This window comes from Salvelinus fontinalis, chromosome 15 (assembly GCF_029448725.1).
Source record: "Salvelinus fontinalis isolate EN_2023a chromosome 15, ASM2944872v1, whole genome shotgun sequence".
In the NCBI taxonomy this organism is placed as follows: domain Eukaryota; kingdom Metazoa; phylum Chordata; class Actinopteri; order Salmoniformes; family Salmonidae; genus Salvelinus; species Salvelinus fontinalis.
Window position 1 is genome coordinate 7,720,964 of NC_074679.1, and position 71,926 is coordinate 7,792,889.

The window sequence follows — 71,926 nt, forward strand, 5'->3', positions numbered from 1 at the left end:
CCACAACTGTCAATAACAAGTTAGGCTACCTAATGCAGACAGGTATACAATATTAGTACGCACAGCGCGTTCACCACTCTCTCGCTGCGCTGCACTAGCCTGACTTACCTCTTCGACTGCCGAAACGGTGTTCCGACATTCACTCATTTTGGACTGAAAACTCGAGGTAGCCGGTGAAGCCAAGTCCTCGTTTGTCAGAGCAACAAACTCCGAAATGTTGATACGCTCCGGCATATTTCTCTCAATGTAAAGGGGTCCAACTGAAGATACACAAAAGTTAGTAAAAGTGTCAAACACGCATGTTTCCATGGAAAATGCACTTGTTCTCCATTGTGGAAAAGGCTACAGCAAAAGGTAAAATGTCTCACTGCGGTGCGGTTCATGAGTGAGCACCACTGCGAGCGCTAGAGATCCAATGCTGGCTCTGTGCGTGAGGTTAGGGGGGGAGTAATTCCATCATCACGTGGAATGTTTCTGCTTTCTGGCATACTGAATTGGGCGCGTGAAGAATGGACCCGCAGTCTTTTGCCGTCTCATTTCCCCTCCATACAAACCCTAGCGTGTAGTGAAAACAGTGGACTACTACACAGATGAATAGGGTGTCACACACCATACAATCTTTTTAGAATGCAATGAAAAGGGTCAGGGCGCTATGAGGAAATGGAGCAAGATCCACCATGTGAAAGCACTGCAATATTCTACATTTTAATCAAGGCTAAACTAAACCAAAACATTCAACTTTCAATACCTTCCATTGGCGTATTCCACCAGTTTAGCCAAATTATATAGCTGTCATTCTATGGCAAACCTCACCTCTACACTTGAAAAACCTTTATCTCAGCCTCTAATTCCCTGCAGGGTATAGATAGTATGACTCTGTTGGGCCCCAGTGCAGGTAACAGACTTGTAACAAACCTTTATATACCCACCCTTGACATTACGGTTTCACCTTACAGGTGTACTTGAGATACCCGACTCCTCATTCCTGCTACTATACAATCTGCCAACACATGAAAGGGAGGATATCAAAGTACTTTGCCTGAGGGAAGTTAAGTTTTAGACTTGAAAAGCTTTGGGTGCAATGTAGTCCAGGTATGACTGTGTTTTTCAAGCCCACTGCAACCATATTGAGTATGGGGGGACTACTTGATATGACCACAAAACCACATATTTACCTGCTGAAAGGATATAACCAATTGACCCTTCACTAAGCCCCGCCACAGAATTTGGTGCAACCTATCGCACCGTTCCAATGCATAACAACTGTTGTCAAGTCTGACACACTGAGGTGTAATAAGAACTGGAGACGGCATCCAAGATGTCCGCCAGTTGTTCTCAAGGTAACCTACTCACGTTCACATACTCCGATATATCTGGGTTGCATCCAGTTTATGTTGATCAACATCAAATGCGCACTAGCACTCAGAGCACACCGGGTGCAGCGACAACGCCATCACATCATCCAAAAATATGGGAGACATTGGATAAATATAAAATATTCATAGCTTTGGTTGTGAGTAATGGAAAACAAATCGGCCTCAGAGACAATTATTTGAATAATAAATGTTTTGTGCACGAAGGTGATGACTAAAGTGTCTTATTAGGAATTTTAGAATCTGACTTCTCTGGGTGGCCGTATATGCGAATTGTCTTTCTGGGCCGGGCGTCAGTTAAACTGCGATACTGAAGCAAAATTGGAGGAGCAGTTGAAACCAGGCCCCCTTCGTCCGACACCTTGGACATGTTCACCTATGAAACGCATGGAAGCCATTGAAGGCATTGGAAAACTTGAGTTTTCATCCAAAAACACATTTTTCAATGCAACAAGTTGTACAGTGCACCAGGGGCACTTGTTACTATAATTCCTAAGATGCAAAGCCTGTTGATGGCGTATATTTTTTTTAAATCTGAAATTATGCTTTTGTTACCATAGTTTTCTAGCTCAGCTGGTTAGCTAGATCTCAGTCTATTGACCACCCAACGTTGCTAACGCTAGTTAGCCAGTTAATAAAAATGTTAGTTTTTTTTCTCTCAAAATGTTAGCAAGCTAAATTAGCCATGTTATGAATACAACTATCATCTGCTGTCGACAATAAGGATTTGATTTGAGAGCACTAGTTAGCTCCAAAAGTGGTTACAGCTTCGACTGCATGCTGACAGTGAATTCAGAGTCATCGAGGGGCTAGCTACACTACAAACATCATTTTACCAGGTTCCAGTGAATTCAGAGTCATCGAGGGGCTAGCTACACTACAAACATCATTTTACCAGGTTCCCGTGAAGCAATTGTAATGACAGTCCACCACAACATACCGGAGGGTATTCCTGATTAGCAAGGGGTAGTCTGTGTTTAATTTCATTGTGTATTAAAAAACACACAGTTTGAGGTCATTTTGAGGGGATTTTGCCAGTGGTGTATATATAAGGAAATGGGCTTTGCATGAAAAAGAAAATCTGAAGTTGCAACAGTAACCAAGGGGGGCGGGACTTAGCAAAGGGTCAACTTGGGAAACTTTTACATGCGTCATTGTGACAGTAAACTCAAACAAACTCAAGGTTATTTCCTGAACAGTCCTGAAGGAATAGCACAGTCACTGCCAGACTTTTTGAAGTAGTAGTGCTGTGTTATTGTAATAGCAGCCTTGATTGAACACCAACCCTTACTTTATTTTTGTAAATTAACTAGGCAAGTCAGTTAAGAACAAATTTCTATTTACAATGACGGCTTACCCCGGCCAAACCCTAACCCGGACGACACTGGGCCAATTGTGCGCCGCCCAATGGGACTCCCAATCACGGCCGGGTTGTGATACAGCCCAGAATCGAACCAGGGTCTGTAGTGACGCCTCTAGTACTGAGCTGTAGTGCCTTCGACCGCTGCGCCACTCGGGAGCCTAACACGTGATAACTCTTTCATGTAGGGTGAATTCAGAAAAAGTGTGACATCATATAAACTGGGACAGCTTAATCCTGACCTTGTTTATTTCTTGGTCTGACAATTGAAAATCAAAACTATTGTTGCTAATCCCTTGCAGAGAAACCACATAATCAAAATCACGTCACTTCATTGGTGTGACTTCATTGGTGTGACGTCATAGAAGGGGCTTCTAACAGGAAGCTCGCCGTAAGATCAGTGACAGATTTTTTTTCTGTTTTGATATAAAGGTTATAAAACGGTCATAAATAATGATGAACTGTGCAAAATTGTGATGTAAATGTGCATAATATGTACTAGTACATTTTGTATATTCAGTCATTTGTTGTTGTCCCGCATTACCAACCATAGCTAGTTAAAGTAAGACAGCATGGAGTAGCTAAGGTGGGACAGTCTTATAGTATTTTCCAATGTAGGAAAGAGATCCAGTATTCATTATGGACCCTGTAATTAGATTAGACAGGGCTCTGGTTCTTGTAGTACTGCTATCTTGCACAAAGCAGAACTATAGTAGGGGGAATTCAGAAAAAGTGGGAGACTGTCACGGCCGTCGAAAGAAGTGGACCAAAGTGCAGCATGGTGAGCGTACATTTCCTTTTATTTTAAAATGTCGCCAACAAAACAAGAAACAAAATAAACGACCGTGAAGCTTACGAGGGCTAAGTGCCACTAACAAAAGTCAACTACCCACAATCACAGGTAGGAAAAAGGGCTCCCTAAGTATGATTCCCAATCAGAGACAACGATAGACAGCTGTCCCTGATTGAGAACCATACCCGGACCAAAACATAGAAACACAAATCATAGAAATAAAGGACATAGAATGCCCACCCAAATCACACCCTGACCAAACCAAAAAGAGACATAAAAAAGATTAAAAAGGGTCTCTAAGGTCAGGGTGTGACAGAGACTTTTTACATTTCTGTCTTCTGTAACCTCTTTCAGCATCGATCCAACATATTAGCCCAACACATGATAACTTTCTGAAATTCTCAAAATGTTTCCTAAATGCAAAAAATGGAATTGAATTGTTATTGGGGTACAATCAGGACTGTACCAGTTTATCTAACCTGCTGTCCCTGTTGAACAAATGCAAACTGAAAATATGGTTTTGGCTCTGCGTACATACATTGGTTTGTCATGCCTCCTGTGAATATGATATCAACATTTTTCCTTTTTGTCTGATTAGAAAAAAAAAAAATCACCTTTATTTTACCAGGTAGGCTAGTTGAGAACAAGTTCTCATTTACAACTGCGACCTGGCCAAAATAAAGCAAAGCAGTGTGACACAGACAACAACACAGAGTTACATATGGAATAAACAATAAACAAGCCAATAACACAATAAACAAGTCAATGACACATTAGAAAAAAATAAAGTCTATATACAGTGTGTGCAAAGGGCATGAGGAGGTAGGCAATAAATAGGCCATAGGAGCGAATAATTACAATTTAGCAGATTAACACTGGAGTGATAAATGAGCAGATTATGTTGTGCAAGTAGAGATACTGGTGTGCAAAAGAGCAGAAAAGTAAATAAAAACAATATGGGGATATGGGGATGAGGTAGGTAGATTGGGTGGGCTATTTACAGATGGACTATGTACAGCTGCAGCGATCGGTTAGCTTGTTTTTCTAGCGTTTAAGAGCAGTTGGAGGCCACGGAAGGCGTGTTGTATGGCATTGAAGCTCGTTTGGAGGTTTGTTAACACAGTGTCCAAGGAAGGGCCAGATGTATACAGAATGGGGTCGTCTGCATAGAGGTGGATCAGGGAATCACCAGCAGCAAGAGCGACATCATTGATATATACAGAGAAAAGAGTTTGCCCGAGAATTTAACCCTGTGGTACCCACATAGAGACTGCCAGAGGTCTGGACAACATGCCCTCCGATTTGACACACTGAACCCTGTCTGCAAAGTAGTTGGTGAACCAGGCGAGGCAGTCGTTAGAAAAACCAAGGTTATTGAGTCTGCCGATAAGAATAAGGTGATTGACAGAGTCGAAAGCCTTGGCCAGGTCGATGAAGACGGCTGCACAGTACTGTCTTTTATCGATGGCGGTTATGATATCGTTCAGTACCTTGAGCGTGGCTGAGGTGCACCCGTGACCTTCACGGAAACCGGATTGCACAGCGGAGAAGGTACGGTGGGATTCGAAATGGTCAGTGATCCGTTTATTAACTTGGCTTTCAAAGACTTTAGATACATTTACATTTAAGTCATTTAGCAGACGCTCTTATCCAGAGCGACTTACAAATTGGTGCATTCACCTTATGACATCCAGTGGAACAGCCACATTACAATAGTGCATCTAAATCTTTTAAGGGGGGGGGGGGGGTCAGAAGGATTACTTTATCCTATCCTAGGTATTCCTTAGATATGCAGGGCAGGATGGATATAGGTCTGTAACAGTTTGGGTCTAGGGTGTCACGCCCTTAGAAGAGTGGGGATGACCGCGGCAGCTGTCCAATCTTTAGGGATCTCGGACGATACGACAGAGAGGTTGAACAGGCTGGTAATAGGGGTTGCAACAATGGCGGTGGATGGTTTTAGAAAGAGAGGGTCCAGATTGTCTAGCCCAGCTGATTTGTACGGGTCCAGGTTTTGCAGCTCTTTCAGAACATCTGCTATCTGGATTTGGGTGAAGGAGAAGCTGGAAGCTGGGGAGGCTTGGGCGAGTAGCTGCGGGGGAAGGGGGGCGGAGCTGTTGGCCGGGGTTGGAGTAGCCAGGAGGAAGGCATGGCCAGCTGCTGAGAAATGCTTATTGAAATTTGCGATTATCATGGATTTATCGGTGGTGACCGAGTTACCTAGCCTCAGTGCAGTGGGCAGCTGGGAGGAGGTGCTCTTGTTCTCCATGGACTTTACCATGTCCTAAAACTTTTTGGAGTTAGAGCTACAGGATGCAAATTTCTGCTTGAAAAAGCTAGCCTTTGCTTTCCTGACTGACTCCGTGTATTGGTTCCTGACTTCCCTGAACAGTTGCATATCGCGGGGACTATTCGATGCTATTGCAGTCCGCCACAGGATGTTTTTGTGCTGGTCAAGGGCAGTCAGGTCTGGAGTGAACCAAGGGCTATATCTGTTCTTAGTTCTGCATTTTTTGAGCGGGGCATGCTTATCTAAGATGGTGAGGAAATTACTTTTAAAGAATGACCAGGCATCCTCGACTGACGGGATGAGGTCAATATCCTTCCAGGATACCCGGGCCAGGTCGATTAGAAAGGCCTGCTCGCAGAAGTGTTTTAGGGAGCGTTTGACAGTGATGAGGGGTGGTCGTTTGACCGCGGACCCATAGCGGATACAGGCAATGAGGCAGTGATCGCTGAGATCCTGATTGAAAACAGCAGAGGTGTATTTGGAGGGCAAGATGTGTTGGATAGATGTGTTGATGTGTTGGATAGATGTGTTGATGTGTTGGATAGATGTGTTAGAAAGATGTGTTGGATAGATGTGTTGATGTGTTGGATAGATGTGTTGATGTGTTGGATAGATGTGTTAAATAGATGTGTTGGATAGATGTGTTGGAGATGTGTTGGATAGATGTGGAAAGAGGCTACAGAAGACTGAAATGCAGAAAGTGTCCCACTAATTCCGAATTCATAAATACACACACACACACACACACACACACACACACACACACACACACACACACACACACACACACACACACACACACACACACACACACACACACACACACACACACACACACACACACACACACACACACATACTCCACCTAGGTCGCTACTACAGTGGAAAATCAGGGGAGTGGTTAACAAACATGCCTAGTTAAATAAATAAAACATGTCAAAAATGTTTTATTTTCCCTTTGCGAGGTGACACTGAAAAAGTTGCGCTCAATCGAGACTGCAGTGAAGAAAATTCTCTTGCAGACCAAGGCATTGAGGTACTACTCTTTTTTTTTTACAATGCATGTCATGGCAAGACCTCATTGCTTGTGTGTTGAAAAGTTCAGACAGTCTATGGCGAAGACTACTGCCACTTTTTATCATCAAACAAAGTGTGTCTCTTTGGGGAAAACGCTGGCTTGAAGTTATACATTCCTGGGTGTACAGTAGAGTATGATCGGCCTCCACGAGCACTGTTAGAGACAGGCTCCATGTAGTGTTGAGCTTAACAAATTGCGTCAGTGACCCAATTTGCTACAATGTTGTTTTCCCTCATGGTTTTCTGTGGCCTGTGTTGGCTGTGTGTATTAGGGTTGATGGAATACAGACATTGCAGAGACTTGCTGCCTGACTATAAACATACCCTCCTTCTGTTATCATGCAGGGAGAGGAAATTAAGCAGCCTGCTTCAGTTACCATGCAGGGAGAGGAGATGAAGCAGCCTGCTTCAGTTACCATGCAGGGAGAGGAGATGAAGCAGCCTGCTTCAGTTACCATGCAGGGAGAGGAGATGAAGCAGCCTGCTTCAGTTACCATGCAGGGAGAGAAGATGAAGCAGCCTGCTTCAGTTACCATGCAGGGAGAGGAGATGAAGCAGCCTGCTTCAGTTACCATGCAGGGAGAAGAGATGAAGCAGCCTGCTTCAGTTACCATGCAGGGAGAAGAGATGAAGCAGCCTGCTTCAGTTACCATGCAGGGAGAGGAGATGAAGCAGCCTGCTTCAGTTACCATGCAGGGAGAGAAGATGAAGCAGCCTGCTTCAGTTACTATGCAGGGAGAGAAGATGAAGCAGCCTGCTTCGGTTACCATGCAGGGAGAGAAGATGAAGCAGACTGCTTCAGTTACCATGCAGGGAGAGAAGATGAAGCCGCCTGCTTCAGTTATCTTGCAGGGAGAGAAGATGAAGCCGCCTGCTTCAGTTACCATGCAGGGAGAGGAAATGAAGCAGCCTGCTTCAGTTACCATGCAGGGAGAAGAGATGAAGCAGCCTGCTTCAGTTACCATGCAGGGAGAGAGGATGAAGCAGCCTGCTTCAGTTACCATGCAGGGATAGAAGATGAAGCAGCCTGCTTCAGTTACCATGCAGGGAGAGAAGATGAAGCAGCCTGCTTCAGTTACCATGCAGGGAGAAGAGATGAAGCAGCCTGCTTCAGTTACCGTGCAGGGAGAAGAGATGAAACACCCTGCTTCAGTTACCATGCAGGGAGAGGGGATGAAGCAGCCTGCTTCAGTTACCATAAGGGAGAGGAGATGAAGCAGCCTGCTTCAGTTACCATGCAGGGAGAGGGGATGAAACACCCTGCTTCAGTTACCATGCAGGGAGAGGAGATGAAGCAGCCTGCTTCAGTTACCATGCAGGGAGAGGGGATGAAACACCCTGCTTCAGTTACCATGCAGGGAGAGGAGATGAAGCAGCCTGCTTCAGTTACCATGCAGGGAGAGGAGATGAAGCAGCCTGCTTCAGTTACCATGCAGGGAGAGAAGATGAAGCAGCCTGCTTCAGTTACCATGCAGGGAGAGAAGATGAAGCAGCCTGCTTCAGTTACCATGCAGGGAGAGAAGATGAAGCAGCCTGCTTCAGTTACCATGCAGGGAGAGAAGATGAAGCAGCCTGCTTCAGTTACCATGCAGGGAGAGAAGATGAAGCAGCCTGCTTCAGTTACCATGCAGGGAGAGAAGATGAAGCAGCCTGCTTCAGTTACCATGCAGGGAGAGGAGATGAAGCAGCCTGCTTCAGTTACCATGCAGGGAGAGGAGATGAAGCAGCCTGCTTCAGTTACCATGCAGGGAGAGAGGATGAAGCAGCCTGCTTCAGTTACCATGCAGGGAGAGAGGATGAAGCAGCCTGCTTCAGTTACCATGCAGGGAGAGAAGATGAAGCAGCCTGCTTCAGTTACCATGCAGGGAGAGGAGATGAAGCAGCCTGCTTCAGTTACCATGCAGGGAGAGGAGATGAAGCAGCCTGCTTCAGTTACCATGCAGGGAGAGGAGATGAAGCAGCCTGCTTCAGTTACCATGCAGGGAGAGGAGATGAAGCAGCCTGCTTCAGTTACCATGCAGGGAGAGGAGATGAAGCAGGGCCTTTCTGTGGCTGCTGCGTTCTCTGGGGTCCTATTGTGAGACTGAGACGGAGCAAGCCGGTCTGTTCAGCCACACACACTGACACACGTGTACACGTACACACACACACACACACACACACACACACACACACACACACACACACACACACACACACACACACACACACACACACACACACACACACACACACACACACACACACACACACACAGAGATTAAGAACAGTGCTCATAAGACGATGGTTTGATTACAGGCAGAATTATTCCAATCTTAACTAGAGAATAATTACATTATTGATATCAAAACTTTGATGCAACTTTTATTCATATGATATTAGGAATATAAGAGAGAACAGAGAGAGAGAGGGGGAGGATAGGGTGAGAAAGAAAGAGAGAGAGAGAGAAAATTGTGTGTGTGACAGAGAGAGAAAGAAAGGAGGAGGGAGAAAGAGGAGGGAGAAAGAGGAGGGAGAAAGAGGAGGGAGAAAGAGGAGGGAGAAAGAGGAGGGAGAAAGAGGAGGGAGAAAGAGGAGGGAGAAAGAGGAGGGAGAAAGAGGAGGGAGAAAGAGGAGGGAGAAAGAGGAGGGAGAAAGGAGGAGGGAGAAAGGAGGCCATTTAGAAAACATTTACAGAAGTTCATTGTCTTTTTGTGTTTATATCCAAACTTGCAGTGACTCACTCCCTCTCTCTATCTACCCTTTCCTTTTCTACCTCCCTCCCTCTCTTCCTTATTATCCTTCACACACTCTTTCAATCTCCTGCACCATTACACTCTGCCTCTCACAACCTCTCTCTTCTCTTTCTGTCTTTTTTTCTCTCTCAAACGCACACTTTCTCTTTCTCCATTTCTCCTCTCCTCCCTCTGTCCAATCAACATCCTTCCTTCTGCAGAGTGGCAGAGAGTCTCATGTTTCAGCTCTTGTATGAGGCTGGAGCCTGAGGTCTTAGCCATGGCTTCCAGGAAAGGTTACCTCCAGGACAGACTTCCCACAATTCCCAGCAGAGGTAGCGCAGCGCGCCCATCCTCCCCTGCACATGAGACGGCCTATCAATTTACAGGGGGAGTCAGGTTTACTGTAAAACCCCTCTTCTTCTTTATTTTCCCTGGGAGGGAGGGAGGGAGGGAGGGAGGGAGGGAGGGAGAGTTCATTTGGACTATTTCTTGAATGGAAAAACATTTTTTAAAGCCCCTAGGTGAAGTCATAATGTTATTGAAGACAGCTTCTATCACTGTTTTGGCTAAAACACGTTAAGCATGTATGAGTATGACTCATTGTGCAGTATTGCTCTCAGGTGGCAGTGTCAGTCAGTCTTGATTCTTTTGATCCCTCCACTCCCCTATACTGTAGGGTTACATCCCAAATGGAACCCTACTGCCTATATAGTGCACTACTTTTGGAACACAAGAATAGATCTCAGTGACAAACAGGACTCATTTTATGACTCATCTGTCGCTAATGTCGTCATGGCAACACCTACGTGTTATGAATGGTGCTTGGGAGTTCAACTTGTTTATTATGAATGAAGGTGGTAATAAAGTCAAATAAATAGAAATGTGTGTCTGTAAAATGTTCCATTAAATTGTCTTTGCCATCGGAGCATTCAATGTCAGTCTACACCTCTAGGGAATGAAGACGGAGCCTGAGTCCCTCTCTCCATCCTGACACCCACCTGACACGTTCAACTGTGGCTGCCAATGGTTTTTCAAACTGTCTCCTCTGTTTTGTGCTTTAGTAGAGCATTACTGTTTCATTACAAAATAGTAATATAGTATAAAAGAAAATAGTCTATTCATAATATTATAACTTTTACTATATGGATAACAATTTTAAGTTGTTCATGTTTACAAATTAATTTATATCTAGATGTTCCATAGAAATGGTCTGAAGCCAGTTCCTTTTGGGTTGCGGCTAAAGTCTGGCATGTAACTAGAAGCATGGTTTTGTTTACTTGGTGAGTACATGAAAATTCAACGCTTTCATTATGGTCATATTTCTAAAAGGTTTGGAAAAGTGTGGAGACCACAGTCTTTCAGAGCATGTAACAAAATGAAAGACCCATTCCTTAGTTTTACGGCTATAAATATCAGACTCCGCCTTTAAGGTGTGACCTATCACAGGCCTGGTTGAGTCTCTGGGGTTTTAGGTTAGACGTCTGTAAAGCACTTTGTGACAACTGTTGTTGTGAAAAGAGCTTTAAGCAATACATTTGATTGATTGTTATGTTGACAGCTTATAAAGCCCGGATGCTAGAGGTTGCCAGGGGGCATTAGGGAGCATAGAGGCGAGCTGAATTTCAGACTATGCTGGCTGGGTGAGGTGTCTGAAACTGTTCATGACTGCTTGTCATAAACACGTAAAGAGTTGCATTCAGAATTCACCAGCCACACAACTTAATGGACACGTAGGCTGGGGGCGAATAACAGTTTGGATAGGATTCAACTATTAATTACATGCTTGTGGGAAACTTGTGTGTGATTCCATTCTTCCAGATAAAACTAGGATACTCGGATACTTGCTATTTTCAAAATAGAGCCAAATCCAAAATGAAATCTACACACACTTGATGGGCCCTTTCAATAGTTGTGTGGCCTCATACTCCAGTCTTCTAGCCTCACCTGTAAGTGTCTCATACTCCAGTCTTCTAGCCTCACCTGTAAGTCTCTCATACTCCAGTCTTCTAGCCTCACCTGTAAGTCTCTCATACTCCAGTCTTCTAGCCTCACCTGTAAGTCTCTCATACTCCAGTCTTCTAGCCTCACCTGTAAGTCTCTCATACTCCAGTCTTCTAGCCTCACCTGTAAGTCTCTCATACTCCAGTCTTCTAGCCTCACCTGTAAGTCTCTCATACTCCAGTCTTCTAGCCTCACCTGTAAGTCTCTCATACTCCAGTCTTCTAGCCTGTCCTGTAAGTCTCTCATTCTCCAGTCTTCTAGCCTGTCCTGTAAGTCTCTCATACTCCAGTCTTCTAGCCTCACCTGTAAGTCTCTCATACTCCAGTCTTCTAGGATCACCTGTAAGTCTCTCATACTCCAGTCTTCTAGCCTCACCTGTAAGTCTCTCATACTCCAGTCTTCTAGCCTCACCTGTAAGTCTCTCATACTCCAGTCTTCTAGCCTCACCTGTAAGTCTTTAATACTCCAGTCTTCTAGCCTCACCTGTAAGTCTCTCATACTCCAGTCTTCTAGCCTGTCCTGTAAGTCTCTCATTCTCCAGTCTTCTAGCCTGTCCTGTAAGTCTCTCATACTCCAGTCTTCTAGCCTCACCTGTAAGTCTTTAATACTCCAGTCTTCTAGCCTCACCTGTAAGTCTCTCATACTCCAGTCTTCTAGCCTGTCCTGTAAGTCTCTCATTCTCCAGTCTTCTAGCCTGTCCTGTAAGTCTCTCATACTCCAGTCTTCTAGCCTCACCTGTAAGTCTCTCATACTCCAGTCTTCTAGCCTCACCTGTAAGTCTCTCATACTCCAGTCTTCTAGGATCACCTGTAAGTCTCTCATACTCCAGTCTTCTAGCCTCACCTGTAAGTCTCTCATACTCCAGTCTTCTAGCCTCACCTGTAAGTCTCTCATACTCCAGTCTTCTAGTCTGTCCTGTAAGTCTCTCATACTCCAGTCTTCTAGTCTGTCCTGTAAGTCTCTCATACTCCAGTCTTCTAGTCTGTCCTGTAAGTCTCTCATACTCCAGTCTTCTAGCCTGTCCTGTAAGTCTCTCGTACTCCAGTCTTCTAGCCTGTCCTGTAAGTCTCTCGTACTCCAGTCTTCTAGTCTGTCCTGTAAGTCTCTCGTACTCCAGTCTTCTAGCCTGTCCTGTAAGTCTCTCGTTCTCCAGTCTTCTAGCCTGTCCTGTAAGTCTCTCGTACTCCAGTCTTCTAGCCTGTCCTGTAAGTCTCTCGTTCTCCAGTCTTCTAGCCTGTCCTGTAAGTCTCTCGTACTCCAGTCTTCTAGCCTGTCCTGTAAGTCTCTCATACTCCAGTCTTCTAGCCTCACCTGTAAGTCTCTCATACTCCAGTCTTCTAGCCTGTCCTGTAAGTCTCTCATACTCCAGTCTTCTAGCCTGTCCTGTAAGTCTCTCGTTCTCCAGTCTTCTAGCCTCACCTGTAAGTCTCTCATACTCCAGTCTTCTAGCCTGTCCTGTAAGTCTCTCATACTCCAGTCTTCTAGCCTCACCTGTAAGTCTCTCATACTCCAGTCTTCTAGTCTGTCCTGTAAGTCTCTCATACTCCAGTCTTCTAGCCTGTCCTGTAAGTCTCTCATACTCCAGTCTTCTAGCCTGTCCTGTAAGTCTCTCGTTCTCCAGTCTTCTAGCCTGTCCTGTAAGTCTCTCATACTCCAGTCTTCTAGCCTGTCCTGTAAGTCTCTCGTTCTCCAGTCTTCTAGCCTCACCTGTAAGTCTCTCATACTCCAGTCTTCTAGCCTCACCTGTAAGTCTTTAATACTCCAGTCTTCTAGCCTCACCTGTAAGTCTCTCATACTCCAGTCTTCTAGCCTGTCCTGTAAGTCTCTCATTCTCCAGTCTTCTAGCCTGTCCTGTAAGTCTCTCATACTCCAGTCTTCTAGCCTCACCTGTAAGTCTCTCATACTCCAGTCTTCTAGTCTGTCCTGTAAGTCTCTCATACTCCAGTCTTCTAGTCTGTCCTGTAAGTCTCTCATTCTCCAGTCTTCTAGTCTGTCCTGTAAGTCTCTCATACTCCAGTCCTCTAGCCTCACCTGTAAGTCTCTCATACTCCAGTCTTCTAGCCTCACCTGTAAGTCTCTCATACTCCAGTCTTCTAGCCTCACCTGTAAGTCTCTCATACTCCAGTCTTCTAGCCTCACCTGTAAGTCTCTCGTACTCCAGTCTTCTAGCCTCACCTGTAAGTCTCTCGTTCTCCAGTCTTCTAGCCTCACCTGTAAGTCTCTCGTTCTCCAGTCTTCTAGCCTGTCCTGTAAGTCTCTCGTACTCCAGTCTTCTAGCCTGTCCTGTAAGTCTCTCGTACTCCAGTCTTCTAGTCTGTCCTGTAAGTCTCTCGTACTCCAGTCTTCTAGCCTGTCCTGTAAGTCTCTCGTACTCCAGTTTTCTAGCCTGTCCTGTAAGTCTCTCGTACTCCAGTCTTCTAGCCTCACCTGTAAGTCTCTCATACTCCAGTCTTCTAGCCTCACCTGTAAGTCTCTCATACTCCAGTCTTCTAGCCTCACCTGTAAGTCTCTCGTTCTCCAGTCTTCTAGCCTGTCCTGTAAGTCTCTCATACTCCAGTCTTCTAGCCTGTCCTGTAAGTCTCTCGTACTCCAGTCTTCTAGCCTCACCTGTAAGTCTCTCATCCTCCAGTCTTCTAGCCTGTCCTGTAAGTCTCTCATACTCCAGTCTTCTAGCCTGTCCTGTAAGTCTCTCGTTCTCCAGTCTTCTAGCCTCACCTGTAAGTCTCTCATACTCCCGTCTTCTAGCCTGTCCTGTAAGTCTCTCATACTCCAGTCTTCTAGCCTCACCTGTAAGTCTCTCATACTCCAGTCTTCTAGTCTGTCCTGTAAGTCTCTCATACTCCAGTCTTCTAGCCTGTCCTGTAAGTCTCTCATACTCCAGTCTTCTAGCCTGTCCTGTAAGTCTCTCGTTCTCCAGTCTTCTAGCCTGTCCTGTAAGTCTCTCATACTCCAGTCTTCTAGCCTGTCCTGTAAGTCTCTCATACTCCAGTCTTCTAGCCTGTCCTGTAAGTCTCTCGTTCTCCAGTCTTCTAGCCTGTCCTGTAAGTCTCTCATACTCCAGTCTTCTAGCCTGTCCTGTAAGTCTCTCATACTCCAGTCTTCTAGCCTGTCCTGTAAGTCTCTCGTTCTCCAGTCTTCTAGCCTGTCCTGTAAGTCTCTCATACTCCAGTCTTCTAGCCTCACCTGTAAGTCTCTCATACTCCAGTCTTCTAGCCTCACCTGTAAGTCTCTCATACTCCAGTCTTCTAGGATCACCTGTAAGTCTCTCATACTCCAGTCTTCCAGCCTCACCTGTAAGTCTCTCATACTCCAGTCTTCTAGCCTCACCTGTAAGTCTCTCATACTCCAGTCTTCTAGTCTGTCCTGTAAGTCTCTCATACTCCAGTCTTCTAGTCTGTCCTGTAAGTCTCTCATACTCCAGTCTTCTAGTCTGTCCTGTAAGTCTCTCATACTCCAGTCTTCTAGTCTGTCCTGTAAGTCTCTCATACTCCAGTCTTCTAGCCTCACCTGTAAGTCTCTCATACTCCAGTCTTCTAGCCTCACCTGTAAGTCTCTCGTACTCCAGTCTTCTAGCCTCACCTGTAAGTCTCTCGTTCTCCAGTCTTCTAGCCTGTCCTGTAAGTCTCTCGTACTCCAGTCTTCTAGCCTGTCCTGTAAGTCTCTCGTTCTCCAGTCTTCTAGCCTGTCCTGTAAGTCTCTCGTTCTCCAGTCTTCTAGCCTGTCCTGTAAGTCTCTCGTACTCCAGTCTTCTAGCCTGTCCTGTAAGTCTCTCGTACTCCAGTCTTCTAGCCTGTCCTGTAAGTCTCTCGTTCTCCAGTCTTCTAGCCTGTCCTGTAAGTCTCTCGTACTCCAGTCTTCTAGCCTGTCCTGTAAGTCTCTCATACTCCAGTCTTCTAGCCTCACCTGTAAGTCTCTCATACTCCAGTGTTCTAGCCTCACCTGTAAGTCTCTCGTTCTCCAGTCTTCTAGCCTGTCCTGTAAGTCTCTCATACTCCAGTCTTCTAGCCTGTCCTGTAAGTCTCTCGTACTCCAGTCTTCTAGCCAGTCCTGTAAGTCTCTCATACTCCAGTCTTCTAGCCTGTCCTGTAAGTCTCTCATACTCCAGTCTTCTAGCCTGTCCTGTAAGTCTCTCATACTCCAGTCTTCTAGCCTCACATGTAAGTCTCTCGTTCTCCAGTCTTCTAGCCTCACCTGTAAGTCTCTCGTACTCCAGTCTTCTAGCCTGTCCTGTAAGTCTCTCATACTCCAGTCTTCTAGCCTCACATGTAAGTCTCTCGTTCTCCAGTCTTCTAGCCTGTCCTGTAAGTCTCTCGTTCTCCAGTCTTCTAGCCTGTCCTGTAAGTCTCTCATACTCCAGTCTTCTAGCCTGTCCTGTGAGTCTCTCGTACTCCAGTCTTCTAGCCTGTCCTGTAAGTCTAAAAGCCTAAAAGACATGTTGGTGAATGGAACCACCAGAATGCATTCCCTTTTCCAGAATGGCAGTTTATTTCTGTTGTTTTTCTTCATATTTATTTCTCCTTCATCCTCTCAACTGCTTTGCTTTATCTCGGCCAGGTTGCAGTTGTAAATGAGAACTTGTTCTCAACTGGCCTCTACCTGGTTAAATAAAGGTGAATTTAAAATAAAAAAAATACAAGTAAATCAATTGCACACTAATGAGAGGAACACACCAGGACTCGCAGATTGACTGAATGTCAGACATTTAAAGATAGCCAGGTGGCTCAGACTAGACTGTTCTTCACTTACATTAGAAACACGTGTTTTTCCATTGTCTTTGGAGAGAGAATGATAGCAGTTAGGTCTCTGCCCAACACAGAAACACAGGGATCAACACCAATCAAATACACATTTCCTTTTACCACTTTCTTAGCAGTAAAAGAAATGTTACTTGGCCCGAGGTTGCTTGGCTACCATGGCGGGAAAATTCAATTGTGTCCAGTTCCATCCTGACTACTAACCCCTAACCCCTTGACATTAGCTTCATCTGCTATCTATTGTCCGCAGGTTCCCCCTGGCAACACACTAATGAGAGGAACACACCAGGACTTGCAGATTGACTGAATGTCAGCCGTTTAAACATAGGCAGGTGGCTCAGACTAGATTGTTCTTCACTTACATTAGAAACACAAGATAAACAAAGTATTAAAGGCCCAGTGCAGTCAGAAATGTGATTTTCTTGTGTTTTATATACACAAAGTGTACAAAACATTAGGAACACCTGCTCTTTCCATGACATAGGCTGACCAGGTGAAAGCTATGATCCCTTATTGATGTCACTTGTTGAATCCATTTCAACCAGTTTAGATGAAGGGGAAGAGACCAGTTAAAGAAGGATTTTTAAGCCGTGAGACAATTGAGACATGGATTGTGTGTATGTGTGCCATTCAGTAGGTGAATGAGCAAGAGAAAAGATTTAAGGTCCTTTGAAGAGGATATTGTAGTAGGTGCCAGGCACACCGGTTTGATTGTATCAACAACTGCAATGCAGCTGGATTTTTCACGCTCAAGTTTCCCATGTGTATCAAGAATGGTCCACCACCCAAAGGACATCCAGCCAACTGGACACAACTGTGGGAACCATTGGAGTCAACATGGGCCGGCATCCCTGTGGAACGCTTTAGACACCTTGTTGAGTCCATTCCCCAAGACGAATTGAGGCTGTTCTGAGGGCAAAAGGGGGTGCAACTCAATATTAGGAAGGTGTTACTAATGTTTTGTAAACTCAGTGTATATTTACACAGTGGTGTAAAGTATGTAAGTAAAAATACTTTGAAGTACTACTTAAGTAGGTTTTTGTGGTATCTGTACTTAACTATTTATATTTTTGACTACTTTTACTTTTACTTCACCACATTCCTTCAGAAAATATTGTACTTTTTACTTCATACATTTTCCTTGACACCCAAAAGTACCCCGTTACATTTTGAATGCTTAGCAGGACAGGATAATAGTCAAATTCACACGCATATCAACAGAACATCCCTGGTCATCTCTACTGCCTCTGTTCTGGGGGACTCACTAAACCGATATGCTTTGTTTGTAAATGATGCCTGAGTGTTACAGTGTGCCCCTGGCTCGCCGTAAATAAATAAAAAACTAGAAAATGGTGCCTTTAGGTTTGCTTAATATAAGGAATTTTAAATGATACTTTTACTTTTGATATATTTTAAATCAAATACTTTTAGACTTTTCCTCAAGTAGAATTTTACTGGGTGACTCTTACTTTTACTTGAATCATTTTCCATTAAGGTATCTTTACTTTTACTCAAGTATGACAGTTGGTTACTTTTTCCACCACTGTATTTACACAATATGAGGTTAGAATAATACTGTGAAAATGAAGACAATGCCCTTTTAGTGTACATTTCAGCCCGTTGTGGTGGGATGGACTTTTGGCCTGCCTGGTGACACACCAGACAGCAAATTAGTTAATAGACCAATAAGAAAGAGAGTTCCAAACATCTCTGCCAATAACAACTAGTTTTCAGTTTTCCCCTTCGCAGACAGTCCTAGCAAAATTATTGAGAAATGTCTCTTTGCTAAGAAGCCATTTTTGTTTATTTTTGACCGTTTTAATATAAAACAATCACAGGTAAGGTACTTCATTCTTAAAACCAGAAATGATTTGATATTCAGATAAAAATGTCTGCATTGGACCTTTTAAAGCTGAACCTTTATCAATGCTCGGATGTTTTTTCATTGTCTTTGGAGAATGATAGCAGTTAGGTCTCTGCCCAACACAGAAATACACAGATCAACACCAATCCAATACACATTTAATTTTAGAGCTTTCTTAGCTGTAAAAGAAAGGTTACTTGGCCTGAGGTTACTTGGCTACCATGGGGGGAAAATTCCATTGTATCCAGTTCCATCGTAACCCCTAACCCCTTGACCTTAGCTTCATCCGCTATCTATTGTTTGCAGGTTTCCCCTGGCAACTTTCAAAGTCCAAAGAATGACTGTGGCTTTTTAGTGTTTTTTTTTGTCCACCTGCCAGAGTAAGTTAATAGCTGTGTCAGTGTTGTTGTTACTGCTCATGTTGCCCTATTCAGTCAGCGTGTGGGAATGTCACAATTCATTGCATCAATGTGATGTTACCCTGAAAGTCCTCAGTCCTTGTGCCAAATTCGAACAGAGAGATAGGCAAATGCTTTCCAAGTAGTGGCATGTTAGCTCAATTGGTGGCAGTGTTGTGGAGCTAAGACACCCACACTGGAGATGATGCTGGGTCATGGTACTACATTTATATTCAAGTCTGTGTTGATACTGAGGTTTGTGTTTGAATCTGTTATCATGACATATTAACCAGAATTCTCTGCTTTGAGGAATCATTTGAAGCAAGTCTAAACAGGATTAGTTATTAGTTCATTAAGATTCTCTGATCAAACTGGTTTAGTATTGAACTAGGCAAACACAACCCTACGGAAGGGAGTTTACTGCTTTGAACACAGAAAAGAACAATGAGATATCTATCATTGACCTACATGTGATGTCTGCCAAGACTACTGGCGCGGCCTGCCATAGCAAATCAATGAATGATGTCATAGGAAATGGACAGAATCGGAAAGTTTACACCATGGCTTCAATACTTTATTTATTCAAACAGACCCTAATATTACAAAATATTAAGTGCTGCATGTCAATCAGAGACCGTCGCTCTTTAACAATGGTCAGTATTAAACTTTCCAAATTACTTAAGGAAAAAGATTATAAATACAAAATCAATTCTGTACAGTTACAAAAAATAATACTCCATTTTTTTAAAACTAGATTGTTGTATTCAAATTGTCTAAAAATCTACACCTTTCCCACCCTTTCACATTCACACACAGAAAACACACACACACACAAAATATTCAAGTTTGTTAGGACAGGACAATTGACTTAAACCCACATTGTGGAAAGAGGCAGAAAATGCACCAAAATACAATTCACTAAAAAAAGAGTCCTCCGATGTGTCCAAATCCTTTAAACTCCTAGACTAGTGTTCATTAGAGCACACAATGGAAAACGTTTAAAACACTTTGCAATGGGAAACAACAATCAGTGATAGTTCCTCCGCATTTCAGTACATTTTGTTCCGTTTTGGTGCCTAATGAACACAACTCAGTCTAAAGAGACCCAACTTTGACCTTGGGGTACCATTCTGGCTTTTTTCTCCGAGGTTTAAACTACCACACACGTGGGGCTAAGCCTTCATTAACTAAAGAAAACAGAGAAAAGATATGACATCCTCTTTGATCCCTAGAGTGGGTTTGACAACACACAAACCACCATTTGAATCAAAGACTTCATCTAGTTTCAGAAGAAGCGGGGATATGACGATTGCCCTCTATTTAATCTTAATGACTGACTAAATCAAAACACACATTAAAATCCAGATGTTGTCGTATATTATTACCCTTACTGGATAATTTCCTTGGAAATATATAGTCATTCAATACTACAAAGTTAACTTTAGATTTAAAAAAAAATAAATACTATCAAATGCATCTTGATAGAGAAGCTTCAGGATGTGAAACCTAGCTGCCGATTCGCAAGCAAAGCACGATACTGTAGTCAGTCACATATAGAATAGGGACATATAGAATAGGGATTGGGTAGATAATATCCTTCACTAAAAAGACCCAGGAAGCATCCCAAATAGCACCTTATTTCTTATGGGCCTCTGGTCAAAACCATTTGGGACGTGACCCCTGTGTCTTTGGCTATGGGTCCAGAACAGCTTCTAACTAACCTCTACGATGTGATGTGGACACATCCTGTCATGGGACACAGAAGATTACACTACCTGACCATCCATACAGCTGGAGGCTGGAGGCAGTGACCAGATCCCCAATATAAACAAATGTCTTGGGTATACCCAACAACTAAATTACCCATACTGCTACACCTTGTTGAAACGCCATATTATGTTAGCACCAGAGACTCCATGCTTGGTACCTGGGTCGTGTTCAACAGGGCACAATGTTTTGAAACGTTTTGCAACGGGCAAAGAAAATCTACGTTCTTATTGGACACGTTCAGGTAGTGCCTCCCTGTTTTACTCCGAGTTCTATACATTTTCTTCCTCATGAACATGACCCTGGTTTAGCTTCACATACAATGATTCAACCCTGTAAAGCTGGCGAGTTTAAGCTGACATAATACAATGTTGCCCCCTAATGGCCAAAGAGCGGTACTATAAACATTTTGACTGGAAAAGACAACATTCCTGAGAGTTAATATAACACCCCCTACCCAAAATGCCCAAGTTGTTTTTTTGCAGGGTTTTTTGCTCATCAGTAATGCATACAAAATGTGCTGTGTCTATATTTCTACGCAGCACACATTACAATTTAAATGTGACGGATACGAACTGTCCGCTATACAAATACACAAAACAAAAACATTGAGAGCTTTATAAGCTGGACACACACAAACACACACCAGTGTCAATCCAGGCCCTACTCTGAATTCCAAACCACAAAGGTATAAAAATATATGTACAATTAACACAGAGACCCATTTTTTCAGACAAATCATTAACGTGGAATAGACATGGCTAAAGCAAAGAGTTGATGGCTTCATAGTGTAACATTTCCTCCCTACCCCATACCCCGACAGAGGACACTACTCCTTCATGAATAGGGCCTGGAGTTTTCCCTGACCACTTATATCCTTTTACAACTGGGGCCTGGAGGTTTCCTGGTCAGGTCAATTACTATTTGTATTCATTCTATTTAGTGATTCTGTTTGTATGGTCAGAACTAAGCTATAACTAGATGAACAAGTTTCTCCAGGTCACGCGATGTGGGAAGAACTCATGGCCCTATTCGTGCAGATAGTCTACCCTCTCCCATCCCTCCTCTCCGTCCCTCTCTTCCTGAATCCCAAATCAACTGCTAGACCCTAAACCTTAAGCACCCTGACAGGGTTGCCAGTGCCACTTTACACCTATCCAACCCTCTCAGATCTACTCAAGTGATTAGAATGTAGGGCTTGATTTAGGATTCAAAGTCTATCTCCGGTCTCTCAGCTTCGCAGCAGGTCTCCCAGGTCGTAGGTGTCGAAGAAGTCGGACACGCCCTCGCTGTCCTCCAGCCCCCATAGGTAGTCGTCGTGGTCGAGGGGCGGTGAGAAGCTGACGAAGGGGGCGTTGGGGTCAGGGGTGAACCCGGGGCCCGGGAGCTGGTCCTCTGTCATCTGGAGCATGCTGGGGGGAAGGCCCAGGAGACCTTCTACATCCAGGAGGGTAGTGCTGCTGCTGGTGGAGGAGCTGGGGACCACCGGTGTTGGTCTGGAGAGTTCAGCTAGGAGAGAGAGAACGAGAGAGAAAGAGGAGAGACAGAGTGAGAGGAACAGAGAGAGAGAGACAGAGAGAAAGAGACAGAGATTAGGTCAGTAAACCACATAATGTGGACCTCAGCTGTATCAATCACAAGCCCCTCAGTTCAGCTTACCCTCCATGGGCTCCTGCTTGACCTCCTGTTTGATGGTGGTGTACTGTGGTGGTGCCATGGCTGGGGAGGTGGTGGCAGTGTGACCCAGGGGGTGATGAGAGTACTCTTTCCTGGGGGTGGTGGTGCTCTTGACGGGGCTGGCATCCTCCAGACCCTCCTCGGGACAGAGGTACACCTCAATGGGGCCGTTCTTACTCTTCAGGTAGATCTGTTGGGAGCCCTGAGGGTACGGGACAACGGGAAGCTCATGTTAATACAATGTTGTTACTCATTTAATCACAGTAGAAAAGCAACGTAATGTAAAGTGTTGCCTGTAACTGCATTATATACAGTGAGGCCAATGCAACGTGTGAAAATACATTTTGTTAAAGTCATCATAAAAACATCATTACACAAAGGCTAGTACATTCACAGATTGAATCCACAAATACAGCTGTAGACGTGCAATAAATAGTTTAGTAATGCAGTAATTGCAAAAATGGGTCCTTCCTCAAGACAAGACGTGGGCCGTAATGTAAGTAGTTGTACGAGAGGAAACCACATGAAACGGTTTGGTAAGAATGTTAGACACGTCCTCCTACACCAGGGGTTCCCAAACTCGATCCTGGGCCCCCCCCCCAGGACAACATAGCTGATTCAAATATCCAACTCATCATCAAACTTTGATGATTTGAATCAGCTGTGTAGTGCTGGGGGCAAAAACCAAAACATGTACCCCTTGGGGTCCCGAGGACCAAGTTTGGGAAACGCTGACCTAAACCATACTGCCTTTATTTAGACCCAGTAAATCACTGAGAACAAATGATCTTCTTACAATAACAACCTGGAACTATATATCAATCCAGTATACTGTATCAGGAACTACGTCAGTCTGATTTGTAATACACCTTGTCTTTTTTTATTTCTTAAACGAAAGCAGAAATAGGCTAGCCGATCCGCTCCGGTGTTAACGACACGCCAACAGCCAGCTCCGTGTATCTATGACCGTTGACCACTCACCCCTGAGGACTCTGGGACCTCCAGCTTGGTTTCTGATGGGGCCTTGACGGCGATGACCGTCTGGTCCTGCAGACGGGCTATCGACCTGATGTCCTGGTAGGTAACGTAGCCTAGCCGCTGGTTGTCTCTGTGTTCGGTCAGCTCCTTGATCTGGGCACTACTGGACGTGATCAGGTCATCCAAGGCCTTCTCAGCCCTCTCCAGCTCACCCAGCTCCCGCCGCAGGGCACGTGACTTCTCCCCGCTGCTCGCCGAGCCCTCGAACACACCGCCCACCCTGGGAGGCAACGGACACATATTTTACATTATCAGCCACCTGGAGTTGCTAGACAATGTACGTGTTTAAGATGGCCTACATTGCAGTCAGATATATTATTGATTCTGTGCCATGCTTTGCTCAAACTACTGATTGACTCAAACACACTGAATAGGATCCGTACGTCACAGTACAGGTTATGGTCAGGTATGGCTTGAACCTATTACCATATTGCTAACCCAAAAACGGCCAGGAGTAGAGGCGTGATTTGGAATTAGACCCAGTGATGAGAAGCTACTTGTTCTAGGGATACTTTCCTAAGTGTACTTGTCCACTTCTCCTTAGTGTGCTACTCACAACCACTGGATGTTGTTCTTGGACTTCTTGCGGATCAGCTGAACGCCCTCCAGCACGTTGGTGATGTCATAGATACGTCTCTTCTGCACCTCGAGGACCTCGGTGGCCCAGTTGAGGTCCAGCACGCCGTCAGGTGACTCGCTCAGCAGGCCAACAAACTTCTTGGTCAGCAAACCAAGCGAGGTGTCGTAGCGCGTCCTCTCACCGGGAGACTTGGGCGCTGAGGATCATAGGTCATACAAGTGAGACGTGTTGGGGAATGCAGGGCAATTATGATGTGCCTATATTTTATATCTATATCTAGGTACAGTATAGGTCAAAAGTTTGGACACACCTACTCATTCAAATGTTCTTTATTTTTACTATTTTCTACATTGTAGTATAATAGTGAAGACATCAAAACTATGAAATAACACTTATGGAATCATGTAGTAACCAAAAAAGTGTTAAATCAAAATATATTTCATATTTGAGATTCTTCAAAGTAGCCACCCTTTGCCTTGATGGTAACTTTTTTGGTTACTACATGATTCCATATGTGTTATTTCATAGTTTTGATGTCTTCACTATTATTCTACAATGTACAAAATAGTAAAAATAAAGAACATTTGAATGAGTAGATGTGTCCAAACTTTTGACTGGTACTGTAATACACATGTACGATCATACAATCATATCTGTATATGGGGATGTTGACTGGGTAAGATTGATGGTTGGATGGATTGATTGATGGATTGGTGGGTGGATGGATTGATGGGTGGGTGGATGGATTGATGGATGGATTGATGGGTGGATGGATTGGTGGGTGGGTGGATTGGTGGGTGGATGGATTGGTGGGTGGATGGATTGATGGATGGATTGATGGGTGGATGGATTGATGGGTGGATGGATTGATGGGTGGATGGATTGATGGGTGGGTGGATTGGTGGGTGGGTGGATTGGTGGGTGGATGGATTGATGGATGGATTGATGGGTGGATGGATTGATGGGTGGGTGGATTGGTGGGTGGGTGGATTGGTGGTTGGATGGATTGATGGATGGATTGATGGGTGGATGGATTGATGGGTGGGTGGATTGGTGGGTGGGTGGATTGGTGGATGGATGGATTGATGGGTGGATGGATGGATGGATGAATTGATGGATTGATTGATGGGTGGATGGCTTGATGGGCAGATGGATGAATTGATGTTGTGTCGCTTTATGCAAACCATCCCTTATTTGAGAATGAAGAAACGTTAAGTTAGGGGCCAGTGTTTATAAAGAAACGTTAAAGTAGGGGCCAGTGTTTATGAAGAAACGTTAAAGTAGGGGGCCAGTGTTTATGAAGAAACGTTAAAGTAGGGGCCCAGTGTTTATGAATAAACGTTAAAGTAGGGGCCCAGTGTTTATGAAGAAACGTTAAAGTAGGGGCCCAGTGTTTATGAAGAAACGTTAAAGTAGGGGCCAGTGTTTATGAAGAAACGTTAAAGTAGGGGGCCAGTGTTTATGAAGAAACGTTAAAGTAGGGGGCCTTGCTTTTTCTCATTGATGCAGATACTCACTTTTGGGACTTGGATGACTGGCTGTGGCCGTGTTCCCCTTTCCTTTAGGGGTCCTGAAGTCAGGGAGGTAGAGGGGGTCTTCTAGGTCCAGCTTCCTCTTGGCCTATGGGGGGAGATAAAGAAGAGGGACAAAGGGGTTAAAGACAGCTTGAGACAGAGTATGTGTCCCAATAATATCTCCTTTCTCCTGCAGTGTACACTCACTCGTTCACTACTTCCCACACATTTCAAATCCTTGGATGACGCAGGCTAAAGAGTTTTCTTAAACCAATCATTTCCTTTCAAAGAAAAGTGAACAAGAGCAGGGACAAAGACCCTCACATTGTCAAAGACTTCTATAGACCCTCACATTGTCAAAGATTTCTATAGACCCTCACATTGTCAAAGACTTCTATAGACCCTCACATTGTCAAAGACTTCTAAAGACCCTGACATTGTCAAAGACTTCTAAAGACCCTCACATTGTCAAAGACTTCTGAAGACCCTCACATTGTCAAAGACTTCTGAAGACCCTCACATTGTCAAAGACTTCTGAAGACCCTCACATTGTCAAAGACTTCTGGAAACCCTCACATTGTCAAAGACTTCTGAAGACCCTCACATTGTCAAAGACTTCTAAAGACCCTCACATTGTCAAAGACTTCTGAAGACCCTCACATTGTCAAAGACTTTTAAATGCCCTCACAGGCCCTCACATTGTCAGACTTCTAAATGCCCTCACATTGTCAGACTTCTAAATGCACTCACATTGTCAGACTTCTAAATGCGTCCACATGCTTCCCATCCAAAACAGTTCAGAACAGTTTGTGCATATATTATGACAACTTTTCGTTCGTTTTGGGGCTGTTCGGGCAAACAAAACATTTTCTCGAGGGAAACCGAAGTCGGCAGCTGAGGTCTACGCCCGCTCGTCGGAGATTGGTCAACAGTAGGGATTTTTCAATTATGTAAATGCCTGTTGTCATTCAACGACAGACGACTCGTCCTCATGCACATTTGTTCCCTTAAGAAATACTGCACCAAACATCCTAGTCAGAGGCAAAATTACCTGACTAAGATCTCCTCTGCAAAAATGTCAAAGTTAATGACAGATTTCTTGAAGTAGCTTTTTTAAGGAAGTATATACTGGCTACGGCATCTCAAAATGGACAAAAAGTACTGCTTTTTCCTCATAATTTTTCAAGTGAAGGTCTTTTAAGACAGTATGTAGCACACTTGGTCTAGGCGCCAGCGGAACGCCAGCGGGAGTGTGTGTGTGTGTGTGGGGAGCACTGCCCGCCAAACGCCAGGACATCCCTGGACTCATTCAACTCACCAACCCCATCCTCCCACTTCCTCCTCCTCCTCCTTTCACCCATGACCTCCTCACTCCTTCTTTAGCCCTCTTCTTTCTCCAGTAAACACACAGGCAGCCTGACCAACACACACACACACACACACACACACACACACACACACACACACACACACACACACACACACACACACACACACACACACACACACACACACACACACACACACACACACACACACACACACACACTAGGAGGTCCACTGTTATTTTTTTATTTCACCTTTATTTAATCAGGTAATCTAGTTGAGAACAAGTTCTAATTTAGTTCTCACTGCGACCTGGCCAAGATAAAGCAAAGCAGTGCGACACAAAAAACAACACAGAGTTACACATGGAATAAACAAACGTAGTCAATAACACATTATGGGAAAAAAAGAAAGTCTTTATACAGTGTGTGCAAATGGCGTGAGGAGGTAAGGCAATAAATAGGCCATAGTAGCTAAGTAATTACAATTTAGCAGATTAACACTGGAGTGATAGATGAGCAGATGATGGTGTGCAAGTAGAAATACTGATGTGCAAAAGAGCAGAAAAGTAAATAAAACAATATGGGGATGAGGTAGGTAGATTGGGTGGGCTATTTACAGATGGACTATGTACAGCTGCAGCGATCGGTTAGCTGCTCGGATAACTGATGTTTAAAGTTAGTGAGGAACATACGAGTCTCCAGCTTCAGCGATTTTTGCAATTCGTTCCAGTCATGGTTATGGACACACACACACACACACACACTCGTTTATGGACACACACACACACACACGGTTATGGACACATACACACACACTCGTTTATGGACACACACACACACACTCGTTTATGGACACACACACACACACTCGTTTATGGACACACACACACACACTCGTTTATGGACACACACACACGGTTATGGACACATACGGTTATGGACACACACACACACACACACACACTCAGTTATGGACACACACACACACTTGGTTATGGACACACACACACACACACACACTCAGTTATGGACACACACACACACTTGGTTATGGACACACACACACACACACACACACAGTTATGGACACACATACGGTTATGGACACACACACACACACACACACACACACTCAGTTATGGACACACACACACACTTGGTTATGGACACACACACACACACACTCAGTTATGGACACACACACACACTTGGTTATGGACACACACACACACACACACACACACACACACACACAGTTATGGACACACATACGGTTATGGACACACACTCGGTTATGGACACACACACACACTCGGTTATGGACACACACTCAGTTATGGACACACACGCACACACACACACACACACTTGGTTATGGACACACACGGTTATGGGCACACACTCAGTTATGGACACACACACACACACACTTGGTTATGGACACACACACACACACACACTCAGTTATGGACACACACTCAGTTATGGACACACACACACACACACGGTTATGGACACACACACACACACTCGGTTATGGACACACACACATGTCCAATTTGACAACACATTTATTCATCACAACCAGACCTGTACAGTGCACCATTGTCCCCAAACTGCACGGCGCCCCTCGCCAACACACACCACCTCTAAAAAAAAATATATAAAAAAACTCTACAGACTCCTGACTGAACTAGCTAACGAGGCATAGGATTTCATCCAGATGGTCATGCTGTATGTAATTAGTAACTGCTGCTTGGAGGCACATTACACACCTCCCCCAACCCCTCTTTATCCCTCTCCCATTTTCTCAATCTCTTCACACTTCGTCTTATACCCCTCTCACAGATAGGACCCACTTATTACCCCCCCCCACACACACACGCACACACACACCACCCCCATATTGCATCAATGATGTGCTCCATCACCCCCAACACACAACACCCCCATACTGCAGCAATGGTTTGCTCCATCCTCCCCAACACACACTAAAATGAGTTCAGTGGCAGTGGGGGACGCCTGCCCTGGGGGCACTGCAGGTACTGCTGGAGGGAGACAGAAAGGGTAGGGGTTTTACCACACCCACCAGCTGTGTTCTCTCTCACACACACACACACACACACACACACACAAGCCACTATATGTGATGAACTAGGCTATGTGACACGTGTCATGACCTGGCGCTGCAATAAACCCTGTGTACGACATTACAGTACAACTAGATACACAGAGGTGTAGCTACTCATTTGTAGTTTTCTTAAGTACTCATTTGTAGTTTTAACTTTTAAACTAGGGTCTTTGTTGCACTGGTTCTCTTTTCTCACCATGTTGTAACCATGGATAGGCTACAAACTGACAAGGGAGATTCTGGCAAAGCAGCTACTGTGTTCCCGTACTGCAGACCATACATAGGAGGCTGTAGTTCCAGAGGTTTCCTGTCATGACACAGGGTCAGGAAAAACTCCTGGCACTAAGTAAACCATACTGTACTAGCACTCCTCCTCCGGGATGCTTTGTGAATTTGGGCCCTTAGAGGAGGCTGGAGAATGTGAGCAGCTAGTGGATTTGGACTGAAACATGGCACGGGGGAAGAAAGGTGTCATTGTCGCTCTGTCCTCCACCACATGTCCCATCCGTCTGTTAGTGACATCTGTGGCAGCCGCACACAGCAGGCGGCAGGGAGACCACAAGAGAACCTGCCTAATCCTTACAGCACACGTGCACACACACAAGTTCACTTTAGGTGCACTAACTCTGCCTACTACATAGTCTATTTACTGTCCTTGTCACCTTCACCATGACAACCAATAACTGTGTTTTAGTTACAGCAACTTGGTAGTGAAGCAAACATTTGTAGTCTACCAGTGCTACTTATGGTAACAATACATTAGTAACTATATAGACTAATGTCTGTTTTGTGGACTGGTTTGTTCCCTTCCATATTGTTCAACCTGCATCAAGATAGGACTTCTCCTTTTGACCGATCTAGAGGAAGGAAATGGATTAAGAGACACTGCCCAGAGGGGGAATTGAGGAAAGATGGCAACTACCACGCTGTTAAAGGCCGAGTACAGTCAAAAACTAGATTTCCCTGTGTTTTATACATATTTCCACACTATGAGATTGGAATAATACTGTCAAATTGTGAAAATTATGATAATGCCCTTTTAGTGTTTTAGCTGTTGGGAAAAAAAACACCTGAAATTTTAGCCTGTTTTGTTGGGATGGAGTTTTGGCCTGCTTTTAGGTAAATTAGTTAATAGACCAATAAGAAAGAGAGTTCCAAACCTCTCTGCCAATAACAGCTAGTTTTCAGTTTTCCCCTCTCCACTCAGACCACTCCCAGACAGTCCTATCAAAATTCTTGTTTGAGAAATGGTTCTTTGCTAAGAAGTTATTTTTGTTAATTTTTGATTTAAAAAAAAATTTGAAAACAATCACAGTAAGGTACTTAATTGTTACACAGAAATAATTTGATATTAAGATAAAAATGGCTGCATTGTACCTCACGGATTAAAATGTGACACTTTCACATCCAGTCTAAATGTAGTTGTCAAATACAGAAACTACCTGACATGATTACATGACGTGTGGTGGTTAAAATGGCAGCCGTGTGTTGTTGACAGCTCTGTGGCCCTCCTCCTTTAACATTTTACCTCAGTTTTGCCCAGCAACTTTGCAAAGTCACAGCTGAGGCCTGTGAGTTTGTGTTTGTAGTGAGGTTTTGGATGGAGAGTCAGTGCTTTGCAAACAGTTTTACGAGTGAAAATACAAGGCCTATGTGTCAGCTAACATACCACAGGGGGGAAGAAAAGAAAATCACTCAACCACCAAATACTAACAACACACAGTCAAGTACAGAGAGCTACAGAACAGAATGAGACACACACTAACAGTAGCTAAAAGAATGTTGAGCTCAAACAAAGTGAGTTAACAGCTAAATACAGCAATTGTCAACACATTAGTAAGCCATTGCCGGGCATTTAAATACACAGAGTCCCTCCTTCACAATCCCTTCTTTATCTACATGACACAGTAAGTTATAGTGTTTCAACCCATAGTCATTATTGCCCTACAGCGACTAGGCTACACCCTAAATATGCACAAGTTCAGCTCTCCTTCCACCCACCCATGACCCAACCCTCCCCTTCAACCCCGCCATTTCACCAGATATGACTGGAATTTATTCAGAGACATTTGGGTCACATGAAGCAAAGGCTTTCAACAGTCTTGCTAGCTAGACTAGCTACAGTCTCTCTCTTCAAACACCAGGGTTGTATTCATTAGTTAACAAACAGAAGGAAACTGACATCTACCACCATCACTACTACTACTACTACTATCACCATCACTACTACTACTACTACTACTACTATCACCATCACTACTACTACTACTATCACCATCACTACTACTACCACCACCATCACTACCACTACTACTACTACTATCACCATCACTACTACTACTACTACTACCACCATCACTACCACTACTACCACCATCACTACTACTACTACCACCACCACCATCACTACCACTACTACTATTACCATCACTACTACTACTACTACTATTACCATCACTACTACTATTACGACTACTACTACTACCACCATCACTACTACTACTACTACTACTACTACTACTACTATCACCATCACTACTACTACTATCACCATCACTAATATTACTACCACCATCACTACTACTACCACCACCATCACTACTACTACTACTACTACTACTACTACTATTACCATCACTACTACTATTACGACTACTACTACTTCCACCATCACTGCTACTATCACCATCACTACTACTACTATCACCATCACTAATATTACTATCACCATCACTACTACTACTACTATTACCATCACTAATATTACTATCACCATCACTACTACTACTACTACTATCACCATCACTAATATCACTACTACTACTACTACTATCACCATTACTACTACTACTATCACCATTACTACTACTACTACTATCACCATCACTACTACTACTACTACTACTACTACTACTACTACTACTACTACTACTACTATCACCATCACTACTACTATCACCATCACTAGTACTAATACTACTACTACCACCACAACCATCATTACTACTACTACTACTACTACTACTATCACCATCACTACTACTACTACTATCACCATCACTACTACTATGACCATCACTACTACTATCACCATCACTACTACTATCACCATCACTTCTACTATCACCATCATTAATACTACTACTACTACTATCACCATCACTACTACTACATCATCACTACTACTATCACCATCACTACTACTACATCATCACTACTACTATCACCATCACTACTACTACTACTACTACTACCATTACTACTATCAGCATCACTACTATTATCACCATCACTACTACTACTACTACCACTACTACTACCACCATCACTACTACTACTACCACTACTACTACCACCATCACTACTACTACTATCACCATCACTACTACTACTACCACCATCACTACTACTACTACCACCATCACTACTACTACTACTACCACCACCACCATCACTACTACTACTACTACTACTACTACCACCACCACCATCACTACTACTACTACTACTACTACTATCACCATCACTACTACTACTACTATCACCATCACTACTACTATCACCATCACCATCACTACTACTGCAAAACAGTTTTTTGTTTTCCATTGTGAAGCTTTTGCTACGCTTTGCCCTAATGAATATGACCCAGTTCAATCACGTAGAACCAGTCTTCCCAGGTAGGGACAAGTTTCAATATGTCTGACAAAATAAATGACAAAAGATCCATTCAAAACCTAGCATATTCCTATCTACACAACACTACACCCATGGGACTGGGCATCGGAGGCACAACAACAATGAAAAGGTTGAAATGCATTGCTGATGACATTGTCAAGGTGCCGATGGGAAAAGGGAGATGAGGGGCGGGGGGGGGGGGGGTCCAGTTGGGGTGGACTTTGAAATGCTAAACAAACCCTATTGAGGGTGAGCATGCGAGCTCGTGGATTCGGAGTGGGGCCTAGGGCAGGCCGAAAACAGAAAGGGGGGAAGAGAGAGCCTTTGGCTGGAGTGTAAACAAGGTACAAAGTGCGCAATGTCACACCCCCGGCACCCTGAGGCCTAGTCGGAATAGGGGCTCACCATGGGGGGGTCCCAGAGATGGTGAGGGCGTAGGCAATGACGACATGAGGTAGTGACGTGTGAGGGGGGGATCAGGGGGTAGCTAGCATGTCATGGAAACCTACGTATCTAGGCCTGCATTGTGGAGAACACTATTACACATTATATATAACACACAGTTTAATTCATTATCATAATAACACATTTCAGAGACATAAGGGGTGAACATATTCTCTTCTAGAACCCCTAAAGGGGATACAATGACTAGCCTAAGCCTCAATCCATCTCACACGGTCACTCAATGTGCATATGAATGAAACTTCCACCATGATGTGTTACATCCCCACCTATTGTGAACTTCAATCTGTGTCAAACTGAAACCCTTGACCTTTCTGTCCTGTTTAATTTTCTACTGCGGAGTAAAACTTATGTCAAACATTTACATGTTAGTAGTAGTATCTCCTTCACAGGAAACGCAGTGAGAACGTCACAGCTAGCGCCTCGCAAATCACTCAAACATCATAGCAACCACTATAAATATTACACATTGGGGATATATCGTCTCAGGTTATCTATAATAGTACGCCACGTGACCACACCTGCGTCCTAAAAGTAGTGCACTTCAAACTTGGCAGAGGCAAGTGCAAATGTTTTTTTCCCCAAAATGCCACCCTATACATGGTATTGGGTATCATTTGGGACACAGCCCATTTGCACTTGCATCTGCCAAGTTTGACGTATGCAGCATGACTATGTGTGACGTGTCCTGTGAGTGACCCATATTTGAGGTTGAATTCTACTCCCACCCAAGGAGGAATATATTTGGCGTGTTGTTGAGAGGACAGGGAGAAGGAAATGTCTCGTTCACAGCAGCGCAGTCCAAAGTGTTTACGAGTAGCAAGGCAGGAGGATGTTCTGCTCCAACACTTCATCTGACACACAGTGAGCACCAGACATTGAAAATATGTATTTTCAACCAAAAATATATATTTTCAAAGGTTTTAGCTCATAGTCCTATCACTCTGCAGTTTCCAGGGCAAATGTAACCTCTCTGAACAATGTGCTTTCCAGACAATATAAGGAACTTATTGCCTGCCAAAGCGGACATTTTGTTGTTTATCATAACTAGGGCCAGGAGTGACCACTTGACCCGACAAGGAAAAACTCTGGGCCCTAGTTATAGGTGATGCCTGTTGTTTTACGTAGCATGTGACTAATAACATTTGATCTGATCAATAGTTGTACACTTTTTTTAACTAGTTGTAAACTAGTAGTAACTAGTTTTATAAAATCGTTATTTTTTTCTCCCTGGTCAGAAAAAAACTCATAGCCCTAATCCTAACAGTAGGATAGAGAGGGTCGATGAATACCAGGACCACCTGACCTAGTGCCTTGTTCAGACTTGACCTAGAATAGGAAGTGGACATTAGAACAATGGAGAGTAGTACACAATAGAAATGGCATTAGCCCAGTCACGTGACTGGCCTAGTTAATGTCATTTTATTGGTGCAAAGCATAGGAGTAGTCTCCGCTCTAGTCAATACTTTACCTGGAAATGATCAGCCTGGAAACATACACACCCTGAATGCTGTGTGTGTTAATCAGCAACATGTCATTATCTCCCTCAAGACTACTACTACTACTACTACTATCACCATTACCTCTACTACTACCACCATCACTACTACTACTACTACTACCACCATCACTACTACTACCACCAGCACTACTACTACTACTACTATCACCATTACTTCTACTACTACTACTATCACCATTACTTCTACTACTACTACTACTACTACTACCACCATCACTACTACTACTACTACTACCCCCACCATCACTACTACTACTACCAACACCATCACTACTACTACTACTACTATCAACATTACTTCTACTACTACTACTACTACCATCACTACTACTACTATCACCATCACTACTACTACTACCACCATCACTACTACTACTACTATTATCACCATTACTTCTACTACTACTACTACTACTACCACCATATTTACTACTACTATTACTACCACCATCACTACTACTACTACAACAATCACCATTACTACTACTACCACCATCACTACTACTACTACTACTACCACCACCACCATCACTACTACTACTACTACTACCACCATCACTACTACTACTACTACTACCACCATCACTACTACTTCTACTACTATCACCATTACTTCTACTACTACTACTACTACTACTACTACTACCACCACCATCACTACTACTACTACCACCATCACTACTACTACTATCACATTTTAGTCATTTAGCAGATGCTCTTATCCAGAGCGACTTACAGTAGAGTGCATACATTTTACATACTGAGACAAGGATATCCCTACCGGCCAAACCCTCCCTAACCCGGACGACGCTATGCCAATTGTGCGTCGCCCCACGGACCTCCCGGTTGCGGCCGGCTGCGACAGAGCGCGAACCCAGCCCAGCCTGGGCGTGAACCCAGAGACTCTGGTGGCGCAGCTAGCACTGCGATGCAGTGCCCTAGACCACTGCGCCACCCGGGAGGCACCAGTCATCACCATTACTTCTTCTACTACTACTACTACTACTACTACTACTACTACTACTACTACTACCACCATCACTACTACTACTACTACTACTACTACTGCTACTATTACTATTACTACTACTACTACTACTACTATCACCATTACTACTACTACTACTATCACCAATACTACTACTACTATCACCATTACTACTACTACTACTATCACCATTACTACTTCTACTACCACCATCACTACTACTATCACATTACTACTACTACTATCACCATTACTACTACTACTATCACCATTACTACTACTACTACCACTACTACTACTACTACTACTACCACTACTACTACTACAATCACCATTACTACTACTACTACTACCGCCACTATTACTACTACTACTACCACCATTACTACTACTACTACTACTACCACCATTACTACTACTACTACAATCACCATTACTACTACTACTACTACTACCACCATATTTACTACTACTATTACTACCACCATCACTACTACTATTACTACCACCATCACTACTACTACTACAACAATCACCATTACTACTACTACTACAATCACCATTACTACTACTACTACTACTACCACCATCACTACTACCACCATCACTACTACTACTATCACCATTACTACTACTACTACGTGTGTGCGTGTGGATGTGTTTCATTATTAGTAAACAATAGTAAACAAACAAAGATTTGACCAAACGGGGACATTTTGTTGTTCCCCACAAGGTCAAATGCTATTTCTAGGTTTAGGGTTAGGTTTTTTGGGTTAAGGTCAGGGTTAGGGTAAGAGTACGGGTTTGGTTTAGGGGTTAGGGAAAATAGGATTTTGAATGGGACTGAATTGTGTGTCTCCGCAAGGTTAGCTGTACAAGACTGTGTGAGTGTGTGACTTCAGGGCTTCCTCTCTTGAACATAAAATAATGATGTCAACTCCCAAGAAAAGTAAATGGATGTCCAGCTGTGACCTGTAAGGTAGGCAGGAACAATTCAGACAAGGTGACCTTATGCTTTGGTTAGTCAAGGTGAGGTTAGGGTTTGGTTAGTCAAGGTGACCTTATGGTTTGGTTAGTCAAGGTGAGGTTAGGGTTTGGTTAGTCAAGGTGACCTTATGGTTTGGTTAGTCAAGGTGAGGTTATGGTTTGGTTAGTCAAGGTGACGTTAGGGTTTGGTTAGTCAAGGTGAGGTTATGGTTTGATTAGTCAAGGTGAGGTTATGGTTTGGTTAGTGACAGCTGGGGGCTATGGCTAAACAAAGTGTTAAGCTAGATAGCATTTGGGGCAAATGACTGGTATTGCTTGGATGGGCATTAGTAAATATGTTCCCTGTCCAGGTGGAGCATTTTCTACATTTATTTAACAATAAATGGAAATTTAGAATGAGACATCTCCCTCTCCAAATAGGGGTGAAATTAGCAACGGTCATTGTTGAATTCAGTGATACCCTCAGTCCTGGCTAACCCCCCACTGGTGGCCCCCCAAACACTCTCAACACCCCCAACCCTCTGTGTTTAATACAGCTGGGCTGCGGGAGAAATGTCACCGACTCAAGCTCGTTTCTCGAGCTGGGCAAAAAAAATGACAACCCCTTTCATTGACACAAAGTGCACACTGCTGCTTCGGTGACGTTGTCTGATAATGTCCAACACTTTTTAAATGTCAAGCACTGCACAACTCCTATAAATATATGCATGCCATTGGAACGTGGAAATATTTTGCTCATATAATATGACACATTGTTAGTAACGTTAATTATCAAGTGGATGACTAACTTGTTATATCGATTGGTGGTAGTTGCATCATCCTTTGTTTATGAAGTCTTACCGGGAGACGGCCGGAGGATGATCTGATGGGTTTAGCTTCGGGTCCATGGGGGGTTGCATACAGGCAGTTCGCCCTTTGTTCGGCCGCTGTCGTGTTGCATATTTGGGTAAAGTATCCAGCCGGTACCGAGTTAATCGGTGGACTGGGTAACCCGGTGCTGAAGAACTCGGTCTTTACTCCGGACAAAACTTTATTCTGCGAACACGACAGTCCCCCTACAGCACCTCGACTAGACGCAGGAGAAACGCCTTTAGGCATCCGCATCATTTTAGTAAATAAAAAATAACGACTGTTTAAAATAAATATGTTTAGCTAGCAAAGCACGGAGTTTCCAGTAATCTGTATTCAGGACAGTGAATGAGAGGAGTTGTGGTCTTACCGATACGAACTGGAAACGTTATTTCTCAATTTGTAGCTAGCTTGATAAAAGTCCAAATAAGTTCATAAAAAGGTTATTTAGTTAATAATGTGCAAAATTCACAAGTGAAATATGCACCAGAGGTGTCCTTTGCGTGAATATTTTCAATGAAACGAATTTTGTAGCTTTGCAACCGATATTATCCTTTGTCCAGTAGAGGAAACGTAAACTTTGTCTAATTATAATAAATAATAAACAACAAGTAGTCCCGATATTTGCAAGTATAGTATGAGCAAACTTTTAAGTTTACGTCTTGAGATGCAGATTCCTCCAGAAAAGACAAAGTTTACAAGGATTCTTCAGATTTTCAAGAGAGGAGATATTGCTACTATCGGGTTCACTGTCCAGCTAAAAAGCTTAATTTTATATACAAGGGACTTGGAGCTCAGAAGAACTGCTGTTTTTAGCGCCAAATTACGTCCCGCGAAATTTGGATCTCCCGCGGTTAGAGCTCGTCTTTGATTGGTCCAGAGCACATTGCGATTGTTACATTCCGTATATATTATGTATATTTTGCATAAAACAGTTGGCGCGGGTCGTGCCCAGCCTTAAAGGAACAGCGTGTCCCTTGGTGGTCATTTTGAAGGCAAAGTTACCAATTTCGAAACTTAAATTTGAACAATAACATGTTTTTATAACACTTACTGATAAGCAGCATGATATCATGAGCACAAAAACACATCTATATATTATTTTATTTCCACTATAGAGTAGAGCACAATAACTTTTGTCCTATATTTTTATTTAATTAATTTTTATTTTTAATCCCAGGCCCCCGTCCCCGAAGGAGGCCTTTTCCCTTTGGTAGGCCGTCATTGTAAATAAGAATTTGTTCTTTTAACTGACTTGCCTAGTTAAATAAAGTTTAAAAAATAAATAAATAAATAAATAAACATTCAGCTTGCTGCAGTTGGCAAACACCCTGCAGTGACTTTCCCATGCATGCAGAGAAGCTAGAAGCCATGGGCTATATGGTCAACTGGAGCAGAACCACCATTATTCAAGATACGAAGAAAAAAAAAAAAACTTGTCCTTTTCCTACCAGCCACTGACTGCTGATAACGTCTTTATTGAGGAAAAATGTACTTTCTACGACTATGTTGTCTCATCTAGCTATCTTACTGTAATATGAATACACTAACTGTAAGTCGTTCTGGATACGAGTGTCTGCTAAATTACTATAATATAATGTAAATGTAACAATTATATTATACACATCTGTAGGTCTTTGGTGTATGTGTTGTATTGAAATGTTACCCAGGGAGAGGTGTGTGTGTGTGTGTGTGTGTGTGTGTGTGTGTGTGTGTGTGTGTGTGTGTGTGTGTGTGTGTGTGTGTGTGTGTGTGTGTGTGTGTGTGTGTGTGTGTGTGTGTGTGTGTGTGTGTGTGTGTGTGTGTGTGTGTGCTTGTGTGTGTGTGTGCGCTTGTGTGATTTAGTCAGCAGGCATGGTTGTTTGCTCACTGCAAAGTGAAGGTCTGTTAATCTGTTAATCTGCAAAGTGAAGGTCTGTTAATCTGTTAATCTGTTTCTGTGTTTGCACCTATTTGCTTTTGCCCTATCACGATGAAATGCCTCCCAAAATGGGGTCAAAATAAACAGAGACAAACACATGTTGTCAAGCAAGTACCAATACTATGCAGTTGACCTGATTACTTTTATAATGTCATTTGTTACAAAGCCAAAAAAAGCAACCGTTGGCTGCTCTCATGTCTCTCAGGCTCATATGAATTCATGCTACATTTTAATTAAAAAAATGCATGTACAGCACTCCTATAAAACATTGTTTTTCCTGATTGGTTTATCTATCTAGAGCTGGTCTTATTCACTAGCAGAATGTATATCTCATTCACTATCAGAATGTTTTTCTCATTCACTAGCAGTATGTATATGGGGCGGCAGGTAGCCTAGTGGTTAGAGCGTTGGGCCAATAACCCGAAAGGTTGCTAGTGTAACGGATGTGAAATGGCTAGCTAGTTAGCGGGTATGCGCTAGTAGCATTTCAATCAGTTACGTCACTTGCTCTGAGACTTAAGTAGTGTTGCCCCTTGCTCTGCAAGAGCCGCGGCCTTTGTGGAGCGATGGGTAACGACCGTGCTTCGTGGGCGACCGTTGTTGATGTGTGCAGAGGGTCCCAGGTTCGCGCCCGTGTCGGGGCGAGGGGACGCCGTAAAGTTATACTGTTACATTGATGCTGTTGACCCGGATCACTGGTTGCTGCGGAAAAGGAGGAGGTTGAAAGGGGGGTGAGTGTAACGGATGTGAAATGGCTAGCTAGTTAGCGTGTATGCGCTAGTAGCATTTCAATCAGTTACGTCACTTGCTCTGAGACTTAAGTAGTGTTGCCCCTTGCTCTGCAAGGCTTTTGTGGAGCGATGGGTGACGACGCTTCGTGGGTGTCAGTTGCTGATGTGTGCAGAAGGTCCCTGGTTCGCGCCCGGGTCGGGGCGAGGGGACGACGTAAAGTTTATACTGTTACATTAGATCGAATCCCAGAGCTGACAAGGTAAAAATCTGTCGTTCTGAACAAGGCAGTTAACCCACTGTTCCCCGGTAGGCCGTCATTGAAAATAAGAATTTGTTCTTAACTGACTTGCCTAGTTAAATAAAGGATTAAAAAAATCTCATTCACTAGCAGTATGTATATGGGGCGGCAGGTAGCCTAGTGGTTAGAGTGTTGGGCCAATAACCAAAAGGTTGCTAGATTGAATACCAGAGCTGACAAGGTAAAAATCTGTCGTTCTGCTCCTGAACAAGGAAGTTCACCCACAGTATGTATATCTCATTCACTAGCAGTATGTATGTCTGATAACACTCATATATAGAGAGACTGGAGGTCATGTAGTTATGGAAATCTACAGCATTTATTGACATATCATGCAAATATCCCCATCTTGTGGCTCAGTGAGGAATTGTATCTACACCGCAATGGCCCAAAGCACAGTAACGATAAAGAGTGATACTATCTACAGAACTGTTTAATTGTGTCTTATGCAAATTCAACAACTGTCCTTGTAAACAAACAGGAATAAACAAGAGTAAGATGTGAGAGACTAATAGATTTTCATAGGGTCCAGGACATACTTTCTAAGATGGTATAAACTATACATAATGCATGTATTTTTTTCCCTGGGAGATTTGTATTTTGTAAGACACATTTGTAACCCTTTACATTTTGTTTAGTTTTGGTTGCTGCTTAGTTTGTGACAAATTTGTAACACATGTGTTACCTGTTACACATTTTTCATTCACATTTGGTTGCTGCTTAGTTTTTTATAAAATGTATATAGGCCCATCTGTTTCTTCTCATTTAACAGGTCACAAATGTGTGTTAACAGGTTACAAATGTATGTTAACAGGTTACAAATGTATGTTAACAGGTTACAAATGTATGTTAACAGGTTACAAATGTGTGTTAACAGGTTACAAATGTATGTTAACAGGTTACAAATGTCTGTTAATGAGGAAGAAGGTACGGACCTCCAAGGGGAGAAAGGAAACGAAGAGGCCCAAGAAGGAGAAGAGCTGATTCTCTGGGTGAACGACACGGTTAAAGACCGATACCAGAAGAAGACTGAGCACATCTATTACAATGAGGAGCACAAAGGAGACAGGCTAGTGTACAAGGAGGCTTATGACATAACCCAAGTGGAGCAGGAGAGACAGAAGCTGGAGAAATGCTAGACAGATTAGCAAATTTAGGCATGACATGCCAGCAACAACCGCCGACACCACACATTCAAGTATAACTAACCAAATTATGAAAGACAAGCACTGTAATTTTGAATTCTGTAAAGTGAGTATGGAAGAGGTGAAAAAATGATTGTTGTCTATTTATTTGAAACAAGATTATTAGTTACTTTTGCCTTGTTCACATCCATAACCTGTTTTTGCGAACATTGCACTACTTGTAATATGTTTAGCATGGCAAATATCTGTTAAGGAGTGGAACGATACCAGGCTAATCCTGACTGTGATGCACACGGTAAAGTACTGCATGTTTTATGCCTGCAATGCTGTAATGTCATAATGAATATGTTTTATAGCTAGAAAACAGTCCTGTACGAATACAATAGAGCATATAGCTGTATTTAAATGAGCCTACTGTAATCTGACATTACAGGAGCACACACTGTTGCCAGTAATTCACTGTAAATGTACAATGAAATACTCCATGAAATCTAAATCTAAGAAAAATAATACATTTTTGCATAAAATATGTTTTTCAAATTCATAACTAAGAACCCTGGCGTGACCGTGGACAAAATCCTGTGATTATCTGCAAACATCAAAGCAGTGACTCGCTCTTGCAGGTTCATGCTCTGCAACATCCGTAGAGTACGACTCTACATCCCACAGGAAGTGGCACAGGTCCAGACACTAGTCATCTCCTGTCTGGACTACTGCAACACGCTGTTGGCGTTCCCCAATGGTGAAACCAGCTTCCCCCTGAAGCTAGGACAGCAGAGTTTCTGCACATCTTTTGAAAAGGTCTGAAACACTACCTATTTGAAGAGTATCTTAAATAACTCTCACTACGCCCCCTCGCCACCCCCCCAAAAACGAACAAACAGTTGACTATATACACTTCTGTTTTTCCACCACTAGCACAGACTCTGCCGATAAATACTTTGTCGAGGGAAAGTGTACTTTATACGATTGTGATGTGTTGAGTTGATGTGATGTGTTGATGTCTCACTTATCGATCTTAAGATGAATGCACTAATTAATTGTTAGTCGCTCTGGATAAGAGCATCTGTTAAAAGGCTAGGGGGTGCTGTTGTCACTATTTATGGTAATCGTGTAATTTTTGAAACGGCTTCCTACAAAATTCTTGATCGTACAATATGCATATTATTATTATTATTGGATAGAAAACAGTCTATAGTTTCTATAGGAGTTGAAATTTTGTCTCTAAGTGGAACAGAACCCATTCTACAGCAATTTCCCTGACATGGAGTCAGATTTCAGAAATGTTGGCCGCTGTTCTGGAGTCAGTTTTAAGGCCAATGTTATTCCTATGAGTATACGGACACTGCTTACGTCTTCCCCTGGATGCCTTTACGTGATGACGATTTGAATGGTGTCGATTGCGCAATCACAGGCACTATAAATAAAAAAAACCTGTAGATAGGAACTCTTTTCTTGCTGCGTCATGCGCGCGGCGGCCACCGACCCGCACTTGTTCCAAGCATTAGTGTAGGGAGTAATATTACTCCGGTCATGTTTCTACTCGTTATAGGAGTTAAAAACATCATAAGGTAGTTAATTTAAAGCGTTTTATAGCAATTTATATCCGTTTAGTGCGATTTTGGGACATTTATTTCTGAGATGCTGTGAATCTCTGGGCACGCTTCCAGTTCATGCCGAACGCAGTTGGCATTTCCACATGGCAAGAGGACAGCTTTCCACCAAAAGACGATTAGACCCAAGAAAGGATCCTTTGCCCAAGATACTGATGGAAGAACAGCTCAAAGTAGGACATTTTTATTATGATAAATCGTGTTTCTGTCGAAAAATGTTAGTGGCTTAGGACGTCATCTTTTTTGACGTAGCTTCGCTTGGCGCAAACTGTATTGAAAAGTAAGGATAATTTAAAAAATGTAATTCCGCGATTGTATTAAGAATTAAATTGTCTATCAATCGCTGTCCACCCTATATTTTTTAGTCACGTTTATGAGTATTTATGTATACGAGTAGATCACTGTCTAATATGGCGTAGAACATTTTCTCACCAGCTGGGCTACTTTTCCCATTGTCTAACCATGATTTTGGTGGCTAAATATGCACATTTTCGAACAAACTGTATATGTATGTTGTAATGTGATGTTACAAGGGTGTCATCTGAAGAATTCTGAGAAGGTTAGTGAAAAAAATTATATATTTTGGCGATGTTTACGTTATCGCTCTCTTTGGCTAGAATCAATGCTGGGGTAATGTTTGCACATGTGCTATGCTAATATAACGATTTATTGTGTTTTCGCTGTAAGACACTTAGAAAATCTGAAATATTGTCCGTATTCACAGGATCTGTGTCTTTCGATTAGTGTATGCTGTGTATTTTTACGAAATGTTTGATGATTAGTAGTTAGGTAAACACGTTGCTCATTGTAATTATTCTAGTCCATTTGTGACGGTGGGTGCAATTGTAAACTATGCCATCTACCTGAAATATGCACATTTTTCTAACAAAACCTATCCTATACCATAAATATGTTATCAGACTGTCATCTGATGAGTTTTTTTCTTGGTTAGGGGCTATAAATATCTTAGTTTAGCCGAATTGGTGATAGCTACTGGTGTTGGTGGACAAATAAAAGATGGTGGATTATGCTAATGTGTTTTTAGCTAATAGATTTACATCTTTACATATTGTGTCTTCCCTGTAAAACATTTTAAAAATCGGACATGTTGGCTGGATTCACAAGATCTGTGTCTTTCATTAGCTGTATTGGACTTTAATGTGCGAAAGTTAAATATTTAAAAAATATTTTTTTTTTGAATTTCGCGGCTCTGCCTTTTCAGTGGGGGTGGGGGGGGTGTGCCGCTAGCGGAACGTGTATCCTTGAAAGGTTTTAAATTACTAAAATGTAAATGTATAAATGCAAAATTAGCAACAGTTAACATCATAATTAACAGAATTATCAACAGCTAACAGTTATGTAAACAAAGAAGATATTATAGTGTGGAGAGAAAGTGAGAGAGCAAGAAACATTATTCAGGTGAACCCTAATGAAAAAGTTAACAAAAGTATGAGCAAAGTCAACATTAGATAGACATAGAGAGAGAATCATTCACTGAGTTGTCAGCTACACAAAATTACCAAAAGTATGTGGATACCGGCTCGACAAACATCTCATTCCAAAATCATGTGCATTACTCTGGACGTTACTTGGCGTTACTCTGGACCCTGATCTCTCTTTTGACGAACATATCAAGATTGTTTCAAGGACAGCTTTTTTCCATCTGCATAATATTGCAAAGATCAGACATTTTCAGTCCAAAATTGATGCAGAAAAATGTATCCATGCTTTTGTTGCTTCTAGGTTAGATACTGCAATGCTCTACTTTCCGGCTACCCGGATAAAGCACGAAATAAACTTCAGTTAGTGCTAAATAGGACTGCTAGAATCCTGACTAGAACCAAAAAATCATATTACTCCAGTGCTAGCCTCCCTACACTGGCTTCCTGTTAAGGCAAGGGCTGATTTCAAGGTTTTACTGCTAACCTACAAAGCATTACATGGGCTTGCTCCTACCTATCTTTCCGAGTTGGTCCTGCCGTATATACCTACACGTACGCTACGGTCACAAGACGCAGGCCTCCTAATTGTCCCTAGAATTTCTAAGCAAACAGCTGGAGGCAGAGCTTTCTCCTATAGAGCACCATTTTTATGGAATAGTCTGCATACCCATGTGAGACGCAGACTCGGTCTCAACCTTTAAGTCTTTATTGAAGACTCATCTCTTCAGTAGGTCCTATGATTGAGTGTAGTCTGACCCAGGAGTGTGAAGGTGAGCGGAAAGGCACTGGAGCAACGAACCGCCCTTGTTGTCTCTGCCCAGCCGGTTCCCCTCTCTCCACTGGGATTCTCTGCCTCAAACCCTATTACAGGGTCCGAGTCACTGGCTTACTGGTCTCTTCCATGCCGTCCCTAGGAGGGGTGCGTCACTTGAGTGGGTTGAGTCACTGACATGGTCTTCTTGTCTGGGTTGGCGCCCCCCCTTGGGTTGTGCTGTGGCAGAGATCTTTGTGGGCTATACTCGGCCTTGTCTCAGGATGGTAAGTTGGTGGTTGAAGATATCCCTCTAGTGGTGTGGGGGGTGTGCTTTGGCAAAGTGGGTGGGGTTATATCCTGCCTTTTTGGCCTTCTCCGGGGGTATCATTGGATGGGGCCACAGTGTCTCCTGAACTCTCCTGTCTCAGCCTCCAGTATTTATGCTGCAGTAGTTTATGTTTCGGGGGGGCTAGGGTCAGTCTGTTATATCTGGAGTATTTCTCCAGTGTACTGTGTGAATTTAAGTAGGCTCTCTCAAATTTTCTCTTTCTCTCTCTCTCTCGGGGGACCTGAGCCCTAGGACCATGCCTCAGGACTACCTGGCATCCTTGCTGTCCCCAGTCCACCTGGCCGTGCTGCTGCTCCAGTTTCAAATGTTCTGCCTGCGGCAATGGAACCCGCAGAAGTGGTAGAGAAGCGGTAGAGATACTCTGAATGATCGGCTATGAAAAGCCAACTGATATTTACTCCTGAGGTGCGGCCCTGTCACACCCTCTACAACCACTTTGATTATTATTATCTGACCCTGCTGGTCATCTATGAACATTTGAACATCTTGGCCATGTTCTGTTATAATCTCCACCCGGCACAGCCAAAAGAGGACTAACCACCCCTCATAGCCTGGTTCCTCTCTAGGTTTCTTCCTAGGTGCCGGCCTTTCTAGGGAGTTTTTCCTAGCCACCGTGCTTCTACATCTGCATTCCATGCTGTTTGGGGTTTTAGGCTGGGTTTCTGTACAGCGCTTTGTGACATCAGCTGATGTAAGAAGGGCTTTATAAATACATTTGATTGATATGTTCCCATCACTTAAGGCAATCATACAGGCCGCGCTGAACATCCCAGTTAGCAGCTGCTGCTGTGAGAGATCATTCAGGGCATTAAGATGTCTACATACCTGGCTTCGGAACACAATGACCCAAAATAGAATGCATCATGACAATTGACAAAGATGACACGCTTGGGAAAGAGTGAAGTCATAGACAGGTTTGCAAAGCTAGGCGAAATACACTATATGCACAAAAGTATGTGGACACCCCTTCAAATGAGTGGATTCTGCTATTTCAGCCACACCCGTTGCTGACAGGTCTATATAATAGAGAACACAACCATGCAATCTCCATAGACAAACATTGGCAGTAGAATGGCCTTACTGAACAGGAAGAGGAGCCACCTTCGGTGGGAGTCGTGACAAAGAGACAGATAATTATAATTTCTACATTCATTATTGAACCTGATTAGACACATTAAATGTACAGCACAGTGTACTGTGTACACACTCCTTGTATTTAGGAGAGATCTCTTTGTCTCCAAATAGGACAGCAGCGAGGCTCCCCATCCAACCTGACAGAGCTTGAGAGGATCTGCAGAGAAGAATGGTAGAAAATTACCAAATGCTTGTAGCGTCAAACCTAAGAAGTCACTTTACAAGTTACCTTGACTAACGTGTAACCCTGGACATTGACTCGGTACTGGTACCCCCTGTATATAGCCTTGTGATTGTTATGTCATTTTCTTGGGTTATTTTTTTTAATGTAGTAAATCTTTTCTCAACTCTATTTCTTGAACTGCATTGTTGGTAAAGCATTTCACGGTAAGGTCTGTTGTTTTCGGCCCATGTGACAAATACATGTTGATTTGATTTGACTTGAGGCTGTAATCGCTGCCTAAGGTGCTTCAACAAAGTACTGTGTAAAGGGTCTGAATACTTTTGTATATGTGATATTTCAGTTTTTAAAACTATTTAATCAATTTTAGAATAAGGCTGTGACGTAACAAAATGTGGGGTCTGAATACTTTCCGAATGCACCGTATGCTCAAAACAATATTTGGGGGGAATACAATAAACATTTAGCTGAAAACTGGATTCTTGATGGAGTACACTTGATACCTGTTAGTCTACCAGACCCTGTTGTTCATCTAGGATTAATATTACAGCTAGTCTACCAGACCCTGATGTTCAGCTCAGATTAATATTACAGCTAGTCTACCAGACCCTGATGTTCATCTCAGATTAATATTACAGCTAGTCTACCAGACCCTGATGTTCATCTCAGATTAATATTACAGCTAGTCTACCAGACCCTGTTGTTCATCTCAGATTAATAATACAGTTAGTCTACCAGACCCTGATGTTCATCTCAGATTAATACAGTTAGTCTACCAGACCCTGTTGTTCATCTCAGATTAATAATACAGCTAGTCTACCAGACCCTGATGTTCATCTAGGATTAATAATACAGCTAGTCTACCAGACCCTGTTGTTCATCTAGGATTAATAATACAGCTAGTCTACCAGACCCTGATGTTCATCTAGGATTAATAATACAGCTAGTCTACCAGACCCTGTTGTTCATCTCAGATTAATATTACAGCTAGTCTACCAGAACCTGATGTTCATCTCAGATTAATACAGTTAGTCTACCAGACCCTGTTGTTCATCTCAGATTAATATTACAGTTAGTCTACCAGACCCTGTTGTTCATCTCAGATTAATAATACAGCTAGTCTACCAGACCCTGTTGTTCATCTAGGATTAATACAGTTAGTCTACCAGACCCTGTTGTTCATCTCAGATTAATAATACAGCTAGTCTACCAGAACCTGATGTTCATCTCAGATTAATAATACAGCTGGTCTACCAGACCCTGTTGTTCATCTAGGATTAATAACACAGCTAGTCTACGAGACCCTGTTGTTCATCTCAGATTAATATTACAGTTAGTCTACCAGACCCTGTTGTTCATCTCAGATTAATATTACAGCTAGTCTACCAGACCCTGTTGTTCATCTCAGATTAATAATACAGCTGGTCTACCAGACCCTGTTGTTCATCTAGGATTAATAACACAGCTAGTCTACGAGACCCTGTTGTTCATCTCAGATTAATATTACAGTTAGTCTACCAGACCCTGTTGTTCATCTCAGATTAATAATACAGCTAGTCTACCAGACCCTGTTGTTCATCTCAGATTAATAATACAGCTAGTCTACCAACCCTGTTGTTCATCTCAGATTAATAATACAGCTAGTCTACCAGACCCTGTTGTTCATCTCAGATTAATACAGCTAGTCTACCAGACCCTGTTGTTCATCTCAGATTAATACAGCTAGTCTACCAGACCCTGTTGTTCATCTCAGATTAATACAGCTAGTCTACCAGACCCTGTTGTTCATCTCAGATTAATACAGCTAGTCTACCAGACCCTGTTGTTCATCTAGGATTAATAATACAGCTAGTCTACCAGACCCTGTTGTTCATCTAAGGGTGTATTGTAGAATAATAATATTACATTGTATTGTATTGCACCCTCTAAACTTCTTCCACAGACCCCTTGGTCAAATGTGTTTAATCTGTTGTTGCTAGTAATATTATTTGATCTGGTCACAGACCCCAGTTTGGGAACCACTGATTTAAAGCACTGGGTCCTCTTACCCTACTGACATATTTCTGAATATGTGCTGACATGTAGTGGTTAAATATTACTTTTAAAGATTTATATGTATTTATTTCACAGTTTTCAGGTACATTCAATCATAACACAGTTCAGGGGTGGATATATCACATAGTTATTGTAAACTTACATTTCATCACAATAAAAGGTTCAGAGGTCAGGCAAACTCCTAGTCAACAGGTACATTGAAATAGCAAGGTGTGTTAACATCATTCACACTTCTTACAGGTTCCTTCAAGGCTGCACATTCAACAGGTCATGAAAAGGAAAACAATCAAGAAGGCCGAGATATAAAAATTATTTGCTTTGTTGTTTTGTGACTCCTAGAATGAAGTATAAGTTCAACATCTCTCTGTAGCATATTCCAACAATATAGGGTATGGTAACTAATACACTATACATACACACAAATTTGAACACCCCTTCAAATAAGTGGAATCAGCTATTTCAGCAACACGGTGACAGGTGTATAAAATTGAGCCCACAACCATGCAATCTCCATAGACAAACATTGTCAGTAGAATGGTCTTACTGAAGAGCTCAGTGACTTTCAACGTGGCACCTTCATAGGACAAGTCATTTTGTCAAATTTAGCGCATAAAAATAATCTGTCCTCGGTTGCAACACTCACTGCTGAGTTCCAAACGGCCTCTGGAAGCAACGTAAGCACAAGAACTGTTGGTTGGGACCTTCATGAAATAGGTTTCCATGGCCGAGCAGCCGCACCCAAGCCTAAAATCACCATGAGCAATGCCAAGTGTCAGTGGTGTAAGGCTCGCCGCCATTGGACTCTGGAGCAGTGGAAAAGCCTTCTCTGGAGTGATGATTCACGCTTCACCATCTGGCAGTCCGACAGACGAATCTAGGTTTGGCGGATGCCAAGTGAACGCTACCTGCCCCAATACATAGTGCCAACTGTAAAGTTTGGTGGAGGAGGAATAATGGTCTGGTGCTGTTTTGTATGGTTTGGGCTAGGCCCCTTAGTTCCAGTGAAGGGAAATCTTAACACTACAGCATACAATGACATTCTAGACGATTCTGTCCTTCCAACTTTGTGGCAACATTTTGGGGAAGACCCTTTCCTTTTTCAGCATGACAATGCCCACGTACACAAAGCGAGGTCCATATAGAAATGGTTTTGTCGAGATCGGTGTGGAAGAACTTGACTGGCCTGCAGAGAACGCTGACCTCAACCCCATCGAATACCTGCGAGCCAGGCCTAATCGCCCAAAATCAGTGCCTGACCTCACTAAAGCTCTTATGGCTGAATGGAAGAAGCTAGTCCCCGCAGCTATGTTCCATCATCTAGTGGAAAGCCTTCCCAGAAGAGTGGAGGCTGTTATGACAGCAAATGGCGGACCAACTCCATATTAATGCCCATGATTTTGGAATAAAATGTTCGACAAGCAGATGTCCACATACTTTTGGTCATGTAGTGTAGCTACCGGTGTCTTCCAAATTCAGAGGAAGGACAAGGCACAGTAGAACGTAGCAGGTTATTGTTACAGAGATTCTAAATACTTGTGTTCCAGTTTAAAAGATGACTGATATAAAAAGAACGTTTTTCTTTGATGGCTCAATAGATACTGTCAAAGAATCCATCTACGGTGGCCTGATTAGGTCAAGTCTACCCTCTCATATACATAACATTGATGGGTAGGTGGAACTAATACCATATTACTGCTGACTGGTACACCTATCTGATCCTACAATCAATGTGGTGTAAACCTGAGCCAGGGGATCATTTGGGATTGGACACATCTGGAAAAATGTGGTCTTTGTGGTTTAGTAATAACACATACTAGAACATATAAAGATTTTAGTATAAAACAACTTCACAACATGTTGATGAATCTAGACACACGTTGATGAATCTAGACACACGTTGATGAATCTAGACACACGTTGATGAATCTAGACACACGTTGATGAATCTAGACACACGTTGATGAATCTAGACACACGTTGATGAATCTAGACCCACGTTGATGAATCTAGACCCACGTTGATGAATCTAGACCCACGTTGATGAATCTAGACCCACGTTGATGAATCTAGACACACGTTGATGAATCTAGACACACGTTGATGAATCTAGACACACGTTGATGAATCTAGACACACGTTGATGAATCTAGACACACGTTGATGAATCTAGACACACGTTGATGAATCTAGACACACGTTGATGAATCTAGACACACGTTGATGAATCTAGACACACGTTGATGAATCTAGACACACGTTGATGAATCTAGACACACGTTGATGAATCTAGACACACGTTGATGAATCTAGACACACGTTGATGAATCTAGACACACGTTGATGAATCTAGACACACGTTGATGAATCTAGACACACGTTGATGAATCTAGACACACGTTGATGAATCTAGACACACGTTGATGAATCTAGACACACGTTGATGAATCTAGACACACGTTGATGAATCTAGACACACGTTGATGAATCTAGACACACGTTGATGAATCTAGACACACGTTGATGAATCTAGACACACGTTGATGAATCTAGACACACGTTGATGAATCTAGACCCACGTTGATGAATCTAGACACATGTTGATGAATGAAGCCCAGAGGTTTACTCTGCTGCTATTAATCATGTCCACTAGGTGGTGTAATGTCCCATGGGTTCTGTACAAGGTCGAGAACTGATGTAACCCAATGACTGTATGATGTGACATCAGAGGCCCACCTTCCCGTTCTTCTGCTCTCATGTCTGGTGATGCACTTCCTGTTTCAACTTGGAGGTGTTCTGCTGGTGCTGGTTCTTCTCAGTAAAGTAGACAGTCTGTATCTCTGGTTCTGTCCATTAGAGTGTTGTGGTTCTGGACGGGAGAGTGCTGTGGTTCTGGTCAGGAGAGGGCTGTGGTTCTGGACAGGAGAGGGTTGTGGTTCTGGACAGGAGAGTGCTGTGGTTCTGATCAGGAGAGTGATGTGATTCTGGTCAGGAGAGTGCTGTGGTTCTGGACAGGAGAGTGCTGTGGTTCTGGACAGGAGAGGGCTGTGGTTCTGGACAGGAGAGTGATGTGGTTCTGGACAGGAGAGTGATGTGGTTCTGTCCATTAGAGTGCTGTGGTTCTGGACAGGAGAGTGCTGTGGTTCTGGACAGGAGAGTGCTGTGGTTCTGGACAGGAGAGTGCTGTGGTTCAGGTCAGGAGAGGGCTGTGGTTCTAGTCAGGAGAGTGCTGTGGTTCTGATCAGGAGAGTGATGTGGTTCTGGTCAGGAGAGTGATGTGGTTCTGGTCAGGAGAGTGCTGTGGTTCTGGACAGGAGAGGGCTGTGGTTCTGGACAGGAGAGTGCTGTGGTTCTGAAAAGGAGAGGGCTGTGGTTCTGAACAGGAGAGGGCTGTGGTTCTGGTCAGGAGAGTGCTGTGGTTCTGGTCAGGAGAGTGATGTGGTTCTGGACAGGAGAGGGCTGTGGTTCTGGACAGGAGAGTGCTGTGGTTCTGAAAAGGAGAGGGCTGTGGTTCTGAACAGGAGAGGGCTGTGGTTCTGGTCAGGAGAGTGATGTGGTTCTTCTCTCCCTGATGAAGTGTTCACTGAGTTGTAAGCTCTTGAAACAATGACCTGTTTGGAGATGAAACATTACAACATTTAAATGATTAAAATGATTGTTATTTAAAACTATTGTCTAGTATAATGCATAGATGAATGAATGACAGAGCAGGTACCTCTTCTAGTGAATGTTGTTCTTTAGGGATTTTCTGTCTTCTGGTAAGTTTGATGTATCTGACACCACATAACACAAGCAAATAGGAGTAATATACCAGTGCCAGTAACACCACCCAAAATGGTGCCAACTGGTAACACTGAGTTATTCCCATCCTCACCACTATCTGAGGACACACACACACACCACACACACACACACACACACACACACACACACACACACACACACACACACACACACACACACACACACACACACACACACACACACACACACACACACACACACACACACACACACACACACACACAGAGAGAAAGATTAAGCACAGTATTCATAAAATTATAGTTTCAATACAATGATAAAATGATAGTTTCACGCAGAATTATTCCAATCTTAACTAGGGAGGAATTACAATAATGATGTCAAAACTTTGACTTAACTTGAATTCATATGATGTTATTAGTAGGTTATTAAACAGTGATGGAGGTGTACAGTGAAGGTGGAGGCTAAATGGTACTTACAGTCCTCCATGGGTTGAGAGATGGTCTGTGTGCTGACGTGGTTGCTGCTGGTACATTGGATCCTTCCAGTCAATACGGAGATGGTCATGTTACCACCGGTTAGTGACGGAGACTGTTGTGACAGTGTACACTGACCGCTGTCACAGACAGACAACATCCAGCCATCTTTAACTGAACAGTTCACTGTGACGTCACAGAGTCCCACACTTGTGTTGAAGAGAGATGTGACATCCATGACTGGTTTGAGAACATGATCTATAAGAGACAGTTTTTAGAACCAAAGAAGAGACAGATAATTATTAGGCCTACATTCATTATTGAACCTGATCAGACACATTAAATGTACAGCAGAAAACTCAGCAGAAAACTCACCCTCCACTAATAGTCTATATGTAGTAGTTGATTCTTTCCAACTTTTCCGGTAGTTTGCCATGTAAATTCCACTGTCTGTGTTCAACAGATTCTTAATACACAGAGAATGGTTATCATTGTTATAGTCCACCTTCTCCTTGTATTTAGGAGAGATCTCTTTATATCCAAATATAACATCACTGTCCTTCCTCCATTTAAGTCCTTTGATCATCTCAGGAGGTTCTGCAACAGCCAGACATATTGAACCCCCCTTCAACCCATACTGGTCCACTGAAGGTTCTGCCCTGATTCCTAATGAGAGAGGAACAAGATCACATTTACCCTATCACTGACAGTCATTAATGTACGTATTAAATCAGTAAGTCATTTGCTGCCTAAAATCAAAACTTTTCCATTTATCCATTTTATGTGCACAAAGTTTACATTCTACAGTTTAATTCCAATATCAAAAGAGATGTCTCCACACAATATAATGAATAGGTTACCTATGGTGATGCATAGCCTTAAAATGAGAAGAAACCCCAGAATATTCATATTCATTTTGAAAATGAGAGATTAAGTTTCTCTTCGTCTTTCAGAGTGTGGTTGCTGAATAATGCTGCTTAATATAGTTTACTGCGACTTCAAACCACACCTCTTCAGAATCAGGCCTGAACAATACTTACTGTTGATTGGTTCTCTGATGGTACGTCACAGTCGTTGGGTTACATCAGTTCAAGACCTTGTACAGAAACCATGGGACATTACACCACCTAGTGGACATGAATAATAGCAGCAGAGTAAACCTCAGGGCTTCATTCATCAACATGTGTCTAGATTCATCATGATGTTGTGAAGTTGTTTTATACAAAAATCTTTTTATTTACTAGTATGTGGTGTTATTATACCATAGAGCCACATTTTCCCAGATTTGTGGCCAATCCCAAATTAACTTAAAAATAAAGGAAAGTCGCACATTCTAGGAGCTCAGATGCAAAAATGTAATTACCAACGTTTCGACAGCCAAGCTTTCTTCATCAGGGTATAATCACAAACACTGCGGAATGACTCCTTTATATAGTGTCAAAAGACACACAGGTGTCTGTAATCATGGCCAAGAGTGGCCTAATATCATTGATTTATTCTCAAATATTAAAATGGCATACAAAGAGCAGCATACAAAAAACAAATGGATAGCATAGATCATAGATTAATTTTAGACTACACAAGCTTACAAACAATTACAATGGCTAAGTCACAATAATCACAAGAATGGCTTCAGATCAAAGTCTATGTTGAGACCGAAGGGAGCAAGGGTCTTTAAGTTAAAGATCCAAGCAGCCTCTCGTTTTAACAATAAATTATCAAGGTCACCCCCTCTCCTAGGGAGGGTGACATGTTCGATGCCAATATAACGCAGAGACGAAATCGAGTGGCCTGCCCCCAAAAAGTGGGCCGCAACTGGGTAAGTCAAGTTTTTGCACCTAATGGTGCTACGATGCTCTGAGATACGTACTTTTAATTCCCGCTTTGTTTTACCCACAATTTTTACCACAAGGACAAGTTATAAGATAAATAACTGCCTTAGTGGAGCACGTAATAACACCTTTGATTGAGATCGATTTCCCTGTTTGTGGGTGTTTGAAGGATCTGCATTTATAAATGCCACTGCATTGAGCACAGCCATTACACTTGTAATTGCCATCCAGCAGGGGCTTAAATAGATGTTGTTCAGGAATATCTTAGGGTGGTAAATCAGTGTACCAATTCCCAGATTTGTGGCCAATCCCAAATTAACCCCTAGTTCAGGCTTACGCTCTATAAAATGTAGAATCAGATAGTTGTACCAATCAGCAATAATATGGTATTAGTTCCACCTACCCATCATTGTTGTGTATTTGAGAGGGCAGACTTGACCTCATTAGGCCACCGTAGATGGAATCTTTGATAAAAAAGTATCTATCAAGACGAAGGAGATGATCATGGACTACAGGAAAAGGAGTGCCGAACACGCCCCCATTCACATCGACAGGGCTGTAGTGGAGCGGGTTGAGAGCTTCAAGTTCCTTGGTGTCCACATCAACAACAAACTATCATGGTCCAAAACCACCAAGACAGTCATGAAGAAGGCACGACAACACCTTTTCCCCCTCGGGAGACTGAAAAGATTTGGCATGGGTCCCCAGATCCTCAAAAAGATCTACAACTGCACCATCGAGAGCTTCCTGAGCGGTTGCATCACCGTCTGATATGGCAACTGCTCGGTATCCGACCGTAAGGTGCTACAGAGGGTAGGGCATACGGCCAAGTACATCACTGGGGCCAAGCTTCTTGCCATCCAGGACCTCTATACTAGGCGGTGTCAGAGGAAGGCCTCTGAGGAAGGCCTCTCGGACATAGACTGTTCTTTCTGCTACCACACCGCAAGTGGTACCGGGGCGACAGGTATAGGTCCAAAAGGCTCCTTAACAGCTTCTACCCCCAAGCCATAAGACTGCAGAACAATTAACTAAATGGCCACCCGGACTATTTACATTTTACACCCCCCTCCCCCTTTTGTTTTTACACTGCTGCTACTCGCTGTACAAATTACCTGGACTAACCTGTACCCCCACACATTGACTCGGTACCGGCACCCCCTGTATATAGCCTTGTTATTGTCATTTTGTGTTACTTTCTCTTTTTTTAACTTTATTTCGTAAATATTTTCTGAACTCTATTTTCTTTAAACTGCATTGTTGGTTGTAAGTAAGCCTCTCACTTTAAGGTCTACGGTTGTATTTGGCACACGTGACAAATAAAATTTGATTTGATCGCGCCATCAAAGGAAAACATCCTTTTTACATCAGTCATCTTTTTAACTGGAGCACAAGTATTTACGGTGCATTCGGGAAAGTATTCAGACCCTTTGACTTTTTACACATTTTGTTACCTTACAGCCTTATTCTAAAATTGATCAAATTGTTTTTTTTCCCCTTATCAATCTACACATACTACCCCATAATGTCGAAGCAAAAACAGGTTTGTAGAAATTTTGTCAAATATATAAAAAAAAACTGAAATATCACATTTACATAAGTTTTCAGAATCTTTCCTCAGTGCTTTGTTGAAGCACCTTTGGCAGTCATTACAGCCTCGAGTGTTCTTGGGTATGACGCTACAAGCTTGGCACACCTGTATTTGAGGAGTTTCTCCCATTCCTTTCTGCAGATCCTCTCAAGCTCTGTCAGGATGGATGGGGAGCTTCGCTGCACAGCTATTTTCAGGACTCTGTATATATAAAAAGTATATAGACTTATTTTTCTTCTGTATTATTGACTGTATGTTTGTTTATACCATGTGTAACTCTGTGTTCTCTTACGTGTCGAACTGCTTTGCTTTATCTTGGCCAGGTCGCAGTTGCAAATGAGAACTTGTTCTCAACTAGCCTACCTGGTTAAATAAAGGTGAAATAAATAAAACTGTCCAGAGATATTCGATCGTGTTCACGTCCGGGCTCTGTATGGGGCACTCAAGGACATTCAGAGACTTGTCCCGAAGCCCCTCCTGCGTTGTCTTGGCTGTGTGCTTGGGGTCGTTGTCCTGTTAGAAGGTGAACCTTCGCCCCTGTCTGACGTTCAGAGAGCTGTGGAGCAGGTTGTCATCTTTCTCTCTATCGAGACTAGTCTCCCAGTCCGTGCCGCTGAAAACCATCCCCACAGCATGATGCTGCCACCCCCATGCTTCACCGCAGAGATGGTGCCAGGTTTCCTCCAGACGTGACGCTTGGCATTCAGGTTAAAGAGTTCAATCTTAATTTCATCAGACCAGAGAATCGTGTTCCCTTTATATCCTTTATGTGCCTTTTGGCCAACTCCAAGCAGGCTGTCATGTGCCTTTTATTAAGGAGTGGCTTCCACCTGGCCACTCTACCATAAAGGCCTGATTGGTGGAGTGCTGCAGAGATGGTTGTTCCTTTTGGAAGGTTCTCCCATCTCCACAGAGGAACTCTGGAGCATTGTCTTGGTCAACTCCCTGACCAAAGCCTTTCTCCCCCAATTGCTCAGTTTGGCTGGGCGGAGTTTGGTTGGGCGGCCAGCTCTTGGAAGAGTCTTGGTGGTTCCAAACCTTTTCATTTAAGAATGATGGAGGCCACTGTGTTCTTGGGGACCTTTTAATGCTGCAGACATTTTTGGTACCCTTCCCCAGATCTGTGTCTCGACACAATCCTGTCTCCAAGGACAATTTTTTCGACCTAATGGCCTGGTTTTTGCACTGACATACACTGTCAACTGTGGGACCTAATATAGACAGGTGTGTGCCTTTCCAAATCATGTCCAATCAATTTAATTTATCACAGGTGGACTCTAATCAAGATGGATAAACATCTCAAGGATGATCAGTGGAAACAGGATTCACCTGAGCACAATTTCGAGTCTCATAGCAAAGGGTCTGAATACTTATGTCAATAAGTAATTTCAGTTTTTTAATTTGAAATAAATTAGCAAACATAAAAAAAACAGTTTTTGCTTTGTCGTTATGGGGTATTGTGTGAAGATTGATGAGGAAAGCTATTTATTTAATCATTTTTATAATAAGGCTGTAACGTAACAAAATGTAGAAAAAGGGAAGGGGTCTAAATACTTTCCTAATGTTTGATCTCTGTACCAATAACCTGCTACTTTTTACTGTGTCTTGTCCTTCCTCTGAAGATGGAAGATACCTGTATATTGTTGGAACAGAGATATTAAAAGTATACTTCGTTCTTCTGTGGGACTTGAACGGGGCAATCTAGGATTCATTAAACAACAAAGCAGTCACAATAGTGTTAGGAATGAGAACAATAGGATATTGTTCCATTTAATAGAATCTCTATGGTGGTCACCCCATCACTTGTTAGGTAAACAATTAAGAGATAGGGCTGGAGAAATGTAACCACTCTCAAATGTATAGGCTGAGCTATGATGCAAGGACTGACCATCCATGATATCAACTTATAGTTTTAACCATCTCGGCCTTCTTGATTTTTCTCCTTTTGATGACCTGTTGACCTGTTGACTTGTTGACCTGTTGACCTGTTCAATGTGCAGCCTTGAAGGAACCTGTAAGAAGTGTGAATGATGTTAACACACCTTGCTATTTCAATGTACCTGTTGACTAGGAGTTTGCCTGACCTCTGAACCTTTTATTGTGATGAAATGTAAGTTTACAATAACTATGTGATACATCCAACTGTGTTATGGTTGAATGTACCTGAAAACTGTGAAATAAATAAATACACATAAATCTTTAAAAGTCATATTTAACCACTAGATGTCAGCACATATTCAGAAATATGTCAGTAGGGTAAGAGGACCCAGTGCTTTAAATCAGTGGTTCCCAAACTGGGGTCTGTGACCAGATCAAATAATAATATTACTAGCAACAACAGATTAAACACATTTGACCAAGGGGTCTGTGGAAGAAGTTTAGAGGGTGCAATACAATACAATGTAATATTATTATTCTACAATACACCCTTAGATGAACAACAGGGTCTGGTAGACTAGCTGTATTATTAATCTGAGATGAACAACAGGGTCTGGTAGACTAGCTGTGTTAATCTGAGATGAACAACAGGGTCTGGTAGACTAACTGTATTATTAATCTGAGATGAACAACAGGGTCTGGTAGACTAGCTGTATTAATCTGAGATGAACAAAAGGGTCTGGTAGACTAGCTGTATTATTAATCCTAGATGAACAACAGGGTCTGGTAGACCAGCTGTATTATTAATCTGAGATGAACAACAGGGTCTGGTAGACTAGCTGTATTATTAATCTGAGATGAACAACAGGGTCTGGTAGACTAGCTGTGTTATTAATCTGAGATGAACAACAGGGTCTGGTAGACTAGCTGTGTTATTAATCTGAGATGAACAACAGGGTCTGGTAGACTAGCTGTATTATTAATCTGAGATGAACAACAGGGTCTGGTAGACTAGCTGTATTATTAATCTGAGATGAACAACAGGGTCTGGTAGACTAGCTGTATTAATCCTAGATGAACAACAGGGTCTGGTAGACTAGCTGTATTATTAATCTGAGATGAACAACAGGGTCTGGTAGACTAGCTGTATTATTAATCCTAGATGAACAACAGGGTCTGGTAGACCAGCTGTATTATTAATCTGAGATGAACAACAGGGTCTGGTAGACTAGCTGTATTAATCTGAGATGAACAACAGGGTCTGGTAGACTAGCTGTATTATTAATCCTAGATGAACAACAGGGTCTGGTAGACCAGCTGTATTATTAATCTGAGATGAACAACAGGGTCTGGTAGACTAGCTGTATTATTAATCTGAGATGAACAACAGGGTCTGGTAGACTAGCTGTATTATTAATCTGAGATGAACAACAGGGTCTGGTAGACTAGCTGTGTTATTAATCTGAGATGAACAACAGGGTCTGGTAGACTAGCTGTATTATTAATCTGAGATGAACAACAGGGTCTGGTAGACTAGCTGTATTAATCTGAGATGAACAACAGGGTCTGGTAGACTAGCTGTATTATTAATCTGAGATGAACAACAGGGTCTGGTAGACTAGCTGTATTATTAATCTGAGATGAACAACAGGGTCTGGTAGACCAGCTGTATTATTAATCTGAGATGAACAACAGGGTCTGGTAGACCAGCTGTATTATTAATCCTAGATGAACAACAGGGTCTGGTAGACTAGCTGTATTATTAATCTGAGATGAACAACAGGGTCTGGTAGACTAGCTGTATTATTAATCTGAGATGAACAACAGGGTCTGGTAGACTAGCTGTATTATTAATCTGAGATAAACAACAGGGTCTGGTAGACTAGCTGTGTTATTAATCTGAGATGAACAACAGCGTCTGGTAGACTAGCTGTATTATTAATCTGAGATGAACAACAGGGTCTGGTAGACTAGCTGTATTAATCCTAGATGAACAACAGGGTCTGGTAGACTAGCTGTATTATTAATCTGAGATGAACAACAGCGTCTGGTAGACTAGCTGTATTATTAATCTGAGATGAACAACAGGGTCTGGTAGACCAGCTGTATTATTAATCTGAGATGAACAACAGGGTCTGGTAGACCAGCTGTATTATTAATCCTAGATGAACAACAGGGTCTGGTAGACTAGCTGTATTATTAATCTGAGATGAACAACAGGGTCTGGTAGACTAGCTGTATTATTAATCTGAGATGAACAACAGGGTCTGGTAGACTAGCTGTATTATTAATCTGAGATGAACAACAGGGTCTGGTAGACTAGCTGTATTAATCCTAGATGAACAACAGGGTCTGGTAGACTAGCTGTATTATTAATCTGAGATGAACAACAGGGTCTGGTAGACCAGCTGTATTAATCTGAGATGAACAACAGGGTCTGGTAGACCAGCTGTATTATCCATCTTAGATGAACAACAGGGTCTGGTAGACCAGCTGTATTAATCTGAGATGAACAACAGGGTCTGGTAGACCAGCTGTATTATCCATCTTAGATGAACAACAGGGTCTGGTAGACTAGCTGTAATATTAATCTGAGATGAACAACAGGGTCTGGTAGACTAACTGTATTAATCTGAGATGAACAACAGGGTCTGGTAGACCAGCTGTATTATCCATCTTAGATGAACAACAGGGTCTGGTAGACCAGCTGTATTATCCATCTTAGATGAACAACAGGGTCTGGTAGACCAGCTGTATTATCCATCTTAGATGAACAACAGGGTCTGGTAGACCAGCTGTATTATCCATCTTAGATGAACAACAGGGTCTGGTAGACTAGCTGAAATATTAATCTGAGATGAACAACAGGGTCTGGTAGACTAGCTGTATTAATCCTAGATGAACAACAGGGTCTGGTAGACTAGCTGTATTATTGATCTTAGATGAACAACAGGGTCTGCTAGACTAACAGGTATCAAGTGTACTCCATCAAGAATCCAGTTTTCAGCTAAATGTTTATTGTATTCCCCCCAGATATTGTTTTGAGCATACGGTGCATTCGGAAAGTATTCAGACCCCACATTTTGTTACGTCACAGCCTTATTCTAAAATTGATCAAATAGTTTTAAAAACTGAAATATCACATATACAAAAGTATTCAGACCCTTTACCCAGTACTTTGTTGAAGCATCTTAGGCAGTGATTACAGCCTCAGGTCAAATCAATATGAATTTGTCACATGGGCCGAAAACAACAGACCTTACCGTGAAATGCTTAACCAACAATGCAGTTCAAGAAATAGAGTTGAGAAAAGATTTACTAAATTTAAAAAAATAACCCAAGAAAATGACATAACAATCACAAGGCTATATACAGGGGGTACCAGTACCGAGTCAATGTCCAGGGTTACACGTTAGTCAAGGTAACTTGTAAAGTGACTTCTTGGGTTTGACGCTACAAGCTTAAAACACTTGCATTTGGTAATTTTTTACCATTCTTCTCTGCAGATCCTCTCAAGCTCTGTCAGGTTGGATGGGGAGCATCGCTGCACAGCCATTTTCAGGTCTCTCCAGAGATGTTAGATCTTCACCCCAGTCTGAGGTCCTGAGCGCACTGGAGCAGGTTGTCATCAGCGATATCTCTGTACTTTACTCCGTTCATCTTTGCCTCAATCCTGACTAGTCTCCCAGCCCATGCCGCTGAAAAACATTCCCACAGCATGATGCTGCCAACACCATGCTTCACCGTAGGGATGGTGCCAGGTTTCCTCCAGACGTGATGCTTGGCATTCAGGCCAAAGAGTTCAATCTTGGTTTCATCAGACCAGATAATCTTGTTTCTCATGGTCTGAGAGTCCTTTCTGTGCCTTTTGGCTAACTCCAAGCAGGCTGTCATGTGCCTTTTACTGAGGAGTGGCTTCCGTCTGGCCACTCTACCATAAAGGCCTGATTGGTGGAGTGCTGCAGAGATAGTTGTTCCTTCTGGAAGGTTCTCCCTTCTCCAAAGATAAACTCTGGAGCTCTGTTAGAGTGACCATCAGGTTCTTGGTCACATCCCTGACCAAGGCACATCTCCCCCGATTGCTGTGTTTGGCCGGGCGACCATCTCTAGGAAGAGTGTTTGTTGTTCCAAACTTCTTCCATTTAAGAATCATGGAGTTCACTGTGTTCTTGGGGACCATTAATGCTGCAGACATTTTTTGGTACCCTTCCCCAGATCTGTGCCTTGACACGATCCTGTTTCTGAGCTCTACAGACAATTCCTTTGATCTCATTGCTTGGATTTTGCTCTTACATGCACTGTCAAATGTGGGACCTTAAATATACAGGTGTGCCTTTCCAAATCATGTCCAATCAATTTAATTTACCACAAGTGGACACCAATCCAGTTGGAGAAACATCTACATGATCAATGGAAACAGGATTCACCTGAGCTCAATTTCAAGTCTCATAGAAAAGGGTCTGAATACTTATTTAAATAAGATATTTCAGTTTTTTAATACATTTGCAAAAATGTCTAACTTTGTCATTATGGGGTATTGTGCGTAGATTGTTGACGAAAAAAATAATTTAATCTATTTTAGAATAACGTAACAAAATGTAGAAAAAGTCAAGGGGTCTGAAAACTTTCCGAATGCCCTGAATATTATGAAAATATGTCCTTGTTTCTAGTGCTCTAACATTCAATCAACATGGCGGGAATATTTCTCCTCATCAAAGAGCTCAACATACTTACATTACACACACATGTGCATTGCTGTGGACTGATCGGTGGGCCTGATAATGTTTAAACCACAGAGAAGCCTGGATAGATCATAGATGATACATTCTGGACACATGAGTTCCCTGCTGGGTAAACATGTTGTCTAGCAGAGCTATCAGACCCTACATTCAAAAAACACAAGTTGCATTTAAACTGAGACATAGCGATATGACGTTGCCACGACCAGCAGAATGAACCACAGAATGTGTAGATAAGCGCGGAGCAAGACGTTGAACTCACAGAGTATCTGTTCATGTGTAGGGTGTGCTTCACATCAGAACATGCAGAGTTTAACCTCATGCTTCAATGCTCTTAGTTGTTGTGGAAGTCGACCCGACACGGCTCTCCCTTTAAGCAAATATACACTGCAGATAATACTAAATTAAATATGTGTTACATTTTTGTCCCATGATATTACAGTCTACCATACAAAATGCTGGTCAATTGGGTGAAGTCCATTCAGTGTTGCTGTCCTGGTTTCTGCACATTGCTGTAAAGTGTTTGTACCTCAGGAGGGCCCAGTGGTTCAACCTGCTAAAGACAAGACATTACAACATTCAAATCATCATTTAATAAAGCTAACAATCCTAACTAATACATTCATTTCACAGGAAGTACCTGAGTTGAATCATCTTCTTTTGAGGATATCCATCTCTGGACCTTGATGATGGCCATTATGGTAACTGCCAATCCAACACAGACAATCACTGATAGAACAGCAACGGTCCTGACTGATAATGCTGAAGCTTTGCCGTCCTTCTCACCAATACCTGGGACACACAATCTGGGTTACCCTCTCAGAGCCAAAAAGACAATATTCCCTCACCAGTTACATTAGACTGCAATACATTTGGTCTAATGTGATCATTGTTTTCAACAGTCAACATTACTCTGTGGCAGTTACCTTTTATGTACCATGACTCCTATGGGACTCCCAATCATGGCCGGATGCGATACACATGTATCATATCGTTCAAACAAAAGTCTTTGCAGCCAAGATTATAATAAATAGTTCCAAGTAGATGTTTGCAGTTCTAATTCCAAAAAGAGTCCATGTAAAAATATATCCACAGGGAAAAGCACACGAAGGATATCAAAGCTTTATGCTTAGTATTTTCATTTATTTACAGCCAGTTTATCAACACCCAACGTTTTGACTAGGATGTTTTTGTTGTTGAAATTACTTATTGACTTAGTCATCAAAACAAGACCTAGTGAAAACATTGGGTGTTGATGTGTTGTCTCTAAATAAATAAAATACTAAGTATAGAAATTTGACATCCTTTGTTTGATTTTCCATGTGAATATACACTGCTCAAAAAAATAAAGGGAACACTTAAAAAACACAATGTAACTCCAAGTCAATCACACTTCTGTGAAATCAAACTGTCCACTTAGGAAGTAACACTGATTGACAATAAATTGCACATACTGTTGTGCAAATGGAATAGACAAAAGGTGGAAATTATAGGCAATGGTTCTGCAGGTGGTGACCACACGCCACTTCTCAGTTCCTATGCTTCCTGGCTGATGTTTTGGTCACTTTTGAATGCTGGCGGTGCTCTCACTCTAGTGGTAGCATGAGACAGAGTCTACAACCCACACAAGTGGCTCAGGTAGTGCAGTTCATCCAGGATGGCACATCAATGCGAACTGTGGCAAAAAGGTTTGCTGTTTCTGTCAGCGTAGTGTCCAGAGCATGCAGGCGCTACCAGGAGACAGGCCAGTACATCAGGAGACGTGGAGGAGGCCGTAGGAGGGCAACAACCCAGCAGCAGGACCGCTACCTCCGACTTTGTGCAAGGAGGTGCACTGCCAGAGCCCTGCAAAATGACCTCCAGCAGGCCACAAATGTGTATGTGTCAGCATATGGTCTCACAAGGGGTCTGAGGATCTCATCTCGGTACCTAATGGCAGTCAGGCTACCTCTGGCGAGCACATGGAGGGCTGTGCGGCCCCACAAAGAAATGCCACCCCACACCATGACTGACCCATCGCCAAACCGGTCATGCTGGAGGATGTTGCAGGCAGCAGAACGTTCTCCACGGCGTCTCCAGACTCTGTCACGTCTGTCACATGTGCTCATGTGCTCAGTGTGAACCTGCTTTCATCTGTGAAGAGCACAGGGCGCCAGTGGCGAATTTGCCAATCTTGGTGTTCTCTGGCAAATGCCAAACGTCCTGCACGGTGTTGGGCTGTAAGCACAAACCCCACCTGTGGACGTCGGGCCCTCATACCACCCTCATGGAGTCTGTTTCTGACCGTTTGAGCAGACACATGCACATTTGTGGCCTGCTGGAGGTCATTTTGCAGGGCGCTGGCAGTGCACCTCCTTGCACAAAGTCGGAGGTAGCGGTCCTGCTGCTGGGTTGTTGCCCTCCTACGGCCTCCTCCACGTCTCCTGATGTACTGGCCTGTCTCCTGGTAGCGCCTGCATGCTCTGGACACTACGCTGACAGAAACAGCAAACCTTTTTGCCACAGTTCGCATTGATGTGCCATCCTGGATGAACTGCACTACCTGAGCCACTTGTGTGGGTTGTAGACTCCGTCTCATGCTACCACTAGAGTGAGAGCACCGCCAGCATTCAAAAGTGACCAAAACATCAGCCAGGAAGCATAGGAACTGAGGAGTGGTCTGTGGTCACCACCTGCAGAATCACTCCTGTTTTGGGGGGTGTCTTGCTAATTGCCTATAATTTCCACCTTTTGTCTATTCCATTTGCACAACAGCATGTGAAATTTATTGTCAATCAGTGTTGCTTCCTAAGTGGACAGTTTGATTTCACAGAAGTGTGATTGACTTGGAGTTACATTGTGTTGTTTAAGTGTTCCCTTTATTTTTTTGAGCAGTGTATTTTAAACAATGTGTGATATCGTATCATATAGTATTAAACAATGACAGAGGTATTGCAGAATGACTGTACAATATCAACATGAGGTTCAGCTTCTAACCTCACGGGTAGATCCTTAAATGAATGCAAGAATGGGACTTACATATGTCCTCCATGGGTTGAGAGATGGTCTGTGTGCTGACGTGGTTGCTGCCGGTGCATTGGATAGTCCCGTTGCCATTGGAGATGATGATGTTGACCCCAGACAGAGACATTAACTGTTGTGACAGTGTACACTGACCGCTGTCACAGACAGACAATATCCAGCCATCTTTAACTGAACAGTTCACTGTGACGTCACAGAGTCCCACACTTGTGTTGAAGAGAGATGTGACATCCATGACTGGTTTGGGAACATGATCTATAAGAACCAATGGAGTTGGGAAAGAGATACCTACATTCATGAGTGGTCTAGAGACTACAGTTGCATTAAAGAAACAAAAAGAAGACTGCCAGCACAAACAAATCACAAAACTCACCCAGCACTTTTAGTCTGTATGTGATAGTTGAAAATGTCCAGTCTCTCTGATTAATTGCACTTCCAGTGTACATTGTACTGTCTGTCTTCAACAGATTCTTTATACACAGAGAATGGTTCACAGAGTTATAATCCACCTTTTCCTTGTATTTAGGAGAGATCTCTTTATCATCAACTATTATATCACTGCCCGTCTTCCATTTAAGTCCCTTGAGAATCTCAGGTTCTGCAACAGCCAGACATATTGAACCCCCCTTCAACCCATACTGGTCCACTGAAGGTTCTGCCCTGATTCCTAATGAGAGAGGAACAGGTTCACATTTAAATCAAACATTGTTAGCTGGAATGCTGGACAAGATTTGAGTCAGTCCTGATGTGGGCGGCAGTAACCCAAGGTCTTCTTTTGAAAAGTATTTTACCAGACTCAGGACATAACCCTTGCCCAGTAATTATAGTTTACAGTTATATTATATAGGAAGTTGCCTGCACCAAATAAATGTTTATTCTTATGTGATATAGTTACAACTTTTACGATCTCTAATAAGGTGTTAAGAAGAAGAACAAGGATCACTCAAATATGTTTTGAAGTAAAGTATCTCATCTATGGTTGGTGTTCAGATCATTCATGTTCAAAGTATCTCATCTATGGTTGGTGTTCAGATCACTCATGTTCAAAGTATCTCATCTATGGTTGGTGTTCAGATCACTCATGTTCAAAGTATCTCATCTATGGTTGGTGTTCAGATCACTCATGTTCAAATTATCTCATCTATGCCAATCTATGGCTTGTGTTCCAAAAGGATGAATAATTAGTCTTACAACAGGATTCCCAGTAGCTACCTCCAAGTCCAAGAGGTATACCTCCTTTAACTCTACAATTCATTACATGTAAAAGTTATGTAGAGTTCAGATACCTGTGATGATTTCCAGCCAACAGATGTGTAGCAGAAACAGAGTTTTCATTTCAAAATATAGATTAAGTTAGACTTCCTGTCTCTATCGAAATGATGAGTCCGTGTGGTGGTAAACTACAAATAGTATGCCTTTCAGGAAGTAAATAGGTGCTCTCTCAGAGTAGGACATAGACCGTGGCTTACTAAACTCCCCTTCCCCCACAAAGCATGTTCTATAGAAGAGCTTGTGGTTGTTCAGAAACTAGGTGGTTTGTGTTGTGGAGGTTTGATTGAAGGTAGTCCTTAGTGATGTGTTAAAAGCAGACACACTGTACTGAGCATTGTTAAATATGTTAACATCTGAAATAGTGTAGTTAGTTAGAACTATGATGAATAACTAAATGTATTTATCAATCTGACTCCATTATCATGTGACTAAATGTAATAGGCCCTATGTGTCTCTGCCGGAACATCACACACACATTCTGTAATCTAATTATCACATTCTGTCATCTAATTATCACATTCTGTCATCTAATTATCACATTCTGTCATCTAATTATCACATTCTGTAATCTAATTATCACATTGTGTAATCTAATTATCACATTCTGTCATCTGATTATCACATTCTGTCATCTAATTATCACATTCTGTCATCTAATTATCACATTCTGTCATCTAATTATCACATTCTGTCATCTAATTATCACATTCTGTCATCTATTTATCACATTCTGTAATCTACTTATCACATTCTGTAATATAATTATCACATTCTGTCATCTAATTATCACATTCTGTAATATAATTATCACATTCTGTAATCTACTTATCACATTCTGTCATCTATCATCTAATTATCACATTCTGTAATATAATTATCACATTCTGTAATATAATTATCACATTCGTACATGTCAGTTTGAAGACCACAGAGGATAAGCGGCCAGCTCAACAGACGGATTTGACCCAGTCTCTCTAAAAAGGGAATTCAATTACACATACAACACAGCAACACATGTCAAACTGTTAATCTTTTCATGAGCTATTGACATAATCCATGCATGACAATAAAAAACTCATACAATTACATTCACAACGTCAGGTCCAGTTTTAATCACTTTCAACCTTGAGGGCTGCGAGAAATTGGAGTCGTCTCACTGTGAGGGGCGGAGTCTCCACCAATATAATAATGGGAGCGTGAAAGTTTATATGAATGAGATGTTTGGCAACTTGGGAAAGCAGTACGCCCATATCCCCATAGAAACTGTGTTTCACCATTCATTTCAGATGTGTACGGTGCTGGTTAGCTCCGTCTCCCTCGCTCTTCCCTTCATACATTATCCCAGAAATCCTAGACCCACTCCAATTTGCATACCGCCCTAACAGATCCACAGATGATGCAATCTCTATTGCACTCCACACTGCCCTTTCCCACCTGGACAAGAGGAACACCTATGTTAGAATGCTATTCATTGACTACAGCTCAGCGTTCAACACCATAGTGCCCACGAAGCTCATCACTTAGCTAAGGACCCTGGGACTAAGCACCTCCCTCTGCAACTGGATCCTGGACTTCCTGACGGGCTGCTCCCAGGTGGTAAGGGTAGGTAACAACATATCCGCCACGCTGATCCTCAACACGGGGGCCCCTCAGGGGTGCGTGCTCAGTCCCTTCCTGTACTCCCTGTTCATTCATGACTGCACGGCCAGGCACGACTCCAACACCATCATTAATTCTTAGGGCTAGGTGTCCCGCTAGCGGTGGAACTGGAGGGCGTGCAATTAAAGTAAATAATCATATGGATATTAAACATTTATGTACATACAAGTGTCTTATGTCAGTTGAAAGCTTAAATTCTTGGTAATATAACTGCACTGTCCGATTTACAGTAGCCATTACAGCGAAAGCATGTCATGTGATTGTTTGAGGACGGCGCCCCACATGAAAATATTTTTCCACCGGCACAGGTTTCATAAATTCACAAATAGCGATTAAATATTCACTTACTGTTTGAAAAATCTTCCTCTGATTTGTCATCCAAATGGTCCCAGCTATTTCATGTCGTGTCGTTTTGTTAGATAAAATCCTTCTTTATATCCCAAAAAGTCTGCTAGTTGGCTCCATTGATTTGAGTAATCCACTCGTTCAACATGCAGAGAAAGGAATTCAACAAATCAACCCCTGAACTTTGTTAAAACAAATCAAAATACATTTCTATTGACTCCTCAGATACCCTAAAATGTAATCAAACTATAATATTTCATACAGAAAGAAGTATGTTCAATAGGAAAACGATATTAGCAGGTGCGTCTTGTCTTCATCGCGCTCACATACACGAATTTCCAATAGTGTGTCCTAGTACTAAAACTCATTATTCTTACTTGTTTTGGAAGAAACAAGCCTGAAACCTTGAACATAGAGTGCTGACACCATGTGGAAGCCATAGGAATTGCATATTGGGAGCTAGATTTAATTATTTCCCTATACTTTCCACTGGGCTTTCAAAAAAATAAAAATCAGGTTGGTTTTTCTTTGGATTTTCTCCCACCATATTTATTGTGTTATACTCTCATACATGATTTTAACATTTCTACAAACTTCTTTCCAATGGTTCCAATTATATGCATATCCTGGCTTCTGGGCCTGAGCAGCAGGCAGTTTACTTTCGGCACGTCAGTCAGGCGGAAATTGAGATGAAAGGACCCTAGCCTGAAAAGGTTTGTCGATGACACAACAGTGGTAGGCCTGATCACCGACAACAATGAGACAGCCTATAGGGAGGAGGTCAGAGACCTGGCCGTGTTGTGCCAGGACAACAACCTTTCCCTCAACGTGATCAAGACAAAGGAGATGATTGTGGACTACAGGAAAAGGAGGACTGAGCACGCCCCCATTCTCATTGACGGGGCTGTAGTGGAGCAGGTCGAGAGCTTCAAGTTCCTTGGTGTCCACATCACCAACAATCTATCATGGTCCAAGCACACCAAGACAGTCGTGAAAAGGGCCCGACAAAACCTATTCCCCCTCAGGAGACTGAAAAGATTTGGCATGGGTCCTCAGATCCTCATCTATGCATAGTCACTTTAATAACATATTACCTCAATTATCTCGACTAACCGGTGCCCCCGCACATTGACTCTGTACTGGTACCCTCTGTATATAGCCTCCCTATTGTTATTTTACTGCTGCTCTTGTCACGCCTGTTCCCGCTCTTTCCCCAGGCGCTCGATTGCGCCAGGCTCCCCATCATTGCGCCACCATCATTACGCACAACTGCCTTCCCCCTGTTACGTGCATCAGAGATTATTGGACTCACCTGGACTTAATCACCTCTGTCATTACCTTCCCTATATAATCACCTTATAACCTTCCCTATATCTGTCTGGTTCCCCACTCTATTCCCTGCTTCAGCATTAATTGTTGTTTGTTGTTGTTTACACGCGTGCTGACGCTGTTCATGTTTTGTTACCTGTCTGTTCCTGAATAAATGTTGACTCCCCGTACCGGCTTCTCATCTCCAGGGTCGGTCATTACAGCGCTTTAATGATTGTTACTTTTATTCTTATTCTTTTTTTAAAAGTATTTTTTAACTGCTTTGTTGGTTAGGCCTTGTAAGTAAGCAGTTCACTGTAAAGTCTACACCTTTTGTATTCGGCACATGTGACAAATTAAATTAAATGTTAAATGTTTTATTTGATGTGAATAATGATCAGACTAGACGTCTCTGTGGTCTCAGTGTGGTGGGGCGATTGCATCCCTTTTGACACACACACACACACACACACACACACACACACACACACACACACACACACACACACACACACACACACACACACACACACACACACACACACACACAGAGACACTGAGACGAGACTTCCTGGGGGCTTTGTGGTTCGGAGGAGGAGTTACACGAGGCAATAAACTGCAATACTAGGCGACAGCATTCTGACATAAGAAGACAGATTTCATCTCTCATTTCCAAATGGAATATGAATATTCTTAGGTTTCTTCTCATTCCATAGCTAGGTATCAACACAGGTAACATTCATTATATTAATTATATTGTGTTGAGGAATCTCTTTTGATTTTGGACTTGACCTCTAGAAATAATCATGTATACACATAACATGGGTAAATGGAAACGTTTTGACTTCAGGCAGCAAATGACGTACTGACTCAACATGTACAGTTGAAGTCGGAAGTTTACATACACCTTAGCCAAATACATTTAAACTCAGTTTTTGACAATTCCTGACATTCAATCCTAGGAAAAATTCCCTGTTTTAGGACAGTTAGCGTCACCAATTTATTTTAAGAATGTGAAATGTCAGAATAATAGTATAGAGAATAATTTATTTCAGCTTTTATTTCATCACATTCCCAGTGGGTCAGAAGTTTACATACACTCAAATAGTATTTGGTAGCATTACCTTTAAATTGTTTAACTTGGGTCAAACGTTTCAGGTAGCCTTCCACAAGCTTCCCACAATAAGTTGGGTGAATTTTGGCCCATTCCTCCTGACAGAGATGGTGTAACTGAGTCAGGTTTGTAGGCCTCCTTGCTTGCACATGATTTTTCAGTT

General features: G+C 42.6%; 5 protein-coding genes across 9 annotated transcripts in view; all 5 read right to left on the reverse strand.

Moving 5' to 3' along the window:
• The window catches only part of LOC129811360 (arf-GAP with SH3 domain, ANK repeat and PH domain-containing protein 3-like), a 63,133-nt gene extending 62,709 nt beyond the window's left edge, over positions 1-424 (reverse strand). For both annotated transcript variants that reach the window (XM_055862600.1, XM_055862599.1), the window contains exon 1: positions 109-424. In XM_055862600.1, coding sequence (XP_055718575.1) covers positions 109-309 — 201 coding nt within the window. In that variant the 5' untranslated portion in view covers positions 310-424. The remainder of the gene's footprint in view (positions 1-108) is intronic.
• Positions 425-11,489: 11,065 nt separating this feature from the next.
• On the reverse strand, positions 11,490-16,556 carry LOC129811223 (ciliary rootlet coiled-coil protein 2-like). Its single transcript, XM_055862382.1, has 4 exons — positions 16,500-16,556; positions 13,391-16,034; positions 12,239-13,318; positions 11,490-12,058 (listed from the first exon to the last, which is right to left on the reverse strand). The coding sequence occupies exons 1-4, from the start codon at positions 16,554-16,556 to the stop codon at positions 11,490-11,492; spliced, it is 4,350 nt and encodes a 1,449-aa protein (XP_055718357.1).
• A 2,623-nt stretch (positions 16,557-19,179) lies between these two features.
• On the reverse strand, positions 19,180-37,960 carry LOC129811361 (transcription factor E2F2-like). The gene is made up of 6 exons (XM_055862601.1): positions 37,137-37,960; positions 25,207-25,309; positions 23,666-23,885; positions 23,053-23,329; positions 22,054-22,273; positions 19,180-21,903 (listed from the first exon to the last, which is right to left on the reverse strand). Exons 1-6 carry the CDS (start codon positions 37,401-37,403, stop codon positions 21,626-21,628), a joined length of 1,365 nt encoding a protein of 454 aa, XP_055718576.1. The 5' UTR covers positions 37,404-37,960; the 3' UTR covers positions 19,180-21,625.
• Positions 37,961-48,813: 10,853 nt separating this feature from the next.
• Positions 48,814-54,010, reverse strand: LOC129811362 (uncharacterized). Of its 3 annotated transcripts, none has more exons than XM_055862603.1 (5): positions 53,865-54,010; positions 53,380-53,670; positions 53,008-53,262; positions 52,482-52,646; positions 48,814-52,377 (listed from the first exon to the last, which is right to left on the reverse strand). In XM_055862603.1, the coding sequence occupies exons 1-4, from the start codon at positions 53,917-53,919 to the stop codon at positions 52,504-52,506; spliced, it is 744 nt and encodes a 247-aa protein (XP_055718578.1). In that variant the 5' UTR covers positions 53,920-54,010; the 3' UTR covers positions 48,814-52,377; positions 52,482-52,503. The 3 variants fall into 3 exon arrangements, with proteins under 3 accessions (XP_055718578.1, XP_055718577.1, XP_055718579.1); XM_055862602.1 differs by having other exon boundaries at positions 52,482-52,642; positions 53,004-53,262; positions 53,865-54,009; XM_055862604.1 differs by having other exon boundaries at positions 52,482-52,539; positions 53,865-54,008.
• A 6,220-nt stretch (positions 54,011-60,230) lies between these two features.
• Positions 60,231-67,896, reverse strand: LOC129811363 (uncharacterized). Of its 2 annotated transcripts, none has more exons than XM_055862607.1 (5): positions 67,352-67,896; positions 66,439-66,732; positions 66,063-66,320; positions 63,685-63,836; positions 60,231-63,597 (listed from the first exon to the last, which is right to left on the reverse strand). In XM_055862607.1, exons 1-5 carry the CDS (start codon positions 67,398-67,400, stop codon positions 63,526-63,528), a joined length of 825 nt encoding a protein of 274 aa, XP_055718582.1. In that variant the 5' UTR covers positions 67,401-67,896; the 3' UTR covers positions 60,231-63,525. The 2 variants fall into 2 exon arrangements, with proteins under 2 accessions (XP_055718582.1, XP_055718581.1); XM_055862606.1 differs by having other exon boundaries at positions 60,231-63,600; positions 67,352-67,894.
• Positions 67,897-71,926: the final 4,030 nt, after the last annotated feature.

Excerpts from the sequence above, each read along its gene's own strand:
- LOC129811223 (XM_055862382.1), bottom strand. The coding sequence starts at position 16,556 with ATGGAACTGGACACAATTGAATTTTCCCGCCATGGTAGCCAAGCAACC. Across the intron at positions 16,035-16,499 it reads GCCAAGCAACCTCGGGCCAA|GCTTTTAGACTTACAGGACA; the intron begins GTAACATTTCTT and ends CATGTCTTTTAG. Across the intron at positions 12,059-12,238 it reads GGAGTATGAGAGACTTACAG|GTGAGGCTAGAAGACTGGAG; the intron begins GTGAGGCTAGAA and ends AAAGACTTACAG.
- LOC129811361 (XM_055862601.1), bottom strand. The coding sequence starts at position 37,403 with ATGATGCGGATGCCTAAAGGCGTTTCTCCTGCGTCTAGTCGAGGTGCT. Across the intron at positions 23,330-23,665 it reads AAGAACAACATCCAGTGGTT|GGTGGGCGGTGTGTTCGAGG; the intron begins GTGAGTAGCACA and ends GTTGCCTCCCAG. Across the intron at positions 21,904-22,053 it reads CAAGCAGGAGCCCATGGAGG|CTGAACTCTCCAGACCAACA; the intron begins GTAAGCTGAACT and ends TCTCTCTCCTAG.
- LOC129811362 (XM_055862603.1), bottom strand. The coding sequence starts at position 53,919 with ATGAATATGAATATTCTGGGGTTTCTTCTCATTTTAAGGCTATGCATC. Across the intron at positions 53,671-53,864 it reads AAGGCTATGCATCACCATAG|GAATCAGGGCAGAACCTTCA; the intron begins GTAACCTATTCA and ends CTCTCTCATTAG. Across the intron at positions 52,647-53,007 it reads CTCTCAACCCATGGAGGACT|ATAGTGGTGAGGATGGGAAT; the intron begins GTAAGTACCATT and ends GTGTGTCCTCAG.
- LOC129811363 (XM_055862606.1), bottom strand. The coding sequence starts at position 67,400 with ATGAAAACTCTGTTTCTGCTACACATCTGTTGGCTGGAAATCATCACA. Across the intron at positions 66,321-66,438 it reads ATACAGACTAAAAGTGCTGG|ATCATGTTCCCAAACCAGTC; the intron begins GTGAGTTTTGTG and ends TGGTTCTTATAG. Across the intron at positions 63,601-63,684 it reads AAGAAGATGATTCAACTCAG|CAGGTTGAACCACTGGGCCC; the intron begins GTACTTCCTGTG and ends TCTTGTCTTTAG.